Source organism: Bufo gargarizans, chromosome 3 (genome assembly GCF_014858855.1).
Source record: "Bufo gargarizans isolate SCDJY-AF-19 chromosome 3, ASM1485885v1, whole genome shotgun sequence".
Taxonomy (NCBI): Eukaryota; Metazoa; Chordata; class Amphibia; order Anura; family Bufonidae; genus Bufo; species Bufo gargarizans.
The window spans coordinates 78593213-78665301 of record NC_058082.1 but is presented as its reverse complement, the minus strand read 5'-3'; the positions used below and the strand labels follow the sequence as shown (position 1 = coordinate 78665301).

The window sequence follows — 72089 nt, the reverse complement described above, 5'->3', positions numbered from 1 at the left end:
ATGCCTGAAGTCCAGTGTCAAAGACCCACAGTCAGTGATGGTCTGGGGTGCCATGTCAGCTGCTGGTGTTGGTCCACTGTGTTTTATCAAGGGCAGGGTCAATGCAGCTAGCTATTTTGGAGCACTTCATGCTTCCATCTGCTGGCGGATAAGAGACGTGTGCCTGGTCCGGACCTGAATGTTGGTGATCTGGTGTGGTTGTCTACTAAGAATATCAAATTGAAGGTTCCCTCCTGGAAGTTGGGTCCTAAGTTTATTGGGCCTTACAAAATCTTGTCCGTCATCAATCCCGTTGCCTACCGTCTTGATCTTCCTCAGACTTGGAAGATCCATAATGTTTTTCACAAGTCCCTATTAAAACCTTATGTCCAACCCACTGTACCCTCCTCTTTGCCTCCGCCTCCGATTATGGTTGATGGTAATCTTGAATTTCAGGTCTCTAGGATTGTGGACTCTCGTATTATTCGCGGTTCTCTTCAGTACTTCGTTCATTGGGAGGGTTATGGTCCTGAGGAGAGGATGTGGGTTCCAGTGGCGGACATTAAGGCCACTCGTCTTATCAGGGCGTTCCATAGGTCCCAACCTGAGAAGGTGGGCTCTGAGTGTCCGGAGTCCACTCGTAGAGGGAGGGGTACTGTCACCGCCAGATCTCTGAGAAGTTCTGACAGACGTTCTTCAGTACCTCCTGAATGATGTTCTTTTGTTTTTGTTTCGCTTTGACATCTCTTCTCCCTCTCCCAGCTGTCATCTATTAGCAGTGATTGCCTCCCTTTATATCCCCTCCCATACTGCCTCACTTTGCGGTTTATATTACTTCCTGGATTGTGCTTACTGCTAGAAGTTTGCTACTGCTGGTGTCTCAGATAAGTCTATCCCTTTATTTGTGTTTTCTTGTTGGCTTGATTCTAGGTGACCCTGACTCCCTCCGTATTAAGTGCAGGGAGCCGGTGGTCGTGTCCCCTCACTATTATAGGGTTTTCAGGTGTCACTCAGTCTAGGTACATGGACATGCAATTTTCTTTCACAGAGATCTTTGCATGGGCTGAGCAGTCAGGGAGAGCTATAGGGCTTTAATAGGGCTCACCCTTTTGTTCCTTAGTTTGGGATCAAGTCAGTCGGATATTTATTTGTTACTTCTTGTTTTCTGCAACACCATCCGTGACAATTAGGCGCCCAAGATCCCAAGCCAATATAAATGATAAGATTTCTACTATAGACAACTGGTTACATTCAATGGTGTTGCCATCTATTACAACAGATCAGACATCAAACCTAATTTTGCCCATTACAATTGACAAGTTGACTAGAGCCTTAAAAACAACCCCGCTACATAGGAGCCTTGGCCCAGATGGACTGCCAACAAAATACTATGACACCTTTAAGGAGTTCTTTGAAAGGAATATGACAGTTGGCTCACTTGGGTTTAACCACGCCTGGTGCTCAGACTCAAAAGAAACGCCCCTAGTTCTGATTGTAAATTGGCAAAAAGATGGAGCCGGCACTCAAAACACTTGTATTCACGTGGAGAAAAGTGTTACAGTTTACACTGAGGAAGAGACTAGGAGGTCTCGAAACGCGTCTGGGAGATTACCTGTGTGATATAGAATTTCTACATGGCCATGTACTAACACAAGAAAATCCGATTGAGAACTTCTCAAAAAAAAGCGCTATCGGAAGAACCATTACTCTACTCACGTATGTATCAAGCCTACGCAAGACGAAATCTCGACCAAACCGGAACTGACATTACCAGAACGGAGAACAGCTGATCTGTGGGACGCCACAGCAAGACACTCCCACATCCTACACACCGGACGAGACACCGTATCGAGGCACACAGTGAGTAGCAATAAGTATCTAAACAGACCGACAGTTCATAAAGATACAAAACCTCCCCCTTTTCAGAGGGATAACAGCCTATATTACGGCTGAGACTGTACAGGACGTACCTGGCATAACAAGGACATTATAGACTGGATGGACACTTTGAATGCTACATTGGAGATGTATATCCTCTAACGCATCATTCCAGCAACTATCGGCTTGGACACTACTACATATAGAGACACTCTGCAACAACGCTACGGTTTTTGTCGCTGACATTGCTCTAAGTGAGGCTGGGGAAATCGCTCTGACTGAGCTAGCTGCGATCTAATCAATCACCCTTATAGGGGAGATACGGATGCAGACAGCCCGATCAAGCGTATTTGATATTCCTGCATAGAATTTTTTATTTAATATTTTAACATATATTTTATTGTGATTGTTTGATCTAGACAGACATATGTGTATTTATTAATAATAATAATAATAATAATAAACTGTAACACTTTTCTCCACGTGAATACAAGTGTTTTGAGTGCCGGCTCCATCTTTTCACCTTTAAGGAGTTATTACTCCCAAAGCTTCTTACTGTGTGCAACTCCGTGTTGGCCTGGGCAGCTTCTCCATGCATATGCTAGAGGCCCAGATCACTATTATCCCCACAGGGCAAAGACCCGACACTTCGTGCTAGCTACTGCCCAATATCCTTGCTCAATAGTGATCTAAAATTGCTTGTGAATTGGTTTGTGACGAGTCATAAGGGCCGTATGAATACCTGCTGACTCTTAAGTATCATTCATTACGCACACCAAACTTCTACACCTGGTTCATCTCGGCACAGGCGCTGAGAAGGCCTTTGACAGGGTGGATTGGGTGTTTATAGAGAGGGCTCTTTATGCCTTTCACCTCCTGGTGAAGCTGATAGATACCATCATGGCAATGTATAGGAGCCCTAGTGGGAGAATGTTTGTAAACTGAGTCCTGTCCCCCTCTTTTGATATCAGTAAAGGGACTCGACAAGGCTGCCCTCTGTCCCTTTTTCTGTTCTTACTCACCATTGAACCTCTCTTGCAGGCATTCCGGAGAGAAACCAGGGTATATCCAACATGCTACCCATACTCAGCCTGTGTTTGCAGATGATTTATTGATAATAATAATAAACCCCACTGAGGCCTTTCCAGCTGTGCACGCCATATTGGATCACTTCAGGGACTCATCTAACTTTAAGATAAATCACAACAAATCTCAGGTATTAAATGTGACTTTAGATCCTGACACCCAAAGTATTTTGGAAAGTTGAACCCCCTTTGTCTTGGCTACCAGACATATAACTTTTTTAGGTAGCTCACTGCTGACACCTCCTCCCTCTTTTCAACTAACTATAAAGACTTCCCAGATAGAATTGCTTCTATGCTACATCCATGAGATATTCCATTCACCTCCTGGTTTGGACGCAGGTCCCTGCTTAAAGAGGACCTTTCACTCGTATACAAACTAAAAACTAACTATACCTGTGGGCAGAGCAGCGCCCAGGGGTCCCCCTGCACTTACTAGTATGCCTGGGCGCCGCTCCGTTCGCCCGGTATAGGCTCCGGTGTCTCAGCTCCGTCTGTTTTATTGAACTGATTTTTTGTAGGAGGCGTGTCCCTTGCTGCAGTGCTGACCAATCGCAGCACACAGCTCATAGACTGGCTATAAGCTGTGCGCTGCAATTGGCCAGTGCTGCAGCAAGGGACACGCCTCCTACAAAAAATCAGTCCAATACAACAGACGGAGCTGAGACACCGGAGCCTATACCGGGCGAACGGAGCGGCGCCCAGGCATACTAGTAAGTGCAGGGGGACCCCTGGGCGACGCTCTGCCCACAGGTATAGTTAGTTTTTAGTTTGTATACGAGTGAAAGGTCCTCTTTAAGACAGTGATCCTTCAGAAAATATTATATTATTTACAAGTTCTTCACATTTCTCTTCCCTGGATGAAGAAAAACAAATAAAAGGAAACAGGTAAAATGAAATAAAAACAACATTGGCACATTGAGGTAGTTGTACAACACTTCCAAGTACAGCCAGTATATATGGGAAGACTACAAAGTTCTATGTAGGTTTGTAGTATTTAGATGCAGACCAAGGGTCTCACAGCTCCAAGGGCCTACCAGGATGATGGTTAATGAAGGACAGGGTTTTCTCAAATGCACAAGTGGAATTAATGTGATGCAGGATATCAGAAATTGGAGGAATGGTTGCGCTTTTCCAGTTGGCAGTAATTGTTAGCTTTGTTGCCAAAAATAAATGTGCCAGCACCCCTCTATATTTGTTTGGAATGTCATCTAATTCCAGGTATAGTAGTGCTAGGGATGGAGAAGGAGCTATTGGGTATCCCACCAGCAGTGGAGTACCTACCATATAGACAGACCATGCAGCTGCTATGGGGTCTGTGAGGAAGGGGGGCCGGCAGTGGAGGAGAGCCCCCATCCCCTAATTCCTCCTGTCTATCTTTATAAAGCTAAAGGACCTTTGATGATGTTATCACAGGTTCTGTAAGCTAACTGCACAGTGTAAAGTGTAGTTCCCAGGTTAGAACAGTGCATCTGCCAGGACCTGTGATGACATCATCTCCAACATCACAGGTCCCGGAGGATCCAGCAAAGGAACTGAACCAAAAATGGTGTAGGTTCTAGGTTTGAAAGGTACATATGCCAGGACCTGTGATGACATCATCACAGGTGCTTCAACCACTTACAGCAAGTATTAGAAGTTCACAATCAGTTCTGGATTGATCCATACAGACTGGAATGGAGTGGTAAGAGGAGGTCCTCCACTTCTCGTCATTTACCCCTTCCCCCATGCCCTGTTTTTATTCATTGCTCACTTATGTATAATACTTCAGACAGTTACACTGACCACTACCTCATGTACCTCACACACAGTGACCATAATGTATAACTGACCACATATTTCTGTACACACTGCATCTACAGTATTATACCTTGTATGTCTCACATCAACACACTTCTCTGTATGTAGATATATATACACACACACTGCATGTATTACACAGTATTATAGATGCAATATGTACAGGTATATAGTATATATAGCAGTGTACTGATATGTAAGGAACGAGGTATAATACATAAAATGTGTACAGATATCTAATATATAATATATAAAGCTGAGTGTGTGTGTGTGTGTGTATGTATGTATGTCCACAAAGAGAAATCTGCACCATCGCATTTACAATCACGAAATTTGGCACACAGGTACATCAGGTGTCCGGGAAGGTTTTAGACCAGGTCTCAGCTCTCTAGGACGTACAGTTCCTGAGATATTCCCAAAAAATGCATTAGCCAAAAGAAGCCCGGTCACATGAAAGGGTCATCAGCCAATAGAAGCTCGCAGGTCCTCCAGCCTCCACATACACAGTTTTACTCCAGGTTTCCATAAAAACCCAGCCATTTATCTTCACTGCTGTAGGTCAGCTTTAAAGGAAATCTGTCACCAGGATAATCGATATTGAAGTAAAGCCATGGCCTAATAGCACTTAGTACCTTTTTTCCAGATGTGCCTTTGTTCTAGCAATAGATGTTTTTATCCTCTGAAAATCCAGTTTATTTAGTATGCAAATGAGCCAGTAAGGTGCCCAGAGGGGTGTCACTCTTGCAGGAAGGAGCCCAGACACACCCCCTGCCACAATGTGTCCACCCTCAAAAGACTTAAAACCCAAACCCCAGGTCACAATAGCCACACCCCTGATCTGTTTAGGCCACGCCCCCTAACCACTACTCAGCCGACGGGGAGTAAAAAAATGAAGGTAAATATCAACTTCTGTCAGCTGCAGGGTTGGGAGAGAGGGTAACTTTCTACCTGCAACTCACACTCAGACAGCAGACTGCTGCGTGCCCTGGGCCAGACGGAGGACAGGGAGTCTGAAAGCCGGACTGTCCGGCCTAAAACTGGACCTCTGGCCACCCTAGGGCAGGTTGCTCTGGAGGTCACAGTTAAGGGCATGGTCCGCTATGGAGGTCAGTGTTAAGGGGCAGATTGCTGTAAAGGCTACTGTTAAGGGGCAGGACCCCTGTGGAGGGCACTGTCAAGGGGGTGGTGTGCTGTGAAACTCACTGTTAAAGGGGAAGGCTGCTGTAAAGGTCAAAGTTAAGGGGGTGGGCTGCTGTGGAGGTCCAATTTTAAGGGACGGGGCACTGTGGGGGGGTCAGTGTTAAGAAGTGGGGGGCTGTGGAGGTCACTGTTAAGGGGGGCGGGTGCTGTAGATGTCACTGTTATAGTGGATAGTGTTGATATCTTTTAACGATGCACAAACATTAAATTAAATAGATTAACCACTTCACATCTGGGCCATTTCCCCCTTCCTGACAGAGTAATTTTTTGCAAATCTGACATGTGTCACTTTATGTGGTAATAACTTTAAAACGCTTTTCACTTATCCAGGCCATTCTGAGATTGTTTTCTCGTCACATATTGTACTTCATGACAGTGATAAAATTGAGTAAAAAAAATTCATTTTTAATTATTAAAAAATACCAAATTTACCAAAAATTTGGAAAAATTAGCAAATTAGCAAATTTCAATTTCTCTATTTTTATAATAGATAGTAATACCTCCAAAAATATTTATTACTTCACATTCCCCATATGTCTCCTTCATGCTTGGATCATTGTGTGAATGTAATTTTATTTTTGGGGACGTTAGAAGGCTTAGAAGTTTAGAAGCAAATTCAGGTCTGAAGTCACTTTGTGAGGCTTACATAATAGAAACCACCCCAAAATGACCCTATTTTAGAAACTACACCCCTCAAGGTATTCAAAACTGATTTTACAAATGTTCTTAACCCTTTAGTTGTTCCACAAGAATTAATGGAAAATGGAGATGAAATTTCAGAATTTCACTTTTTGGGCAGACTTTCCATTTTAATAATTTTTTTCCGCTAACAAAGCAAGGGCTAACAGCCAAACAAAACTCAATATTTATTTCCCTGATTCTGTAGTTTACAGAAACACTCCATAGTGGCTGTAAACTGCTGTACAGGCACACAGCATGGCTCAGAAGGAAAGGAACGCCATATGGTTTTTGGAAGGCAGATTTTGCTGGACTGGTTTTTTGACACCATATCCCATTTGAAGCCCCCCCTTATGCACCCCTAGAGTAGAAACTCCAAAAAAGTGACCCATTTAGGAAACTTCACCCCTCAAGGTATTCAAAACTGATTTTACAAACTTTGTTAACCCTTTAGGTGTTCCACAAGAATTAATGGAAAATGGAGATGAGATTTTAGAATTTCAGTTTTTTGGGCAAATTTTCAATTTAAATTCATTTTTCCAGTAACAAAGCAAGGGTTAACAGCCAAACAAAACTCAATATTTATGGCCCTGATTCTGTAGTTTACAGAAGCACCCCATATGTGGTTGTAAACTGCTGAATGGGCACATGGCAGGGCGCAGAAGGAAAGGAACGCCATGTGGTTTTTGGGAGGCAGATTTTGCTGTACTGGTATTTTGACACTATGTCACTATTTAAAGACCCCCTGATGCACCCCTAGAGTAGAAACTCCAAAAAAGTGACCCCATTTTGGAAACTGCGGGCTAATGTGGCAGTTTTGTTGGTACTATTTTAGGGTACATATGATTTTTGGTTGCTCTATTTTACACTTTTTGTGAGGCAAGGTAACAAAAAATTGCTGTTTTGGCACTGTTTTTATATTTTGCTATTTACAATGTTCATCTGATAGGTTAGATCATGTGGTCTTTTTATACATCAGGTTCTTACGGACGCAGCGATACCTAATATGTATACTTTTTTATTTATTTAGGTTTTACACAATAATATCATTTCTTGAAACAAAATAAATCATTTTAGTGTCTCCATAGTCTGAGAGCCATAGTTTTTTTTTATTTTCTGGGCGATTGTCTTAGGAAGGGTATAATTTTTGCGGGATGAGATGACAGTTTAATTGGTACTATGTTGGGGTGCATATGACTTTTTGATCTCTTGCTATTACACTTTTTGCGATGTAAGGTGAAAAAAAATGGCTTTTTGACAACATTTTTATTTTATTTTTTTACGGTGTTCCCCTGAGAGGTTAGGTCATGTGATATTTTTATAGAGCAGGTTCTTACAGACGCGGTGATACCTAATATGTATACTTTTTTATTTACTTAAGTTTTACACAACAGCATTTTTTAAACCAAAAAAATTATATTTTAGTGTCCCCATGTTCTGAGAGCCATAGTTTTTTTTATTTTTTGGTCGATCTTTTTAGGTAGGGGCTAATTTTTTGTGGGATGAGGTGACTGTTAGATTGGTACTATACGCCTTTTTGATCGCTTGGTGTTTCACTTTTAGTGATGTAAGGTGACAAAAATAGTGTTTTTTTAGCACAGTTTTTTTTTTTTTTGATTTTTGATCTGAGTGGTTAGGTCATGTGATATTTACTTAAGTTTTACACAATAATTTTACACAATTGGTGTGCAGCTGCCATCTCTGAATGTACGTTCCAGAACATCCATTCAGAGTTAAACATCCACCCATAGGACGTTTTTATCCTATGGGCGGATGTGAGGTGGTTAAATATACCCGAGCGAAGCCAGGTCCTTCAGCTAGTATAGTCTATACAGCAGTGTACTGATATGTGAGGTAAGAGGTATAATAGATGACGTGTGTACAGATATATTGTATATACAGCAGTGGACTGATATGTGAGGTACGAGCTGTAATTTATACCTCATACCTCACGTCAATACACTGCTGTATTTACTATATACCTGTACACACTTCATCTATTATACCTCATACCTCACATGTCAGTACCTGCTGTATATACTATAAATCTATACACACTACATTTATTATACCTCGTACCTCACATAACAGTTCACTGCTGTATATACTATACATCTGTACACACTGCATCTATTATACCTCGTACCTCACATATTACACTACTGTATATACTATATACCTGTACAAACTGCATATATTATACACTGTACCTCATATATCAGTACACTACGGTATATACTATATACCTGTACACACTGCATCTATTATACCTCGTACCTCACATAACAGTACACTGCTGTCTGTACTATACATCTGTACACACTGCATCTATTATACCTCTTTTGTGTGCCAGGGCTGTTTTGTAATCCCAATCCAGCCCGATGGCATAAATTATAAAACACAGCAGTAAGCATAGTTCATGGAACAAAGGGAGAGGCCTGGAATGGGTAGTGGGAGGGGCTATAAAAGGGGAATGGGGGCACAATTTAGATTCTTGCTATGGGGCCCAGTGATTTCTATGTACACCCCTGCCCACCAGTTCAGATGCTATAGAAAAGACCTCCTGCCACAGGTTATCATGCAGAGGGCAAGCCCATAGGATATGCATTAACGTGCCTTTGCCTCTTCCCTTTTCTTATTTCCTGCAATCTAAGAGTATATTTTCTTGATTTCTGTGGCATAAACCACGTCCTAGACTATCCCTCTCCCAATTAACTCAAGGGGATATAAGTGCCTCAGATATTTTTTTCTTTCTACTAGAGAGCGATGCAGGGCTTAAGAGATGCCCCGGATAGGTTGGACATATCTGCTGAACAATCTATGTCTACACTGCCTTTGCGCGCAAATTACCTCAACACCTTCCTTTATTAAGCAGTGGGAAGCAGACTGAAAAGTGACATTTACAAAACAAGAAGTGAAATATTTGCACTTTGCTTACAGAAGATGTACCCCTTCACTTTCCCACTTTGTTGGAGATGTGGCACAGAGATGGGCATCTTTTTACACATAAGGTGGACGTGCCCCCTACTGTGGATTATTTAGAAGATGTATGTTCCACTATGTCACTTCCATATGACAAGAAAGTAGGCCCCACACCTCAATTCTGTCTTTTAGGTGTGAGGGATGAGACTCCATTTTTGTGTCTGCAGCAGCCATTTTACATTGTATGACCTTTCCTCAAGTTGAGAGATCAGTGACTTCTGTGTGTGTCTGCAGACAGGGCAAGGAGTAACTTACCCCCCACCTTTGCTATTCTCGAGAAATGGAAACTGCTTGGTGTGATATATATCTACTTCCTGTATTCTGATAAATGTATGTCTCTGCAGTTAACTGACATTTACATCTTCTGTTTCATAAGCATTTTATATATATGTCTAGATGTTCCGTGATAAGTGTGTGGGTGTATAACTGGAACTGGCCCTAATGTGGTATAAGTATTTGCCTTCCATTAAAAAAAAATAGAGACTTGTTTGAATACAGCCTTGATGATTGTATTATTCAAGTCTTCCGAGTACTCGATACCTATTTGCCATAATAATTTGGAACTCAGCATAAATCAGAGTATGGGTTTTTGTCCTGACAATTCTTTGGCACCCAACGTTGGGCTTGACCAGTGGACTCTTGACCCTGCAGTTCCGGCCATGACGGAAGAAGAAATGGACTCACAGATACAATATACAGCGATGTAAGGCAAGAACTTTATTCTTACACAATATATCTGTGTTTCCCGTATCTTCAACCAGGTCCAAGGCAGCGGGTCTATTGAAGTCTTACTGACGGTCAAGCCTATTATGGTAAGAACCTATTTATGCTGAGATATGGAATTTGATTGGTCTTGGGGAACATTTAGATTGGTCATTGGTGTTGATATATATGTCTTGGTTATTGTTCTGATATAGTGAACTGTGGAGTCCTCTGAGAAAGTGTCAAGACAATATAAAGTTTTCTTATCTATAATATAGGTGATACACTAACAGGAGATCAGTGAGGAAATCGGCTATAAGGAAGCAGATAGATGGTTACTGTGGAGCCCTCTGAGAAAGTGTTAAGACAATATAGAGTTTTCCTATCTGTAATATACAGTCATGTGAAAAAATTAGGACACCCTTTGAAAGCATGTGGTTTTTTGTAACATTTTTAATAAAAGGTTATTTCATCTCCGTTTCAACAATACAGAGAGATTAAAGTAATCCAACTAAACAAAGAAAACTGAAGAAAAGTCTTTTCAAGATCTTCTGTAAATGTCATTCTACAAAAATGCCTATTCTAACTGAGGAAAAAGATAGGACACCCTCACATGTATTCCCTCTTAAATTGGCTCAGATCTCACACAGGTATATCACACCAGGTGCACATAATTAGTAGATCGTTACTCTGCATGTTGAATGAGGCTTGCCCTATTTAAACCTCAGACATTTAGTTTGGTGTGCTCCTGACTGTTGAAGTGAGAGTGAGCACCATGGTGAGAGCAAAAGAGCTGTCAGAGGACTTCAGAAAAAAGATTGTAGCAGCCTATGAGTCTGGGAAGGGATTTAAAAAGATCTCAAAAGATTTTGAAATCAGCCATTCCACTGTCCGGAAGATAGTCTACAAGTGGAGGGCTTTCAAAACAACTGCCAACATGCCCAGGACTGGTCGCCCCAGCAAGTTCACCCCAAGAGCAGACCGCAAGATGCTAAAAGAGGTCTCCAAAAACCCTAAAGTGTCATCTCGAGAACTACAGCAGGCTCTGGCTACTGTTGATGTAGAAGTACATGCCTCTACAATCAGAAAGAGACTGTACAAGTTTAACTTGCATGGGAGGTGTGCAAGGAGGAAACCTTTGCTTTCCAAGAGAAACATCGAGGCCAGACTGACATTTGCCAGAGATAAAGTTGACAAAGACCAGGACTTCTGGAATAATGTTCTTTGGACAGATGAGTCCAAAATTGAATTATTTGGACACAACAGCAGAGGACATGTTTGGCGTAAACCAAACACAGCATTCCAAGAAAAGAACCTCATACCAACTGTGAAGCATGGAGGTGGAAGTGTCATGGTTTGGGGCTGCTTTGCTGCAGCAGGACCTGGTCAGCTCACCATCATAGAATCCACGATGAATTCTACTGTGTATCAGAAGGTGCTTGAAGAACATGTGAGACCATCAGTTAGAAAATTAAAGCTGAAGCGGAACTGGACCATGCAACATGACAATGACCCAAAACATACTAGTAAATCAACCAAAGATTGGCTGAAAAAGAAGAAATGGAGAGTCCTGGAATGGCCAAGTCAAAGTCCAGATTTGAATCCCATTGAGATGCTGTGGGGTGACTTGAAAAGGGCTGTACGTGCAAGAAACCCCTCAAACATCTCACAGCTGAAAAAGTTCTGCATTGAGGAGTGGGGTAAAATTTCCTCAGACCGATGTCGAAGACTGGTAGATGGCTACAAGAACCGTCTCACTGCAGTTATTTCAGCCAAAGGAGGTAACACTCGCTATTAGGGGCAAGGGTGTCCTATCTTTTTCCTCAGTTAGAATAGGCATTTTTGTAGAATGACATTTACAGAAGATCTTGAAAAGACTTTTCTTCAGTTTTCTTTGTTTAGTTGGATTACTTTAATCTCTCTGTATTGTTGAAACGGAGATGAAATAACCTTTTATTAAAAATGTTACAAAAAACCACATGCTTTCAAAGGGTGTCCTAATTTTTTCACATGACTGTAGTTGATACACTAACAAGAAATTAGTGAGGAAGTCGGCTATAAGGAAGCAGATAGATGGTTGTTGAAATTTTGTTTCAATTAAATATTTTAGACGTCTGCTAGAGAAATTCTTAACATAGACATGGGCAATACACAAAGTATACCTGAGGGGTACAAATTAGCCAAACACATAGGCGAAGATGTGGAAGGAAAACAAGACAAGAAAAAGACAGAGAAGGTGTTACAGAAGGCGGGTATGAAACGGGTAATTTAGACTCTGAAGTTTGGGAAAGGTTCAAAAGAACACATAGTGGTTGGATAAAGGATCAGGAATGTGAGGAGGTTCAGCAGAAAAAGTGAAGAATGAGAAATGGCCAAGCGTAGCATTTGGAGGAAATATGTATTATGATACCAATGTGAAAAAGGATGACGTGGACGGACTTAAAAGACAAAAAGTGTCCAGTACCCTGGGCTCCACCGCCCTCTTATCCGATGGTCACGGGTGGTCCAGGATACTGGACATGTGGTGTTTGTGGAAATCAGGAACGTGACTGGACTGAGACATGTAGAGTTTGTGGGGCACCAAAGCCCAGACCACGGACAGGACTATACCCAGTGACTATCAGAACAAGTTTTATTCCATGACTACCAGCACCACCACCAGTTGACGGGACCGCAGACGGAGTAGACGGGGCAGACAATCGGGCTCCCCAAGCCCCACCAGTGAGAGGTCAGTATGAACACACATACTGTCATATTTACCTTGGAGTCCTAAGGATCAGATGGGACTTTTAGGCAGAATTCCTGACCCACTTACAAGACCTATGCCTGCCCACCGTATGTTACAACAGAAACAAGCCACATATAGGGTAACATGGGCTGACTTAAATGACTTAGTGGCCTTAAAAATGGGAGAATTACCATATAACCCTCTAAAAGAACAGTTACTGGCTGAAAGGGTAAAAACTGACCAGTCCTCATGGTCTGACTGGGAAAAGGCCGACGCATCGGGCATAGAATATTGCAGGATTTTTGGGCAGATGGGCCAGGACAAAGGAAGATGACAGCGCCTGTAGTTTAAAAGATGCAATACAGGGGACTAAAGAAGACGTAGTGGCATTTGAGTCTAGACTATGGACAGTGTGGACAGACATGGGTTGGGATACCACTGGACCTATGGGACAGAAGTTACTGACATCTGCTTTTATGGAGGGACAGATACCTGCCCTCCAGACAAAACTGAAGGCATGTAAGCCTGAATGGAGGGTGACAGCACTACCTCAGTTAGTTGCTGCTGCTAAGGGTTTCGAACTAGAGATGTCCACTACCAAATCCTCAAAAATCAATATGGTACAAGAACAACAGAGACCATGGTCTGGTCAACAGAGACAGACCAAACAGAGGAGGAGTGACTTCAGATGTTACAATTGTGGCAAACCTGGTCACATACGCAGAAATTGCCCATTACCCCCTCAAGAACAACAGGTGAACTCACAGAGCCAGGGATCAGTGCACACCCGTGGTCCTGTGACCTCACAATAGGAAGTTGGCAACCCCTTGTCCTTATCTGCCATGACCACGGCGACCGAAGGTTGCCGGATCGAAATACCAGTTCAGGTGGGCATTCAGCAGGTTCCCTTTTTAGTTGACACGGGGGCTGCCAAAACCGTAATTTATTTACATTATGTGAAACCATGGCAGATAAGTGGACAGCGTGTACCCGCCTCAGGGTTCATGGGGGAAGTTGTTTTTGTTCCTGAAACTATACCGATGAAGTTCAAAATCAAAGATGGTACAGTGGTGACTCAGTTGTTAGTAAAAGAAAATATCCCATTCAATTTGCTGGGTACTGATGTCCTGCAGGCACAGGGGGCTCATATTCACTTTAATGAGGATGGTACCACACATGTAGATATTGACACCCCTGATGATGTTTTAACCCGGATTCTAGCTTTACACCTGGAGCCGGACCAAACATCCTGTGTGGTACAATGGAGCAGGACCTGCAGCCAGTCCTCAACAAATTGTGGGCAAAGGGTAAAACTGATATTGGTAGATTGGATGTCACTCCTTTCATGGTTCATTTGAAACCCGGGTGCAGTCCACCTCGGGTCCGCCAGTATCCTATGAGTCACGCACAAGAACAGTCTGTCACCGAGCAGATTGAACCAACTCATCCGCTAATACTCCCCTGTTTCCGGTCAAGAAAAAGGCAATAAAAGGTCAGCCTATAACTGGTACATGTCCTAAGGGAAGTCAACAAGGTCACTGTCCTACAGACCCCGATTGTCCCCAATCCACATACCTTGTTGATGCAAGTGCCTTCAAAGGCTTCATGTTATACTGTGATTGATCTTGCAAATGAACTTTTCAGTGTTCCTATTAGAGTTGTTGCAATGGCAAAATTTTGATTCGGTTTCGATACCATAAAAAAGTATTGCGATACTCGATACCATTCGATACCACATGAAAAAAATAAAACACCCCAAAAAATTTTTTGATTTCTTTTTTTCTGTTCCTTCAACGCATAGATTTTTTAAATATTTTAATAGTTTGGACTTTTTGGACGTGGAGATATGTGATATGTTTATTTATTTATTGTTTATATATTTTATATGTAAAATTGGGAAAGGGGGTGATTTATACTTGGTGTGCTTTTTTTTTACTTTTTTTTTACAGTTTATTTATTAACTATTTCCCTCTTAGGGGCTAGAACCTGGGATCTTTTAATCCCTTGTCCTATTAACACTGGTAGAGCTCTATCAGGGTGATTAGGACTTTACACTGTCCCTGCTGCCCTGTGCTCTGTACACACAGCATCAGGGATGTTACCATGGCAGCCGATTACACTGCTGGGACTCTGATCAGAAGCTGCCACTGCCACCAATGAGGGGGAGGGGAGAGGGGGACCCTGTGGCCACTGCCACCAATGACTTTAATACTGGGGGGGTTTGAGGGGGGCGCACTGCGCCACCAACGATAATTGACTTTTAATACAGGAGGCGGGTGCCGGCAGCAGATCAGCGGCAGTTAACCCCCTCAGGGGCCGCACCTGAGGGGTTAACTGCCGCTGACCGCAGCTCCCTGTCAGAGGCAGGGTGCCGCTATGTGATTTTGCTGCCGGCACCTGCCTCCTGTATTAAAAGTTAAAGACGACCTTTCATGAGCAGGCTACATAGAGCGGCACCCAGGGATGTCCCTGCACTTACTATTATTCCTTGGCGCCGCTCCGTTCGCCCTCTGTGCTCCCATTACTGGCTCCTGCTCCGTATGCGAATTACTACTATTGAAATGATGGGCAGGAGACATCAGCTTCTCTCCTGGGCATTCCTTCTCCCTTGCTGTGATGTTCTGCGCTGCGATTGGCCAGCGCTACAGCAGGGAGAAGGAACGCCCAGGAGAGAAGCTGATGTCTCCTCCCCATCGCTCCGATAGTAGTAATTAGCATACGGAGCAGGAGATGGGGGCACAGCGGGCCGAATGGAGCGGCGCCCAGGAATAATAGTAAGTGCAGGGACATCCCTGGGACCGCTCTATGTAGCCTGGTAACCCAACAAAGTCCGGACCAATGAAAGGTCCTCCTGTCATTGGTGGCGCAGTACGCCCGCCCCTCTCTCCTCATTGGTGGCAGCAGCAGCACAGGGGGGAGGGAGAGACTGCTTCCTTCTCCCCTGTGCTGCTGAGCGCGCTCATGTTCAGAGATACTAGACTGCGCAGCAGCGCAGACCAGTATCGAAAAAATGGAAATCCTTGTATCGTATCGATACTGGGACAAAAGTATTGATTCCGCAACAACCCTAGTTCAACCCTAGTTCCTATCCGCAAGGACTGTCAAAATCTGTTTGCATTTAACTTTAAGGGTACACAGTATACCTGGACAGTATTTCCACAGAGAGCCCAGAATTCACCCGCCATGTATACTCAAGCCCTTCAGTCCGTGTTGACAGGGTGGTCAGTTCCAGATGGTATAGTCCTTTTGCAATATGTTGATGATCTGTTACTTTGTTCCCCCCAGTTATGAAACATGCAAAAATGCATCATTGTCATTGTTGATGTTTCTGGCAGAAAGTGGTTATAAATCTTCAAAGGACACGCTGCAATTTTGCCAATCCCGTGTTACTTTCCTCGGTCACTGTTCCTTGCCCGTCACCTCACCAAGGAAAGAAAACAGGCTGTAAAAGACATCACACTCCCTCGGGGGCCAAAACCCCTCAGAATGTTTTTGGGACTGGTGTCTTATTGCAGACCCTGGATTCGAAATGCATCCATGTTGATGCAGCCTTTGTACGACTGCCTGGGTACTGAACCTTTTTCTCTCAGTGACCAGGCAGAAGAGTCTTTTTACACTCTCAAATTGGCAATTTTGTCAGCACCTACACTGGACATACCCAACTATGACCAGCCTTTTAATCTATTCTGCTCAGAGCTGAGTGGCCATAGCACCTTAGTCCTGACACAGAAACATGGAGACAGGCAGCCTCCGGTTGCCTACTTTTCTGCCAGATTAGATCCTGTAGCGCGCGGCGCCCCTTACTGTGTCAGGGCGGTCGCGGCAGTGCAACTCATGGTGGAAAAAGCATCAGAAATTGTGCTTGACTACCCCCTGGTGGTAGAGACTCCTCATGACATTCAAGGAATCCTTAGTCAAGTACAGCCAAAGCACATATCAATGGCCCGTCAACTTAGATTGCAGTGCTGCCTCATTATGCCTGACTCTATTACATTCAAAATATGTACTATTCTGAATCCTGCAACAATGCTGCCCATTACTGATTCAGAAATGGGGAGGGAGGTACAGGGTCTATTTTAAATGATTTAAATGAAAATGATTCACATGACTGTGTACAATTGATGCAACAAGAAACATCTGGATATTCTCATGTACATGATCAACCTTTGTCTAATCCAGATCTTGAGTTTTTTGTAGATGGCAGCAGATACATGGGTGAGGATGGCCAATTTCATACTAGATATGCAGTGGTCACACAACATGAGGTAGTATTGGCTGAACCACTCCCTCCTCACGTGTCAGCACAAGAGGCTGAGTTAAAGGCACTAGCTGAAGCGTGTAAAATGGCAGATGGTAAACAGATGGTACAGATTCCAGGTATGGCTCACTGGCGGATCCAGGAGGGGGGCAACGGGGAAATTGCCCCCCCCCCAAGCTGCTCAGAAGTGGGGGGGGGGGCGGCGGCGGGGCACAGGGAGATGAATCTCCATAGTCACCTGTATCGCCGTCCTCAGGACAGCGATACAGATGACTGTGCTGAGGCAGGGGGGGAAGAGGCGTGTCCCTTTCCCTTCCTCTGGTAGGCTGCAGGCACTAGGCCGGCAGCCGATCAGAGGCCTGCGCAGGCGGCGCAATGACGTCATCGCGCCGCCTGAGCCGTACAGTGTGGGACACAGGCCGGAAGAGGCCTGCATTGCATCACTGCCAGCCTGATGGTGGTAAGTATGTGTTTGTTTGTTTTTTGTGTACAATACTGGTGGCTACTGGCACATAATGGGGGGCTCTGGCTAGTGGCACATAATGTGGGGCTCTAGCACATAATGTGGGGCTCTGGCACATAATGGGGGGCTCTGGCTACTTGCACATAATGGGGGGCTCTGGCTACTGGCACATAATAAGGAAGGGCTGTGGCTACTGGCACATAATGGGGGGGCTGTCATTACTGGCACATAATGGGGGGCTGTCTTTACTGGCACATAATGGGGGCTGTCATTACTGATACATAATGGGGGCTGTCATTACTGGCACATGGGGGGGGATTTTATTACTGGCACATGATGGGGGCTGTTATTACTGGCACATGATGGGATGGAGGCATTTACTGGGGGTACTATATAGGGGTATTTTATACTGGAACATTATGGGGGCACTATGGGGACATTAGCTCAACTGGGGGCATTACAAGGGGGTATTTTTTGCACTGTCACATTATAAGGAGAATTATTTCTACTGGGGGGGCATTATGGTGGGCTTTATTACTCCCCCATGGTATGAGCCCCTAGTTGCAGCACCATCCTCTCCCTGCTCTGCTATCCCTCTGCCCCTTCTCCAAATCCTTATTATAAAATCTTTCTCATTAGGATAAAACACAACATCAGCTCCACCTAGCCCCCCAGCCAAGTGTTGAAGTGGTGTCCGAGATCCCCAAGGGCCAAGCCAAGTAATTGTAAGTTTTCATGTGGAGTATGTTTATGTTATACACATATATCCTACACTGTGCCCCACAATATACAGTATACCTCTACACTGTGTAGTCTGTTCTATAAGCACCATTGTTTTGTGGTGGCAGACAGAAAATAATCTGGAAGTGCTCCTCCTGAGACCAGGCTCTGGATCCGCCACTGGTATGGCTTCAGTATTGCACATGACTATGGCCCCATCTGAAGGGCCAGAGACTTCCTCACTTAAGCAGGGCAACCAATTAAAAACAAAGATGCTGTGTTTGAACTAATGAACTCACTGTTGCTTCCAGAGGAAGTAGCCGTTGTAAAGGTAAAAGCACATACCAGGCAGGAAACTGGTGAGGCTAGGGGCAATGACAGGGCAGATCAAGCTGCCAAACAGGTGGCATTGAAGCCTTGGAACTCTGAGGTCATCCCTGTCAGCGTCCTGAAGACGCACCACATGTCTGAAGACGTGCTGGTTAAACCGTCTGCACAGGCAGATGAAAGAGAGAGAGACTCTTAGGTACAAAAAGGAGCAGCCCTGAATGAGCAAGGTCTCTAGGAGGTCTCAGGTAAAATCTGCCTCCCCAGGGCTCTCCACCCTATTATGGAACAAGAGGCCCACAGGCCCACACACCTGGCCAAAGGGCCAATGGTGGACACTGTGCTGAAGAAATGGATTGCATTAGGTTTCTCCACAACTGCCAGCAGGTTTGTACAGGGTTGCATGATCTGTGCTCTGAATAACCCAGGACAGGTAGTAAAAACACCCAAGAAACACACACCCAGGCCATTTTACCCGTTTCAGAGATTGCAGATAGATTATATACAACTACCAAAAGTGGGAGTATACAAATATGTGCTTGTGTGTGTTGATCTCTTTTCAGGATGGTCAGAAGCCTACACAGTATCGGCTGAAAATGCTAAGAATACAGCTAAGAAATTGGTCAGTGAACTTGTTAGTAGGTATGGGGTTCCAAAGGTCATATAATCAGACAGAGGAAGCCATTTCACTGGGGAGGTGATGAGGGAGATAATGGGAGCTCTGGGAGTCACTCAGGCTTTCCACATAGCCTATCACCCCCAAAGCAGCGGCCGTGTCGAAAGATTGAATGGCACGATAAAACTAAAAATCCAGAAGACCATGAGAGACACTGGAAGGCCCTGGACAGAGTGCCTCCCACTGGCCCTGACTCCATCAGCACCACCCCTGGAAAAAGTTCTGGTTTATCCCCTTTTGAGATATTATTTGGATCTGTGCCCAGACTAGGACTGTTTTTTCCTCAACAGTTGCAGCTCCAGACTGAACTCATGGTCAGTTACATGAAGGCCCTCACCCGCAGGTTGGAGCACAATCATAAACAAGTGTTTGCTTCCATTCCAGATACAGACTCAGTGGAAGGGACACACTCCCTGGTGCCTGGTGGTTGGGTTGTCATAAAAAGGCACGTGAGAAAGACATTTGAGCCCAGATTTAATGGTCCTTTACAAGTTTTACTAAAGACTGAGACTGCTGTAAAAGTTGAAGGAAGGACGAATTGGGTCCACGCTTCTCACTGCAAGAAAGTTTTGGAACCACAGGATGAGGGTCTTTCTGTTGGCAGTGGCTCTGACCTTGAGCGTGTCAGCAGCGTTTCGTCCACTGAATGATGAATGGGACAATGCTTTGATACGGCACCATCAGTTGCTGTTTGAAGGATAATCTTGCCTACACCTTTGTACAACATGCGATATGAGATACGGCTATATCACCACCTGCTTGCAGATACCTCTCCGTCAGTAGCACAGTGGTTAATTAGATATGATCATATCTATAAAGTAGAACTTGCGCATTGGGAACAGGACACACCACATATCTTTGCTCACATCTGGAACCCCTGGAAAAACAACAGAAACTTCACATCATTATGAGGGGCTTCTGTAGATCCTCTTGTGAACTCGCACAGTAATCAAGGCAATGCTCTATATCTTGTATGATTATTTAAGATAGAGTGATTATACCTGTAGTGCCTACCATTTGGATTACCCTCCCCCCCCCCTCCTTAACTTCCTTTCCTCCCCTCTATCCCCCTCCTCCTTTTTCTATTCTAGGTCAGTGGACCTATGTATTGTTATTTTCCAGTATGTTTTATGTCTGCAGTTTTTATAACTAAAAATTTGGAACTATGTATATTGACGAATTTGTACACTTATGGACGCTTTTACACAGATGATGTTTTCATCCCTTATTCTGTACGGATTCTGTGCTGATTTTCTTTAATAAAATGTATTAAAGATTAAAAAAAATACAACTTATCCCGAAAACAATAAGCCCTCATATGGATATAGGAACGTAAAATAAAAAAAAAGTTATGGCTATTGAAATGTGGGCAGGAAAAAATGGAAATGCAAAAATTAAAATGGGTCTGGTCTTTAAGGGGTTAACCTAATATGATTTACATTGCTTTTGTTGCTCACAGTCCAGTCTTCACTGTGAAACATGTCAAACAACAATCTCTTGTATTCCCTTACACAAAGTAACACAAGTATGTGCTCTGCATACAAATGATCCCTCCTAGATTATAGCTTGGATTTTTTGCATGTCACCGCTCAGTGCTAGAATTAGTCACCTCTTCTCTACTCTGCGGCCCTCAGACTGTGAGACAACAGTACTGAGCCCTCACTACGGGCAAAGTTTGAATTTCGTAGTCTTAGCACCGGCTAAATCACCCAACCAAAAAAAAGCATTGTCCATCAACCTTCTGATCAAGCAAACTCCGTGGCTTCTCTGGAGTTCCAATGCAGTTCAGACAGTTCTTTTGATTGAGACATCTTCAGAATCTTTTTACCTCCTTTTCTTTAAAGGGTTTCTGTCACCAGAATTAACCCTATTAAACTGGCTGACATTAGCGATGTGCTAATGTCAGCAGACCCTAACTCTCCTAATCTGATGCTTATGGATGCTCCCGTTACTGCACAATTTAAACTTTGATGCCTCTAGGATGAGGGAGGGCGTTGCTCCTGCTCCTAGAGGCTCCGTTCGCCTACCTCAAGTCACGCCCTGCCGTCCTTGATTGACAGGGCCAGCGTTCATCTTCTCCTGCTGGACCTGTGTGCTGGATAAATCTCGCGCCTGCGCGGTCCCAGCACACAGGGCCGGCAGGAGGAGACGAACACTGCCTGGCCCTGTCAATCAAAAAAACATTGTGAGCTTTACCGTGATTCGCTGTGTCTGAAAAGGGACAAATCTGCTCTAGAAAAATGCACCAATAATTGACATGCTGCAGATTTCAAAATCTGCACAGCAGGTAAATTTTCGCACCTAAGAAAAATTTGATTAAAACATTTGTCTAATCTCAAACACTTTGCTGGTACTGTATAAGGCTACATGCACACGACCGTCTGTGTTTTGCGGTCCGCCAAAAAACCAAACTATGACATCCATATACCATCCATAGCAGAGAAAAAAATTAAAAATATATTTTTCATCAGACCTTAGATCAGACTCCTAAATCAGATCCCCAATCCTCATCTGACCTAAAATAAAATCCCCAAACCTCATCAGACCTCCAAATAAGACCCCCACTGCTCGGATCAGACAACACAAATCAGACTCCCAGTGTCAGACCCTCAGTTCTCAGATCTCCCCCTTCTCAGATCTGACCCCCTATGCACAGACCTAACCAACCCATGCTCAAACAAGACCCCCCATGCTCAAATCTGGACCCCCATGCTCAAATCTGAACCCCCATGCTCAGATATGACCCCCATGCTCAGACCTGACCAACCCATGCTCCAACAAGACCCCCAATGCTCAGATCTGAATCCCCATGCTCAGATCTGAATCCCCATGCTCAGACCTCCCCCCCCATGCTCAGATCTGAATCCCCATGCTCAAATCCTTCCCCCATGCTCAAATCCTTCCCCCCATGCTCAAATCCTTCCCCCATGCTCAAATCCTCCCCCCATGCTCAAATCCTCCCCCCCATGCTCAAATCCCCCCCATGCTCAAATCCTCCCCCCATGCTCACATCCTCCTCCCCTCATGGCTCAGATCTGATCCCCATGGCTCAGATCTGACCCCCATGGCTCAGATCGACCCCCATGGCTCAGATCGACCCCCATGGCTCAGATCAGGACCCCCATGGCTCAGATCTGACCCCCATGGCTCAGATCATGACCCCCATGGCTCAGATCAGATCAGACCCCCATGCTCAGATCAGAACCTCGCATGCATAGATTAGAGCCCCATGCTCAGTTCTATAATTAATAAAAAATCTTGATCAGGCACTGGGCTCCTGCTCGGGCACCTGCTACTCTGCAGGTCTGACACGCTCTCCACTGTGACCTGATGAGCACAACGGCAGGTCATAGTCCGTGTCTCCACATACTACGTTCTCACACTGTGTGCATCAGGACGTAGTGGAGAGTGAGCTGGAGCTGCAAAGTAGCAACAGTGCCTGATCAGGAAAAGAGATCTGAGCCTGGGGTAGAGAGTGAGCTGCCTGACTGCTTCCCGGCTCCACAGCTAGAGCCGCACTTGAAGAAGCAAAGAGCCACGGGTTGGCCACCCCTGATATAGACAATAGGGCTGTGATTGCATAAGAAATATACCTTTCTGTATCAGAGGTTTTTGATGAAAATGTAAATATAAATATGCATCTCTTCTTCCTGAATTTAGTATTACTTCCTGATCACTTAATGCTTAATAGCCTTAACCCTTTGGCTACCGGAGGTTTTTTTGTTTTTGCATTTTCATTTTTCTTGCCTATTTTCCGTGAGCCATAACTTTTTTATTTTTCTGGTCACATAGCTGTATGAGGGCTTATTTTTTTGCGGGACAAGTTGTGTTTTCTAATGCCACCATTAATTATGACATAAAATGTTGTGGGAAGCAGTAAAAAAATTCCAAATGGGGTGGAATAAAAAAAATTAAAACGCAATCTCTCAACCATTTTAAGGGTTTTGTTTTACAGCAAAACTGACCAATGCCCTTCATTCTCTGGGTCAGTACGATTACAACGATACCCCATATGTATAGCTGTAAAGAATAAATCAAGGCAACTGGACGTACTGTAGATTTTTTTGAAAACTTTTCACTCGTTCTTCCAACGAGCTTTCTCAATTCTGAGTGACTGTACAAAAATTATATGGGAATAAATATGTAACTGAATCAACATCTGGTAATTATACCCAGCATGGGGTCAGAGGTCATTATACCCAGCATGGGGTCAAAGGTGTTGATTCTATTATCCTAATTGGAGTCAGTAGGTGATAATGACCTCCCAGAAAAAGTTGTCAAGACAGCATTGTATCTGGCAGACAATAGATGTCTAACATCCCCGCCTCTATTCAAGCTTGGCTTCTCCATTGTTACGTAGATGGTCTCCTTCACACCTCGTTTGTACCAATCGGCCTCCTTATCCAAAACACGTACTTGACTGTCTTCCAAGGTGTGACCTGTTTCTTTTTAGATGTAAGTACACGGCTGAATCTTGACCAGAGGTTTTGGCTCTTCTATGCTGAGCCATACGCTGATGTAGTTGTTGTTTTGTTTCGCCGATATACAGTTCTGAGCATTCCTCATTGCACTGGACTGCGTACACAATGTTGTCCATCTTGTGTTTAGGCGTTGGGTCTTTAGGGTGAACCAGCTGTTGCCTCAGTGTGTTGCTGGGTTTAAAGCAGACAGGGATGTGATGTATAGGTTCTTTATGTCTAATTAGTGTAAAAAGAAATGTAAACTTTGAGAATTTCTTTTTTTTATATCACCATATTTTGACCCCCATAACTCTACTGAGCTGTTCAGGGTGTAATTTTTTGCGTAACAATCTGTACTTTTAATTGATACTATTTTGGAGTATGCGTGACTTTTTGATTACATTTCATGAAATTTTTTGGGGTAAGAGAAGCAATGAAAAAATGGCAAATCGGCCATTTTTACCCTTTTTTCCATTACGCCATTCGCCGTATTGGATTTTTTTTTCTATTTTAATGGCATAGGGCATTTGCGATCGTGGTGATACCCATGATGTTTATATTTATTGTTATTTAGGTATTTATTTTTTAATTATATGGAAAGGGGGGTAATTTAAACTTTTATATATTTTTTATATTTAAAAAAAAAAAATTGTGATAATTATTTGCCTCATATATGAGCTTATTACATTTTTATTTTTATTTTTTTTCATTTTGGTTTATCAGGAATTTATTATTAGCTTCTTTTGCTCACTTTTGCTAATTTCTTATTCTGGCCTGCCATCTGGTAGCCAAAATAAGAATTGCAGTTTGAATACTGTTAGCCTACTCAGTAAGGCTACCAGTATTTAGCGCAACTACCTATGCCCGGATTGGACAGTTGATCACGGCATCTAAAACATTTAATTACCGCTATCGGCATTATTGCTGGTCACGGTAATTAGCCGCAGGTCTCTGCTGTATGAAACAGCAGAGATCTGCCGGCCATGACGCCCGCTGCACGTGCGAGCAGGTGTCATGTTTACACATCGCACCAGCGCCATACATGTACGGCGCTAGTAGCCTAAGGGTTAAACCTTGCCTTTCCTTCACTGGGTTCCTAGGTTCGAGTCTGACCAAAGACAACATCTACATGGACAGTGGTATACTTCCAATAGCGGTAGATCACCCAGCTACTATGGGCCCCATGGCAATGGACGTAAGACCCCACTCCCTAATTACATTTAACACAGGCTGCCATCCAGAGTCCCTGTCATCCATGCAGTCCAGCAGCTTAGAAAGCTAAATGACCTGTGATGACATAATCACAGGTCCTGCACAATCTAGTAAAGGAACTTCACAGAGAATGGAAGGTGTAGATACCAATACCTGTGATGACAGCATCACAGGTCCTTCAACCCCTGACAGCATGAACAAGAACTGCAATAGAAGGTCTCCACTGAGACTAGAATGGAGTGACTAAAAGAAAGTCCTCCAATTTTCTCTTCATGTGCCCCCATTCCCGTTTTTAACTCAGAAGTAGTGCCTCATTGATTCTCATACCTTAGAAGTGTCAACGTATACATTATAACTGATAGGTACCACATACCTCACTCATATATAGACAACTACAACCACTGATAACTCTGTCACAGAGGGAACAAGTGAACCCTAAATTTCACCCGCACCTCTGCCCCTGCCATCTTGCATGACCGCCCTAAGTGGTGAACCACAACTAGTTGATGGTCCCTGCTTACTTACGTGCTGGGGCTTACCAGGGAAAAGCAGATAGAAAAAAACATTAAACAAAGCGATGGTTAGGCACACAAATTCTGAGAAAAACCCAGAACAAAAGTACCACTTCAAAACCAAGCCAAATGAAGCCAAATCAGAAGGCACATCACTAAACAATACCAAGCCAGGGTCATACATCAGCTGTCAAATCCAGGTCCAAATACTTCAGGTAGAAGTGAGTCCAAGAACCATGCTAGGGTCAAACCAGGAGATGCAGAAAAGCCAAATCAGAATTCAAGAATCAGGGTCAAAAGGAGTAGCCAAATTCAGAAGTCAGGAGGAGGTCAGAACAATCCACAATCCAAAGTGCTAGTGAGGTATATAAAACCATTCACAGGCAATCTGTGACCAGCCGATTGCCTGTTTAAATACCCCGCACTTCCTGGTAACGAGATGTACTGCCTGGTCACATGACACACCCGACATCATGGGACCAATGATGTTAGAACACCTGACGTGGGCAATCAGACTGTCTCCCTGGCAACCAGATGCCAACAGGTACACGGAGAAAAGCATCTGCTTGCACTAGTAGTGACAGTACTCCCCCTTTTAGGAAGGGCCTCCAGACACCTATGCCACGGAGCAGGTTTACCTGTGTACATGTGATGAAATTTCCTGACTAGTTCTTTCGCATGAATGTCTCTAGCCGGCACCCAATACCTTTCCTCTGAACCAGACAAAACGCTGCTTGCAGACTCTGGTAACTGAAGACTATAGGAAACAGGATTAATAATCTCAATTATTTCATACAATGAACAGGGGAGGAAATTTTCCAGAAGGAATGTCTTGCCCCCACTTCACATACCCCCGGGGTCTATGTGGAGCTCAACAGGCAGTTGACCTGGTGCAGCGTATCAAGGATACCAGGATAGTCCATAATAAAACAGCATCTCAGAGACCCACATGAATTAGGGTAAACTCTGGGCACATCACTTTGAAGTTTAATATTGCACGTAAAAAGTCACAGCACACAAAGTTTAAAATGGTTTAAAATGGCATATAAAATAAGTGCTGTAATGTCCCTTAATCAACCTGAAAAGGCACAACTTGGTTTTAGTCAACATAGGGATGGGCCCACAAAATGGTATTGGGTGGCAATTGAAGCATGAATAGACCCCTAACTGGTATAGGCCCCATAGGCCTAGGGGTGAATGCCGCAGGAGGCCTTAATGCCTCAAAAGAATCACTGGACCTGGGTGTAAGTACGGCCGGTGGCTCCATGGGTCCAGGTGACATCACGGCAGGAGGCTCCAGGTGTCTAGGTGGCGTTGGCTTTAAGCGATGGCTCCTGACATAGGTGAGGCTCTCCGGTGCCGCGACAGCAGGTTTAGTAGTAGGGGTAGCCCAGCAGGCCGGGACAGGGACTCGGACGATAGGCTCAGGGGCATCTGAGTCCTTGGGTAAGTCCACTGTATTTAGCGGCGCAGCTACTGGTCGGGATGCCGCAAGATGGCGCAGGTCTTTTAGGTGTATCTCTAGTTTGGCAATCTGCTCCTCCAGACCTTCAGGTGTCGCGTCGTCGTAGACATCTGGCACGTTCTCGGCAGGCTCGGGTAAGGGACCTGGATGCTCTGGTACGGTCGCCGCAGGTTCCGGCGCCGGATTCAAATTTTCCCCTTTCCTTAGGGCATCGAGGGCTTCTTGGAACTCCTTCAGGTTCTCCAACATGGTAAGTTCCATACTCTGGACGGCAGGCGCGGCCATTAACTTAGTGCCATCCTCTCCTTTCAACACGCTCGATCCTTCCCTGAAGAGCGACAGGGCGGCACCCAGTATCTCGCCTGCGACCTCCCACTGCTCCGGGAGGCCACCCCCCGGGTACTCCAACATGGGGAGACGGAGTCGATTTCGGCAGACATGCAAATTCGTAGACAGGGCGGTGGCGCGGACATAGTCTTTCCCGCACTTTTTAGCAGAAGGCGCCAATTTTCCCCGCCAATTGCAACACAGAGATGGCGCAGCAAACAAATCCAGTCAGTCTTTAAGCGGCCATCTTTAAGCACATCGCTGTCTATTCACTGACAGCAAGCGGTGGCTAAATAAGCAGCAAAACAGTCCATGCAATATACAGGTCCTTCTAAAACAAATTGCATATTGTGATAAAGTTCATTATTTTCTGTAATGTACTGATAAACATTAGACTTTCATATATTTTAGATTCATTACACACAACTGAAGTAGTTCAAGCCTTTTATTGTTTTAATATTGATGATTTTGGCATACAGCTCATGAAAACCCAAAATTCCTATCTAAAAAAATTAGCATATTTCATCCGACCAATAAAAGAAAAGTGTTTTTAATACAAAAAAAGTCAACCTTCAAATAATTATGTTCAGTTATGCACTCAATACTTGGTCGGGAATCCTTTTGCAGAAATGACTGCTTCAATGCGGCGTGGCATGGAGGCAATCAGCCTGTGGCACTGCTGAGGTGTTATGGAGGCCCAGGATGCTTCGATAGCGGCCTTAAGCTCATCCAGTGTTGGGTCTTGCGTCTCAACTTTCTCTTCCCAATATCCCACAGATTCTCTATGGGGTTCAGGTCAGGAGAGTTGGCAGGCCAATTGAGCACAGTAATACCATGGTCAGTAAACCATTTACCAGTGGTTTTGGCACTGTGAGCAGGTGCCAGGTCGTGCTGAAAAATGAAATCTTCATCTCCATAAAGCTTTTCAGCAGATGGAAGCATGAAGTGCTCCAAAATCTCCTGGTAGCTAGCTGCATTGACCCTGCCCTTGATAAAACACAGTGGGCCAACACCAGCAGCTGATATGGCACCCCAGACCATCACTGACTGTGGGTACTTGACACTGGACTTCAGGCATTTTGGCATTTCCCTCTCCACAGTCTTCCTCCAGACTCTGGCACCTTGATTTCGGAATGACATGCAAAATTTGCTTTCATCCGAAAAAAGTACTTTGGACCACTGAGCAACAGTCCAGTGCTGCTTCTCTGTAGCCCAGGTCAGGCGCTTCTGCCGCTGTTTCTGGTTCAAAAGTGGCTTGACCTGGGGAATGCGGCACCTGTAGCCCATTTCCTGCACACGCCTGTACATGGTGGCTCTGGATGTTTCTACTCCAGACTCAGTCCACTGCTTCCGCAGGTCCCCCAAGGTCTGGAATCGGTCCTTCTCCACAATCTTCCTCAGGGTACGGTCACCTCTTCTCGTTGTGCAGCGTTTTCTGCCACACTTTTTCCTTCCCACAGACTTCCCACTGAGGTGCCTTGATACAGCACTCTGGGAACAGCCTATTCGTTCAGAAATTTCTTTCTGTGTCTTACCCTCCTGCTTGAGGGTGTCAATGATGGCCTTCTGGACAGCAGTCAGGTCGGCAGTCCTACCCATGATTGCGGTTTTGAGTAATGAACCAGGCTGGGAGTTTTTAAAAGCCTCAGGAATCTTTTGCAGGTGTTTAGAGTTAATTAGTTGATTCAGATGATTAGGTTAATAGCTCGTTTAGAGAACCTTTTCATGATATGCAAATTTTTTTAGATAGGAATTTGGGTTTTCATGAGCTGTATGCCAAAATCATCAATATTAAAACAATAAAAGGCTTGAACTACTTCAGTTGTGTGTAATGAATCTAAAATATATGAAAGTCTAATGTTTATCAGTACATTACAGAAAATAATGAACTTTATCACAATATGCAATTTTTTTTAGAAGGACCTGTAATCTTCACACTGCAAATTATTACAGTTGTTTGCCCCAGCAATTTTTCAATAAACAAGTAGGGCTTAGTCACTTTAAGGGCAAATAATGGCACACAGTTTTAATTCCACAATGGCGCAGGAATAATCCGTAAATCCTGTTTGTGACGCCAATTTATGCAGCACGCCAGACCTGCAGGGTATTGCGATTGTGAGGTCACGGTTTAATGGGCAAGCGAGGGTTACTCACAGTTTGGTAGAAGAACCCTGAGTAGGCATGCGGCAATGAAGGAGAGGCTGGCACAGGAGTCCTCTGGGGCACACTCTGTATATAGGGACCAGGCCTGATGGTGGATGAGGTGCCCTGGATGTTGCAGGTGTTTAATGTGCCTGGGGCAAGGTCCCTTTAAGAATCGTGATGCCAGTGCCTGTAACGGTATACAGTTGGATGGCAATACAGTTCCTTACATCAAGTGCTATTCACAAGCAGGCTTACATCAACAATGGCAGGTATATTCCTTGCAAGATACTCGGAGGGTAATAATCACATACACTCAGATCAGGTTGTACCGTCTCCTCAGATATAGAGTACACTGTTCCTAGAACTCCTGTCTGGTTTCTATCCCAAGGCCCGGATGCCCAAATGCTGGATTTTATCCTTGGCAAATAATATTCCTCCCGTATTTATCCTTGCTCTATATTTATGACTCTTCTTCCCTTCAGCTTACTTGAGTTTAGCTGGAACTCTGTCTCTCCTTGGCATGTGGGAACTGCAGGTTTCTCCCAGGAGGCACATCTCTTCTACTGGGGTGAATCTTCTGAGCTGACATAGACTCAGGGAAACTTCAGGCAGGCTGTACTTCTTCACTAGCCTCCTGGTGGCAACTAGAAGCCTGGACTGTCTAGCTGCATGTCAGGAGGAGGCCCTCAGCATATCTCTGGCTGGTGCCTTCTCACTTCTGTCTTCACAGACTCCTGACTACAGACCGACTCCTCCCTGTCTGGCCTGAACATTTATACTAGGGGCTCTATATCTCCCTCTAGTGTCTAGGATGCTACACTACACCCCAATAGGCCTGCTATACATATCACAGGGGAACAATACATATAAAAGCATATAGAAAATACATTAAAATGGACCGTTAAATATACTGCAACTGTCCCTTAGGAGTAGGAGGACAATGTGGCCCAATTGACCCTTGTGTAGTGCCCACCTTTACCTAGTGGGACACTACACTAATACAATATGAACAGTGTATGGCAATCCACACATAGTAAAGAACCATAATGGCTGACTATGTGGCTAGGCCGAGCTGCACAATAACACAGTGATAAATTACAACTCCATATAACAGGGTCAGAACTGTCCTAACAGTGCTCTTATGGCTGCTGATAGCCAGAAATACAACCTATCCAGCAGCTTACCAGCAATACTCCAACAAAGGGAGGGACTAGAAAGCACAGGTCCTCCTTCTGTGCAGACATGGAGATGACCGCACTCCTTCTTCTCAGAGTGCATTTAATTTTTTAGGGGGCAGAGAAATAAAGGAATTAAACAATAGGCAATTACCAATTGCCACTAGATGGCACCCTATGTCTATAGATAGTACACTCCCCATCTGACGTCAATCGGTACCACCATCAGGGTCCCCAGATGAAAACATTAGAATAAGTTCTGTTACTGTTCTAAGGAATAGTTTGGTCTTTTTCTGATTATGAACCTTGACCTCAATTTTGCGTATGTTCCCATCCTCACTTGGGAATGTTTTGGTGACAAGACATAAATGTATGATGTCACCAGTTCTGAGATTTGGTTTGGTGGTTTGCCACCTTTTACTGGGTTGTAGTGTGGAGATGTATTGCTCCCTCCACCTGTCCCTAAAGGCACTGGAGAGGATTTGTCTCCATTGGCATTTGTAAAGGTCAAATTCTCCAACAGGAGCATCAACAGTGTCAGTCCTCTGAGTAAGCAACATTGCAGGCTTAAGAGTCACTGGATCTTCAGGATCACTTGATAGTACATTTTGGGGCGTGCATCTTATGAGGTGTGGTAAGCTGAATGCTGGGGGTTCCTGTTTGGGCTAAAAGGACTGCAGGGGTATGTATTTGAGGATTTGGTGCCCTTGGGTCGGTGAGTGCGGCCAAGGGTAAGGTTGGGAATACAAGTGGAGGTGCCAAATGAAGAATGTAGTTTGCTTGGGTTGCCTTTTAGGATCCTTCCACAATATCAGAGGTTATAAAGTTTAGTAGGTTTGCCAATGTTGGACTAGAATGTTATGGCACTTTAAGATAAGTTGTTATTATTAATATATTTTATAAGGATTTATTTTGTTAATAAACTCGGCTGCTACTGCCTTACACACTATCTAGACAGACTTTTTCTATGATGTTATCCATCCTAGTTCGAGTTTCTGGGCATATGGAGCATTTTGAGGACCATTAATTTGTAGACTCTAAAGATATTTCTCCCAAAGATTATTTAAGCTTGAGGATCTAATTCTGGTATCAGCTGAGCTATATGCTTAAAATGGGGGTGGTATTTTGCAGCGTCTTCTATCAGGATTTCATACCTGTTATCAGAGCTCTAGTTACATTTGATTATTCGTAGGTAAAGGCAAGCATGTGTGACCATCTATGCACCCAACTTGGTAACCATTAGGTCTCCTCCCTGCTGTCTCAACAGTGCCTGCACAACTCTTTAGGGAGAAAGGAGAATTGGGTCATTTTAATGTTGAAATTTTTTAAGAGGGCAGATCTGGCTAGAGACTTGTTACTGTCACTGCTTGGAGGTTGTTTGCCATGACATTTTCGCCACGCAGGCTGGTTGCCGGTGGCAACGTATGTCTGTTTATGCATGTGTGTAAGTTTTCCCTTTAAGGCTGTTTCCCTTCCCTTCTGGTGAGCACGGGGTTAAGGTGTATGCTAGGTGGAGCTGGGTGTGGCCTCTTGGCTCTTATAGTCTTGGTGTTGAGAGCCTGAGGTGAGATTCACTTCAGCCTTTATTTGGGCTGCATGCAATGCTCCTTTCTGGGCATTTCCAGCTGCCCTGTCCTTGAGGGCCACCTTGTGGGATATTGAGGTCCTTGCCTATGTCTACCCTTCCCCATTGTTGTTATGTGTGGTGCTGCACTTATGGGTTGATGTTTGTCTAGTTATTTGTTCCATGTGTGGTTTGTCTATGGTGTGGATGATTCCGCATGGTTGCTAGACATGTCCTGTTTGTTGTACCTCCGGAAGGGGGTCCCTGGGGTTCCCCAGAGGGGGAACTACAAGAAAAGTTAAAGGGTACGGATAGAAGTTAGGGCCAGTAGCAGGGTTTTATAGGTGGTGACCCTTTTCCTTCCTTAGCGATGAGGCCTAGAGTTTTTCCTCTTCATTCTTGTTGTCTTTTGGGGTTCTCCCCTACTACATACGTGACTCTATCCAGAGACTATACCGCCACTAGACTATCTGTGCAGCTATGGATACTATTTCTGCACTGGTCGAACAGCTGCAGAATCTGACTTTGGAGGCAGCAGACCTCCGCGCGATGGTCTTGCAGATTCAGAGTCCACTGGTTCCGGTGGTGGGTCCCAGGCCTGAACCGAAGGTGGCTCTCCTGGACAGGTTTTCTGAGGGTAGTGACTATTTTATCTGGTTCAGGCTGCGTCCATACTCTTCTGGGGATGAGTGTCAACGTGTGGGTATGATTATTTTGCTGCTTAAAGAGGACGCCCAAGTTACGGGGTTTGCGTCAGGGAGGACGTTCCGCGGAGCCCTTTTTCTCTGAATTTAGGAGATGGGCTACCGATACAGAGTGGAACGATCCTGCTCTCCGTAGCTAATTTTGTCAGGGTCTCTCTGAGAGACTGCAGGACGCGTTGACCTTTCATAAAAATCCTGAGTCATTGGAAGAAGCTATGTCCCTTGCTGTATGTCTTGATAGACGCCTGAGGGAGAGATCTAGGGGTCCTCACCTTCAGGACAAATGTAGCTGGTTCCTACACTGCCCTGGAAATGTGGACTTGGATAAGTCCGAGAGAGGCGGTATATTAGTGATAGGAACCCATCTGCGGAAGCCACCTTGACGCCTGGTAGATGGGCCTGACACAAGTTTGATCAAAATGTGCGCTAAGAGCTTCCACTGATCCATTTATAGTAGGTATAGTACTATTTGAATTTAGAATGATCCCCATTTCTCAGCTTTATTGTTTGTATGTGTGTGAAGCCATTGTTATTATTTTTTATTAACCATATTTTCTTTATGGATATGCACCTATAACTATAAATAAGAATGTGCTAGTCTAAATCTTTCTGTAGTGTTTATTGAGGGTAGCACCTCTTTTAGACTGAGCGAACGCCCATCTGCCTGGGGCTTCTGAGAAAAGTACAAATGTAGCTGGTTTTTACACTGCCCTGGAAATGTGGACTCGGATAAGTCCAAGAGAGGCGGTATATACTGGGCCCGAAACAAGTTTGATCAAAATGTGCGCTAAGAGCTTCCATTGATCCATTTATAGTAGGTATAATACTATTTGAATTTAGAATGATCCCCATTTCTCAGCTTTATTGTTTGTATGTGTGTTCAGCCATTATTATTATTTGCAATTGACTCAGCACCTCTAACCCAAAAATGCCTGTCGCAGGTAGTGAATGACATTCATTTAAGAGTGGGCGATTTTCATCAGGAATCTATCTCCTGTTATGTGTTGGAGGCTCTGCCTGCTCCGTTCGTGTTGGGTCTAACATGGTTAAGCTTCATTTGGTTTTTGAAGAGCTGGAGTGTGGTTCTTGTTGAAGTCCTGTTCATCCATCATCCTCAGAAGTTAAGTGTTCCGCTTGTTGTGTTTTGTATCCCCCCCTTGTTGTTTACTAGGCCTCAGCGAGATGCTGGTTCCTTCACCAGGGAAGGAACGGGTTGTCTCTGCCCTGTCATTACCTTTAGGGCATTTGAGGGTCACCAGGGTTTTCCAGGTTCCTGTGTATGGACATCTCTACCATCGAGAGGTGCCCATACGGATAGGAGTTAGGGCCAGGAGCAGGGTTTTATAGGTGGTGACCCTTTTCTTTCCCTAGCAGTGAGGCCTAGCGCTTTTCCTCTTCCTTCCTGTTGTCTTTTGGTGTTCTCCCCTACTACATCCGTGACAGTTACTTTGGTCATCTAGAACAGTATAGACTATGACAGCTTTGTCTCGGTAGACTTTTACAAGGCAGATTTTTGACCAGGACCTGCCACCTGTGAGTCCTTTGCAGACCTTAGTATATTGAGAACTAACTGCTGGTATATCTGTACCAGTGTTCCTTTCCTCTCCGGCCTGCCTAAGTTCCCTACGTTTTTGGTAGCCCTTACTAGCTATTTTAGGGAAATCCTCAATTCTTTTGAATAATGCATTTTCTATAACTTCTGCTGAGCCATAACATTCATCAAGTCTATCACAGATCATCTTAAGGCCTGTTTCTCGATAGTTGATGCTGTCTATGGAAAAGTAGCAGCAAACAGAAAGGGAGACAGCACATGCGCACTGCGCATGCAGCCTCATGCAGCTGATCGGCGGGGGTGCTGGGTGTCAGACCCCCACCGATCTGAAATTGATGACCTATCCTTAGGATAGGCCATCAATATTAAGTAGAGCAATGGAGCGGGGCGGCTTGACTTAGGGGGAAGTTAGAAAGCACAGAAGGGTTAATATGCTTAGGCTAAGGTTCAGGGTCTGATTGGTTGTACGGGGGGTTGGTCAGTTGCGGGGTTTGGCAGGCTATATATAAACTAGTGGGGAGGGGTGTGTCTATTCAGTGCAGTGGGTACCTGGATAGTTGTAGCATGGCATCCCTGGAGCAGTTGTTGGCAGCAGTTAGGGCGGCAGCGGAGCAGCATGGGACCGAGTGGCTGGAGAGGTCCTTGCAGATAGCGGGAGGCGAGCCTGAGGTGTCTTAAGTAAAGGTTGGTAGGGTGCGCGCCAGGAAGTCCATTCCTCCTGAGCATTTGAGCCCCAATGTGACCCCCAGGATACGGAGGCGCTTAAGGAGCCCCAGCAGGGACCCTTCACTGTGAGCGGCGGGGTCTGGCCTCTCTTCAGCACGCCGCCGCAGTGGAAGTAATACAGGTGCGCGCACTGATCCCACAAGAAGGGGATGGGTATCCTCCTATTCTGCTTCCCCTTGTCAAACGGGGGGTGGGAGGAGAACGCTGTTCTCCTTACTGGATGCCCGTACTAAGGAGTGAGCCAGCGGCGGTGAGATGTGTGAAGAGGCAGGCGCAGGAGAAGACAGGAGCCCCGGTGTGGAAGCTGCCCTCTAGTGGTTAGAGGGGGAACTGCAGGCAGGGATGCTGCAGGGAAAAAGATCCAGCACTGCGACCTTGCACTGGGGGTTGGCAGCTTGCCAGGACAGTGGCATCAAGGGAAGCAGGTTTAGTCCCGCCCAGTGGGCGGTTACTAGTGGAGGAGATCGCAATGTGTGCAGTAAAGGCTCCTGGTACTAGTGACAGGGAGCTTGAGAGTGAAGGGGAGCAAGAGGTCAGCGGCCACCTAGTGGTGGCCAGGCGTTTGCGTCATATCCACTGAGTCACCCCAACCCCCTGGAGACTAGGGTGGGGTCGCCGGCGGTCCGGTATGTGGAGGATGGGGAGCTGAGCCAGGAGTCGTGGAGTGTGGGGGGATAGAGTGGACGAGTTGGATGCATCTGGAGTCTGTCCTTCAGCAGGAACACCGGCTGGGCCGCCGCCAGGAGGACTTCTACAGAGGGCTGCGGCGGCTGGGAGTATCTCCCAGGGACAGCCCGGTGAGAAGACATTTTGGGGGGGAAGAGTTCAGGCGGTCAGAAGGGTGTTAGTGGGACAGAAGTCCTTGCACAGGAATTGTTAACGGGCATGTTATCGCGGTTGTCGCGTTTAGGATCAAATATTGCAGGGTCAACTGCAGCGGTCTTGGCCCCTAAAATGGCCGTGGGGGCAGGGGAACGTGTTAACTCACTTATAGCTGGTGTAGAGGTAGCAAGCTCATCGGCTGTAGGGGTGACTGCCAGTGGTGGTGGAAAAAGGACAACCGTGGAAGAGGTCAGGCTTGCTGATGCGGCAAGAGAAGAGGTGTATGTATGCTTTAAGGGGCCTTTAGGGGTTCACTTGAAGCCTGAGGTCAGGGAGAAGATTTGGAGGGATGAATATGTGGAGATATTTCCGTTGCTTCCGTTAGAGAAGTTCCACCAGGACAGGGTTAAGTCGGATGAGAGCAAAAAGGAGGAAGAGGAGAGGCGGCGGTATCGGCTTATCCCACGGACAGTTGTAAGCCATGTACCGGGTGGGCTCCCCAGGTTACAGCGAAGTCACAGACAAGGAAAGCGAAACTGACACCAGCTTTATATGCAAGAACAGAAACTTTACTTTGGAAACAGTAATAACACAAGTAGAAACAGTAAAGTAATACCCCAGGCCCACAGTCACCGTCCCTGTCCGAGGGACAGGCCTAACCCATTGGCGCACACAGCAGAGCCTACAAGTCGTACTGTGCCGCTATAGAGGACACACCTAACCGCTGGCAGATGCAGCAGAGCCTGCAAGTCAATTACTGCACTGCAGTCCGGTACAGTAAGGCCTAACAAAGCTATAACCCTATCTAACTAGCTAATACAAGGCCTAGGCTAGTCTCTGTTACTTTAGGCGCCAAACAGTAAAGTACAATTGGTAATCAGATATACTGACCTGCGTCCATTCTGGGCCCTAGGATGCCGCTTACCCGGGATGGCCACCAAGCTCTTAGCAACCGTGGGGCCTTGCTTGATGATAAGGCTTTCTGTCCATACACTGGAACTGGTCTTCCTGGGCCAACCTCTCTTTCAAAGAGCTGGATCCAGATCTAGAAAGGGGACAACAGATACTCTCCTTCCTTTGAGTGTCCATTTACTGCAGGACATCCGCAACCCAGGATGGAATCGGATTTAGTCCCTCACAGCAGAATCCTTCCACCATGTCAGATCAGCTCACACTTCCTGGTTTTCAGAAGCAGCCTGCATGAATCATCATCTGCTTTGCATATGCAGATCCCAGAGTCTGATGACTCTGCTGCAAAACAGTGGCCTCTAGTGCTCAGAATGCCAAATGACAGCTCCAATACAATTTAAACATAAACATTATACAGGCAGAGTTTATCCACAATCTCACACGTTTATGAACTGGTTACAGGCGTTCGCTATTTTAGCAAGCGTGGTAGGGAAAAAAGAGCCAGGCCACTGTTCAGCTTTATTATGTTATATGGACACCATTGGGGAGGCTTATCGGACATATGGGGGTGTGGCCTGGCTTAGATATGATGAGCAATTTCGGCAAAGGAAGGCCTTTAGTATTAGGCCTAGTATTAGGTGGGACCACAGGGACATAGGTTTGCGGATGCGCTTGATTGCGGGACCAAGAGGGGTTTAGTGAATGAGGGCATTGATAGGGATTTATGTTCCGTGTAATATACGTCATTTGATACGGCGGTCAGGTGGGTGCATCGTTTTGGATACAGGGCTCTGTTGGCGAAAACGGATATTGAAGCTGTGTTTTGTTTATTGTCAATTCATCCTGACAGTTTTCGTTTGTTGGGTTTTAAATGGGACAGTCAGTGTTGCCATGGAATGTAGATTGCCGAAGGATAAGGTAGCGGATTTGCGTGCGGAAGTGGCTTTTTTGTGCAAGGTTAAGAAGGTGCAGCTTCGGTGAGTGAAGTCAGTGTTAGGTATGTTAGGTAAGTTAAATTTTGCCAACCGCATTTTGCCAATAGGACAGGTTTTTTGTTGTCGAATGGCCATGACTACAGTGGGCGTGGTGTCCCCATTACATTTTTTGAGGTTGTCTGCTGAAGTACATGCAGACTTGGAAATTTGGGGTTGTTTTTTACAGGAATTCAATGGCCACTCGGTGTGAATGGAGGCGCCCATTTCTACCGATGATTTAGAGCTCTATACGGACGCTTCGGGCTCCTGCGGTTATGGGGCCTTTTGTCAAGGGCAGTGGAGTGCAGGCCCTTGGCTGGAGGAGTTGCGTTAGGCAGGTTTTCTTAGTAATTTAACTTTGTTGGAATTGTTTCCGATTGTTTTGGCAACTGAACTGTGGGGGAATTGGTTGTGGAATAAGGGTGTGTGTTTTTATTGTGACAATTTAAGAGTGGTTCATGTGATTAATGGGCAGTCGGCAAGTTTGCCGCCAGTGTTGCGTTTGCTGCGTCATTTTGTTTTGCAGGGTCGGAGGTTGAATGCATGTTTTGTGGCTGTGCTTGTGTCAGGTGTGGATAACGCAGTTGCTGATTCTTTTTCTCATTTCCAGTGGGACCATTTTCGCAATCTGGTGCTGGGCGCGGATGTGCAGGGTCTTCCTTGTCCCCAGTGGCTCTGGAGCTTGGCCTTGGGGTCTCTTCGGAATTGATTAGGCAGTCCATGAGTAACAGTATGTGGTCTGCGTATTCTTCCGTTGGGTCTCTGTGGGAACGATTGGTGGATCAGGTAGGGGGTTGCGATTCTGTGGAGGATTTTTGGTTGTTGTTAGTGTATTTTGTCGGGCTGGTGTTCAGTTCGGGTATATCGGTTTAGGTTGCATCTAAGAGAGTGGCAGCGCTAGCGTTTTGGTTGAGACTACGTGGTTTAGTGGATGTGTCCAAGTGTTTTTTGGTACACCAAACATTGAAGGGTTACTGTCGTAGTGCAATTAAAAAAGACACTCGTCGCCCTGTTTCGGTTTCAGTGTTGCAGACACTTTGGGAACAGGTGGGGTTTGTGTTCACTTCGGAATATGAAATTCGTATGTTTAGGGCAGCATTTTCGTTAGCATTTTTTGGAGCCTTCAGGGTGTCTGAATTGGTTGCCAGTAGTCATGTACGAGGCGGGGCTTTGCTGCGGGAGGATGTACATGTTTGTGGGAAAGGTTTGCGGTGTGTGATACAGAAGTCGAAAACAGACCCAGAGGGTAGAGGTGTATGTATTGTGTTGCGTCCGTTAGCGGGTTCTGTGTTGTGTCCGGTGCGTTGTTTCGAGGAATTTTTTATGCTTTGCTCGGATGTGGCGGGCTCTTTGCTAATGCATCAGGATGGTACGGTCTTGTCTCGCTACCAGTTTGTGGCTGTTTTTAGAAAATGTTTGGGGGCGGCGGGTTTGCCGGAAAAGGCTGCCAAATGGGGTTTGGGGGATGAGGCAATCAAGCGTATTGGCCGCTGGGAGTCGGCTTTTTTTTCAGTCTTAGATTCGTCCTCACTAGTGTTTATTTATTAGAAAAGCGAATTTTTATCTCGAATATTGCCACTTCTCGAATTCGCGAATATTTAGAATATAGTGCTATATATTCGTTATATCGAATATTCATCATTTTTTTCCATCTGAACACCTGATTCCTTCTTGCTTGTGGGCCAATGAGTCATTGGCTCACAAGCAACTTAAGCAGGGAGGAATCATGATTTAGATGGAAAAAAATTACAAATATTCAAAAAAACTAATATATAGCACTATATTCAATATAGTGCTATATATTAGTTTTTTTTAGAATATTCGTCATTTTTTTCCCATCTGAAGTCATGATGCCTCCCTGCTTAAGTTGCTTGTAGTCCAATGACTCATTGGCCCACAAGCAAGGAGTCATATGTTGAAATGAAAAAAAAAATAACGAATATTCTAAAAACAAATATATAGCACTATATTCTATAGTGCTATATATTCGTTTTTGACCCACGCCTGTATCGAGCGCGCAATATTCGCATATTATGCGATGATCATTACCTTGCTGATTTTCACGTAAAAAAAGAATGTAGAATATAACGAATATACGAATTCGAGAATATATGACGAATATTCTACCAAATATTTGCAAAATATCACGAATTTGAACCCTGCCGCTCATCACTAGTCCTCATCTGTAGTGAGTCGCGTGGGGTTTAAGTGGGATATGGTTTAACGCACATGATTGTGTTTCTTTGGTTTCAGGATCCTCTTCGTGTTTGGCATGGATTTTCGGTCATTCCTATGTGTACTGGGGGGCTTTGCAAGCTTACATGCAACCGAAAGGATTGGGTTTTCACCACTAAGTGTTGCAAGTTCGGTGGATTGGTATGCGTGGGCTCTTATGGGGAAGGGTGTTACCAGAGTTATATGTTTATGCTTCACTTGATCGGCCACATGAGATCCTGGTGCTGCATGTAGGTGGTAATGATTTAGGGGTTCGCCGATCTAAAGATGTTATTAGGGATATAAAGTTAGATTTAATGAGACTGCTGACTGAGTTCCCAGATTTGTTAGTTGTGTGGTCTGACGTGGTGGCCCAGCGGTCATGGAGAATTCCGAGGTCAGTAGAGTGTATTAATAAGGCTCAGGCGAAATTAAACAAAGAAGTGGGGAGTTTTGTGCGCAGGCAAGGTGGTTTTGTGGTGAGACACAGAGAGTTGGAGGCGGCGTCTCCTCATTTCTTGCGAGCTGAAGGTGTACACTTGAACGAAGTGGGAATGGATTTGTGGGCGTTGGGGCTTCAGGAAGGTTTAGAGACAGCTCTTAAGGTGTGGTAGGATGTACATACGTAAGGTGTCACCTATGTTCATTGGTGGCAGGTAAATGGGGGATCCTGGGAAGCAAAACAAGGGTTAACAGGTGAATGATACATTGGAGCGTGCATCTCATGAATTTTGGTAAGCGAAAGGATCGGGGCTCCTGTTTAGGGCTATATATGGCAGGTATATATGTTTATATATTGGAGGATTCGGTGCCCTTGGGTCGGTGAGTGCGGCCAAGGGTAATGTTGCAATACAAGTGGAGGTGGTGATTTATATATTTAGTTGGCTTGGGTTACCTTCTAGGATCCTTCAAGATAGGGGAGGTTATAAGGATGGGTAGGTCGGCTTATGTTGGATTAAAATGTTATTGCACTTTATTAAGTGTGTTGAAGGTTTATATTGCTGTAATTTCTTCAATAAATTGGCTGCTACGGCCTTTCACCAAGATGTAAGTCTCTGAGTAATATTGGGCACGAATATTCGTATTGCGAATTTTAATCGCGAATATCGCCACTTTGAAAATTCATGAATATTTAGAATACAGTGCTATATATTCGTATTCGCGAATATTCTAGATTTTTTTTTTAACTTGAACACATGATCCCTCCCTGCTTCTTGCTTGTGGGCCAATAAGAAGGCTGCAATGTCTTTGTCTAAGCTTAGCAACATCCCTAGCAACCAATAGGAAAGTTGTCTACCCAGCAGCCATTTTCTGTAGTTTTATGGAGTTCTGAGAGAGACAGCAGTGTCATTGCTGTGCTCTGTGCTTTACTGTTTAATTACATTAGATAGTTAGTTAGTTAGTTAGCTTATATATATAATACAGATAGTCAGTGTAGGTTATATTGTGATATAGTGTAGCTGATAGGTTCTGCTGTCCATACATACATGCTACAGACATAGTGCTGTGATGTCACAAGTTCACAACAATACTTAGTGCACCAATCAGTAATATGTAGTCAGACCTGCTAAAATGTGAAGTTGCACCTACTGCGCCAAAATATGTGCATCATTAATTGCCGATTTGCGCAATTGCGAATATATTGAAGCACTCTATCTGCATATAAAGCTATTGTAATGTTCTGCCATGCCAACCATTTTCTCCAGTCTCAGGAAACTTCTAGCAGCTTAAAAATTTTTAGCAAAAGTGACCCACGACTGTATTGCACGCGCAATACACTCATATTACATTGCCAATTTTCACAATCAAGAAAATAATCATGAATTCTCAAATTCGCGAATTTATGACGAATATTCGCCTCTGCCGCTCATCACTATTATTGGGCTGGGTAATTAAAAGGGTCATAGGTAGCGGTGAGAATCTTACATCCTATTAAGTCATAGTCTGGAGAACCCCTTTAAACACCTTCCTACGGTACTAGCCAATAAAAGAGACTGGGTGGAAGTCTGTTGCTTTATTAACCGGATGTAGGATTGAAACTGAGGGACAAATAAGAATATACCGTACATGCCAATAGACTTCAGTGTTACATAAAGTGCAATCATGAATAACAACATACAGTAGGCTGACATGTTCTAATCCAGGCTGTAGAGAAACAGGAAAGATAACAGCTTCTAATACAATATGAACAGTGTATGGCAATGCAAACATAGTATAGAACCTGTCATTGCTCTGTTGTGTCCGCCCATGCTTCTTGTTCTGCTATATTATTTTTAAGTATTTGTCAGTGACACACACACACAGAGTTGTGCTACATGCATATAGCTCTGCTATACACACACACACACACAGCACTGCCATACACATACTGCTCTGCTACACACAGATACAGCTCTGCTGTACACATACAGCCCTACTACACACACACACACACACACACACACACAGGTCTACTATACATACATAGAGCTCTGCTACACACATACAGCTCTACTATACACACATACAGCTCTGCTACACACATACAGCTCTGCTACACACATACAGCTCTGCTACACACATACAGTACAGATAAACCTTCAGCACAGGGGCTACAAGTGCCACTACTACTGCCACCATTACAGCTATACATGAGGTTCTAACCTCCCCCTGGACCTCCTCTTCATGGCAGTCCAAATGATGACTGTTCATCATGAGCAATCCAGTCTGCAATCTCTTTGACCTCAATAACAATATGGCTCCTATTTGGAAGCCAAGGAGAACTGTGTGCTATTACTACTACTACTACTACTACTGGCCGGAAGGCTGGTGCTGCTCCTGCTGTTTGCACTATTACAGCCACCCACATTCGGACTCTCAGGTGACGAGCTCTGGGTCTTTTTATTCCACTCTTCTATGTACCAGCCATTTTACTCTGAGGCCTATATAAATGTAAAGTCACCGGTTTGGTACACCGATGCAGCTAATAATCCAAAACTTTAGATTTGTTTGGCAAATGAATTAGACTCACTTACCCGTATTTTTTTCGCCCCATAAGACGCACTTTACTCCCCCCCCCCCCCCCAGAGTGCTGACAGTTTTACATCGCAGGCTGCGATGTATATGAGAGCGGGGAGAGACTGGGAGGAGGAGCTGGGGGCCGGCAATTGCGACGGGGCGGTGCAGTCACTGTAGTCCGGCCCCGCCGCTCCAGTGCTGCACTATACAGATATAAAATGTCTCATTCAATTAAAAGTGATTAAACATGCCCCCCCCACTCCTAATATTACCGTACACCCTAACCGCTTCTGTAGAATGCAGACAGGCAGCGTAACTCCCTGATGTCACGTGCCTGCGCCGCCTACTTTATGAATGAAGCAGGTGGCGTGGTACGTGATGTCAGTGAGTGACGCGCCGGACGCCCAGCCTGCCTGCCTGCATTGTACAGAAGCTGTTAGGATGTACGGTAATATTAGGAGTGAGGGGGCATGTGTAATCACTTTTAATTGAATGAGACATTTTATATTTGTATACTGCAGCACTGGAGCGGTGTGGGGGGTGGGGGGGAATCTGTGGATGACAGTTTTATGGGGAACATCTGTGGATGGCACAGTTAAGGGGTGGGGGTCTGTGGATCCCCCATAACAGTGCCACCCACAGATCCCCCATAACAGTGCCACCCACAGATCCCCCTTGTAACAGTGCCATCCACAGATTCCCCCTGTAACAGTGTCAGCCACAGATCCCCCCCATAACAGTGCGTCATCCACAGATCCCCCCATAACAGTGCATCATTCACAGATCCCCCATAACAGTGTCCTTCACAGATCCCTCCATAACAGTGCCATCCACAGATCCCCAGTAATAGTGCCATCCACAGACCACCATTAGTTCCAAACCCACCAAAAGCACACCTTTTGGTGTGCGTCTTATAGGGCAAAAAATACGGTATCTCCAAAGGGGGTATCTTCTTCTGTGTCAGTAACCAACACACCCAAAAGGAGGTACACGTAAATAGTTCTACACCTGAATACAGTACATATGTCCCCTAGTGCTAGGGAACAGCACTGTTACACCCAAGTACTACATGTCTTTAAAAAGTATGAAAAGATAAAAAATTAAAAATAACACTTAATATAAACACGATAGATCTTAAGGTGCATAAGGGACATCTGGTAGTGACAAGATTAATCTTACTAGACTTTCCTGTTTATCTACAATTTTAAGTCCTGTTTTCTTTAGGTGATCGCTCCCTGAGAATTTTTGTTGCAGTTCTTCCTCCTTGCAGAACACCTGTTGTGAGAAGTGAGCACAACACGTTAGTCAGGCCTGGAGCCAGCACTGTATGGACCTCCCAGAAGGAAGGGCTTACTGTCCCACCCTGACTCTGAGCTCTTAGGAAGAAATCAGTGCTGGAGGGAGCAGGCAGTTTTGCATCATCCACACCAAGAGAAGGTTTGCTGCAGAACTTTACATTGTGACTTTTTGGAGGCAACACAATGGCTACAGGGGAAGAAACAAACAAGTCCCATCTGGAGCGACTTAGCAGCAACAATTCCATATTGAGCTTCTCATCGGTGGGCTCAGACATCCTGTCCACAGCCACCACTGCCAACTGTGAGATAGCTCTGCTACCCCTGAAACTGCTCATAGATCTGCAATCCAACTACCTGACCCTGGAGGATGACATGCTGACCTCTAATAACGGCACAGGAGGCTTCAACCTGTTTAGTGACGGCTCTGCCCTCATTGATGGTTGTCAATGCAAGATTCATAATTATATCCAGAGGTGAGTTTGCTGTCATAGACACTCTCTACTAAACACATTGTTGTCTTCTTTGCATGTATCCATGTTTTGACATGTAAAATATAATATCCCCGTCTGAGTATCGTATTGGCAGTTCCATGTTTGTCAGGGCTTCGAAAGTAAAGGACCTAGAGGTTCTGAGGACAGGCAGAAGGAAAGTGCACAAGACAGACATAACAGAGCTGGAGAGGGTTCTGAGGAGGGCAACTAAAATAATAACTGGAATGGGTGGCCTACAGGACCCAGAAAGATTATCAAAATTAGGGAAAAAAGACGACTGAGGGGAGATCTAATAACTATGTATAAATATATCAGGGGTCAGTACAGAGATCTCTCCCATCATCTATTTATCCCCAGGACTGTGACGAGGGGACATCCTCTGCGTCTGGAGGAAAGAAGGTTTGTACACAAACATAGAAGAGGATTCTTTACGGTAAGAGCAGTGAGACTAAGGAACTCTCTGTCTGAGGAGGTGGTGATGGTGCGTACAATAAAGGAATTCAAGAGGGGACTGGGTGTATTTCTGGAGTGTAGAAAGAGTGAAAAATATTACAGGCTATAGTTACTAGATTTAGAGAAGGGTTGTTGATCCAGGTATTCTGATTGCCTAGCTGGGGCCAGGAATAAACTTTTTCCCCCTAAAATAAGCAAAATTGGCTTCTGCCTCATAAGGGTTTTTTGCCTTCCTTTGGATAAACTTTAGAGGATAACATGTGGAACTGGAAGGATGCATGTCTTTTTTCAGACCTACAAACTATGGGGCACTTTTATTAAGACCGGCATTTTAGACGCAGTATTAATAAACCCCTAAACTGGCGGTGGATCCGCCAGAGTTATGAAGAGGTACCAGCCTGTTCCTAACTTCGGCGGATCCTCCGCCAGTTCTAAATGTAAACAAAACAATAGCTGATCTTAGGTAAGACCATGTTCTATGCCTGAAAGAGGCGTAGAAAATTGTAAATGAGATGGGCCTGACGGCATAAGTACCACTGCGCCGGAATCTGCGCCTGAAATACACCTAATTTCGGTGTATTTCAGCATCATAAATGACTCCATATGTTACTATAAGTAAGATACTGGGCTGTACAGCTAGAGGTATAGCAAGAGGGAGATTGTGATCCCACTGTATAAAGCAGGGGTGCACAACCTTTTCTGGTTGGGGGGCCACACTGTCAGACTGAACCAATTCCAAGGGCCGAAAATAAAACTCAAAGGGGTATTACCAACTGAAATATTGTATTTATGGCATATTGAACATACAGTATATATCAGAAATGTCTAGTTACACTTCCAGGACTCCCATCTTATGGGAGAATACATGAAAGATACATGTGAGCATCCACAATACATAGATATACACGTCTGTTACCAAATGGTTGAGGGCTGCACAGAGTGGTATCGAGAATGTGTCCCCAGGTTGTGCACCTTTGGTCAAAAATGAGAATGCTAATCGTGAGACCACAGGAGTGTGTACAGTTGTGGAGACCTCACCTACCAAAAGACATTGGTAAAGTAGAGCGGGTGCAAAGATGGTCTACAAAAATGGTGGAGGGTCTCAAAGGGGTATTTCAGGATTTAAATATTAATGGCTTATCCTTTGGATTGGTCATCGATATATGATCAGCGGTTTGGACAATCCACACCCATGGTGATCAGCTGTTTCAGAGCAGCTCTAGTGCTGGAAGTCAGCGCCGCAACTACAAGCTCCGTCTATTGTGCAATGGAGGGAGCTGGTCACTGCAACGCTGACCATTGAAGCGAATGGAAGCAGTGCGCAGTTACACGCTCCGTCCACTGCACAATGGATGGAGCTGTGTAGTTCCAGTGCCGGAGCAACTCTGATACCGCTGAACTCCTGCCGATTAGATACTGATTGCCATCAATATACAAATCCTGGACAAACTACTTTACGATAAAATGTAAGGTTCAGAATGAAAGTGTTTTTAACGAGAAATTGAACAGGAGAACAAGGGAGCACAATCAGGAAATTAGTTAGGGGTAGCAGATGTGGTTGGAAAATCATCAGTAAGTGTATATACTGTACACATGCATGGGATCAGCATATATCCTTAGAGAAAAATAAAAAGGAAGCCATATAAGAGCAGACTAGTTGGACAATGCAGTCTTTTTCTGCCATCATTGCTCTATGCTTCTGTGTTTCCTTGCACATAAAAAATAAAATATATAAAAATATTAGACCTTGTGGGGACTTCTGTAGGGATTTCTGTAGGCAGAGGTAACAGTACTTAGAACTGATCTCATAAATAGAACAGATCACTCCAGTCTTTTCCTCTCACATAAGGCTATTTTCACATTGACGGCACAGCTCTGCGGCAGGCTCTTCCGGCAGAGGGTAGCCTGCTTGATTTCTCCAGACCTGACATTGCCGGATGTTACCAGAATGCCCGCCATAATGGGGTCCGGCAGAGATCTGACCGCTACCCAGCAATCATGCTGGGATTCCCGGCATTTCCACAACTGTTTCATTCAACTCTATGGGGTCTGTAAATATCCCTGCACATGCTGCAGAAACAGCCCCATTTACGAATATTCAGTCACAAACATTTCTGCAACCAACCTGTCACGTCTGAATTCGCCTCAGGGCTCTGTTCACAGTGTCTGACGCAGGACTTTCTATTCAGTCCTGTATCCTTGCCTAAAGCAAATATGTATACCTGTGAATCTAGTCTGTCTTCCCTTAATACTTTTCTGCCCTTTGGGCCTCTTTTACACGGGCGTCATGGTTTTGGGCCGGATAAGATGCGGGTGCGTCGCGTTCACCTCACGCATTGCACCAGCACGGAAATCTCGCCCGTGTGAAAGAGGCCTTAGGACCATGGAGTTGGTTGAACAAGAAAAGTAACCTGCATTGTACTGCCCTGTGTGAATCTGGACAAGGACTAGGTATAAGGGGTGCAGAAGTAACAAAGGCACCAGGGCCCGATGCCTGAAGGGGCCCAGAGCCCCCATTGCTACACAATAAGATATGTTAGGGCCCTGTTATAGAGAATTAGTACCCAGGACCCTCAAGCTATGCCTCTGACACTGGCCTTACTCTGAATCACTGCTGATGTTATTGCAAAAATATATAAAAATACATGCACTGGGCTAAGACTACTTTCACATCAGTGTTTTTCCTTTCCAGTATTGAGATCCGTCATAGGATCTCAATAACGGAGGAAAACGCTTTAGTTTTGTCCCCATTCATTATCCATGGGGACCAAACTGAACTGAATGGAGTGCCATGCCAGACAGAAAAACACCGCAAGCAGCTTTTTTCGAGTGCATCGTGGGATGCAGAGCAAGAGGGATCCGGCATAAAACACAATGTAAGTCAATGGTGCCGGATCCATTTTCTCGGACACAAAAGAAAACGGATTCGGCGCCCATAGACTTACAATGGTTTTAGAGACGGATCTGTCATGGCTATTTTAGAGATAATACAACTTGATCCGTTCATAACAGATGCAGCCGGTTGTATTATCACGAAGCACAGGCGTTTTTGCTGAACCATGACGGATCCAGTACAAACGCAGATGTGAAAGCCTATAAAAGATATAATAGGTTGTGGCTTGGAGTATAATAACGATTTATAAAGGATATGCTTCACAATGTATTTCTGTTCTTAGACATTGGATTTTAGTTACACCTATAAAGTGGTGTAAATGGCAAATCTGGCATGCTATATCACCTCTTCTTTATTGCATATCTTTACATTATTAGGAAAATGTTTAAAGGGGTTTTCTGTCAGTAAAATATTGATGACTTATCCTCAGGATACATGGGGGTCCGACTCCCACCACCCCCGATGATCAACTGTTTGAAGTTCATTGGCCTCATGGCCTATGTGCTGTTCAGTCCGATTGAAGGGAATGGGTCTGGGCTGTAATACCAAGCACAGCCACTATACTATGGAGCATCAACTCAATATTGATGACTAGTGTTGAGCGAATCAAGCTTTGTATCCTAGATCCGAAGTTGATTCGCTCAAACATTTGTTTTAATGCTGTATGGAGACGGGTCTTCGTACAACAGAAAAATGTATGGGCTCCAGAGAGGCAAAGTGAGTTATTTCCGAAGTCTCGTGAAACTTTGGTGATTAACTTCAGCCATTGATTTTTAAAGTTTGAAATAATTTAAAACATGGTCCCAAAGTCGGCTATGGTACCGACGATTACAGATCCATGAAATAAAGTAATTTGGTGGTTGGCTCACACTCAGGTAATTACGGGCGGGTGCTGCAAACTCACAACTTGGGTGCCCGAACCCAAAAATTGATAAACAATATGACAAAAAAGAGAAAGGAGTGAGCACTCACACTATCTGGACCATGGGGAATAAATAGTATTTAATAATTCATAACAACACTCGAATATAATAAAATCACATAAAATGATAGGTGGTACCAACATAAAATCACACTGGCGGGTGATAGTTGCGCAAACCTTGTGTAATAATCAATCACAATTCACACTTGCCACCAACTAGGATTATAAGGTGGCAATGAAACCGCAGACCGCAAATGTAGTGTCCCGATACAAATTCGTGTGGCTCCGGATTAAAGTGTCCACGTGTATAGAGATGTCTCTCAATCAGGCAGTCTCTCCACAGTTATTTCAGTATGTCCGCATAGGGCTATAGATAATATGTGCCCAATTCAGGTTCCTACCTTATTCCAAGGTTTTACCAGACTGTTCTCCGCTGGGCCGTCCTGCCACGAGCAGCAAGTGTGCCGGCCGCTTCGGCGTCTCACGTCACAGATCTCGAGCCGCTGACGTCACGGTATCGCGGGAACATAGAATTTGGCTGGTATGGATGGTAGGCAATTGTTGGAACCTGTATTCAGCTCCTGTGTCCTAGTGGAGTATTAGTAAGATTCCTTATCGCATGGCCATGCAATGTATTCTATCAGAATCCAGTGGATTAGGTGGGCGCTTCTTCCAGTCACCAGACGCGTTTCGGGGCGTTCTACACCCCTTCCTCATTACAGATCCATGTTTGAAAATGGTTTTAAAGTTTAAAAATCTAATCCCGACGTCATTCACTGAAGTCCCACGAGACTTCGGGAATAACAAATTTGCCTCACCGGAGCCCTTACATTTGCCATTTGCTTTGTTCAAAACTTTGTTTGAATGCTGTACGGAAATTAGTCTCTGTACAGCAGTCAAACGAAGTTTTGAACGAAGCGACTTCGGATCTATTATGTGAAGCTCGCTTTGCTCAACACTATTGATGACCATAGATTTGGAAAGCACATATAGATGCGGTGTTTTTGCATGAGATGACTTTGCACGTATCTTTGGCAATTTAAAAAAATAACTCTATTGGATTTCCAATTAAACAAATCATTAATTCCACTGTTCCTTTTAAAGATGTGATGCTGTGGGAAACTAAATGGAAATGTATCAGAAATTACTGGCACAACCAGGGCTGATGTCATTCCTTCTCCGGCAGTCAGGGATCAGCCCATATAACATGCCAATTGTGAGCCATCCAAGAGAACTATTTAATAAAAACAGATCTCTGGTTTTGTGGTAGTTTATAGTAAAAAAATGAAAAATAAACATCTTGTATATTAAATGAACATTTGTAGATATTTAAATTAAATTTTAGCCTGTGTTAGTAAAAACCAAGCGTTAGTAACAGTTTTGGAATGCGCCTATTTGCTTTTAATGTCCTGTCCATTATTTTTTGGCAGTCGGGCACTACAGACATCATATTTGGCTTCAATTTGACAAATAAAGACAGGAGTGGACAAAATACTCCAAAGTCAGTCAATCACATCTAGGAAGCAGAAGGCAGAAAGGATGTGAGCTCAGTAGAAATGACTAATAATGACACATAGAAAGGATCCAACAGTGATTTAGGGAATTTTCCAAGTCTGTACCTCCTTGAGAAATTATTATTATTTTTTCTTGACAAAAAATCTTACTAAAATTTCTCATTTACTTTATGTTCTGATTATTTATTAAAGAGTTATCCCATGAAACATATTACTGTGCAATGAATAGTATATTTCAAATGAAGTATTATTGTGAAATATATTTGTCACTATCTGGGTTTGGGGATGGGGTTGGCGAAGACAGATCCACAGGCTCCAACAAGTTAAAAGTCCAAATATCGTTTCTCTTCCAAGCAGTTACATCCCAACATTTATTTAGTTGAACCCACGTGAACAATAAACCATAACAGAAACAAAAAAAAATAAAAAATACCTGTCCGTCTGTGCGCTAACTATACATAAGGTTTTCTCACCTATCTCTCAGCATCAGTGTTAGTTCAGGCATGGCTCAACAAGCAGGTCTTAGGCCCCTTTCACACAGGCGAGATTTCCGCGCGGATGCGATGCGTGAGTTGAACGCATTGCACCCGCACTGAATCCCGACCCATTCATTTCTATGGGGCTGTTCACATGAGCGGTGATTTTCTCGCATCACTTGTGCGTTGCGTGAAAATCGCAGCAAGCTCTATTTTGTGCGTTTTTCACGCAACGCAGGCCCCATAGAAGTGAATGGGGCTCCGTGAAAATCGCAAGCATTCGCAAGCAAGTGCGGATGCGGTGCAATTTTCACGCACGGTTGCTAGGAGACGATCGGGATGGAGACCCGATCTCCACAGAATGCATAGTACAATAGCGCTGGAGGGGTTAAAAAAAATAATAATAAATTAACTCACCTTAATCCACTTGATCGCGCAGCCCGGCTTCTCTTCTGTCTTCTTATTTGCTGTGTGCAGGAAAATGACCTGTGGTGACGTCACTCCGGTCTTTACATGGTCCGTCACTGTGAAGAAGTTTGGGTTTCGGTATCAAACATGCCGATTTTTCTCACGCGAGTGCAAAACGCATTACAATGTTCCCGCAACGCACCCGCGCCTTACAGCTTTCAGGCACTGACACTGAATGAGCATTTCAGCCCCGTATTTATCCCGTTAATGAGCCCAGCAGCTGCACTTGGGTTTGCCTCCTGCTAGGTGAAAGTGGTGTACTGGAGTGGGGAGGAAATGGCAAGTCCAACTACCAACATCTATCTGATATTCCAAAAAATTTGAACAAGGTGCCTCAGCAAACTACACTTTGTTGAAACATCCCAGCTTTCTGAATTGTTTTTACCTCACCCATCTCAGCACCCCCTCCAGTAATTTACCAGGCACAGTGTTACACATACAATACAAATATTGTTATTTTTTATGTACATTATATTTTCTTCTCTGGTAGCGACCTCTGCTGTTTATCATTCTGTCCCACCTGTTCTTGCATTCAGAGGTGGACTAGCATGCTCAGTAGCTCCCCTGCTCATTTCCCCTCACCTTAGTGCTAGAGTGTTCATCTCATAGTGAGGCAGGTAAAGCAACCCAGGCACCTTTCATTCATGTCTACTTCTAAATTCCATAGACAAATATAGTTATACCTTTGTTAAGACAGTGGGTAAGGAAACTGTGGGGCATTACATACCATGTATCTCCAGGGCTATATGTAAGGGACTGGTTTTTATGCAGTTGAGGTAGGGGATAACAAAAGCTAATTGTAATGCATCTTTGGGGACATACAGTAGTTGCTTGATGAGCTACTGCCTGCCCATAGAAAGGGAAGAAAGTCCTCCAGATAAGCAGATGAGTGAGTGAAGAAAATAGTTTGAAATTCATTATCCTAGCTTCCTGGCGGCAAACTTTATAACTCTTTACAAAGTTAGTAGTTATTAGTTAGTACAATTGTTCTTTATTTATGTGTTTTACCTCCTATTTTGTGTCTGGTAATAAGATTGGAAGATTTCTGGAAAAACTTGTTGATTTAAGACCCTTGGTGAATATTTGGCTATATCCATTATCTTATTATGTACTGTGTTCCCTGACTGCTTGAGGCAGAAATCAAAGGAGAGGCAGCTCTCTCAATACACTTCTAGGGGAGGCCTCCTCATCAGGCAGGACAGGAGTCAAGGGACCCCGTGCCAATGTGATAATGATGACCTATCCTGAGGATAGGTCATCATTATAATTTCCTGGCTAACCCCTTTAAGTGTATAACCAGCTTAATGATGCCCATAGACACCTATCAGATAAAAGTCAGCTGAATGCACCAATTTGGAGACCTCCCTTCAAGATAACATTTGGTCACTTCCTTGACCTGACGCAGTAATTTTGCTTAAATCTGTATTAAGCAGCTCCAGCATGAGCCGAGTGCTGAAGTCCGCTCAATACAGTCCTCAAGCTTGTGAGTCCTCATATTAATGAGCTCCTGATTCATCCTGTCCCCATGCCGCTATGGGAAGAGAGTTGTGAATCAGTGGCAGGAAGAGCTGGGAGCTCACGAATATGAGGACTCTCAATCTCATGCCTTATATTGTGCTGTAACTGCTCAATAGCGAGTCAATTGTAGAATGTGACCCAGCATGAGTCAGGTTCCCTGTCGCCAGTGTAGATAGGGCACTATAAAATTGGTGACAGATTCTTTTAAGAAATGAATAAAAAGAACACATAAATAATTGAAACTTTCCAGTTTTCCAAACTCTCTTCCTTGCTAATGGTCATAATAGCAGAACTGGGCCCTGGTCCATATTACACCACTGGCCGCACACTGGTTCCATAATGGAAATACATAATAAAGCTCTCCCTTCCCCATACTAAACAGGCCAAATGACAGAGAAATTAGGAATTGGGAAGATGTACATGTTATAACAACCCAGACTAGTTTTTTGGGATGTCATTAATGATTAGTAAAATGATTGCTTACCCTTGGATGGCACCTAAAGGCGGGTGTAGACGAGCCGATGGAGTGGCCGATTGTCGGGAAGGAGTCGTTTCTTCCCGACAGTCGGCTGCTCGCTCAGTGAAGGAGATTGCTGTATATACATGCAGTGTTCTCCTTCACAGTTTGAGGACGAGGGATTGCTGTTGCTGTTTAGCTGATCGCTATTCTGGGCAATACATCGCTGTTAAGAGAGCACAATCTGCTGCCCAGAAACGATGATCGGGGGTGCCTGTACAAACAACAGGATCACCCGATGAATGAGCATTTTCGGCAGCACATTTAGACCGCCAGATTATTGGGAACGGGCATTCACAGGAATGGTCGTTCCCGATAATCTGGACAATTATTGGTTTGTCTGAATTCACCTTTACTCTTCTAGACAGATCTCTTCAATACATTTATTTAGGATATATATATATATATATATATATATATATATATACAGTCATGTGAAAAAATAAGGACACCCTTTGAAAGCATGTGGTTTTTTGTAACATTTTTAATAAAAGGTTATTTCATCTCCGTTTCAACAATACAGAGAGATTAAAGTAATCCGACTAAACAAAGAAAACTGAAGAAAAGTCTTTTCAAGATCTTCTGTAAATGTCATTCTACAAAAATGCCTATTCTAACTGAGGAAAAAGATAGGACACCCTTGCCCCTAATAGCGAGTGTTACCTCCTTTGGCTGAAATAACTGCAGTGAGACGGTTCTTGTAGCCATCTACCAGTCTTCGACATCGGTCTGAGGAAATTTTACCCCACTCCTCAATGCAGAACTTTTTCAGCTGTGAGATGTTTGAGGGGTTTCTTGCACGTACAGCCCTTTTCAAGTCACCCCACAGCATCTCAATGGGATTCAAATCTGGACTTTGACTTGGCCATTCCAGGACTCTCCATTTCTTCTTTTTCAGCCAATCTTTGGTTGATTTACTAGTATGTTTTGGGTCATTGTCATGTTGCATGGTCCAGTTCCGCTTCAGCTTTAATTTTCTAACTGATGGTCTCACATGTTCTTCAAGCACCTTCTGATACACAGTAGAATTCATCGTGGATTCTATGATGGTGAGCTGACCAGGTCCTGCTGCAGCAAAGCAGCCTCAAACCATGACACTTCCACCTCCATGCTTCACAGTTGGTATGAGGTTCTTTTCTTGGAATGCTGTGTTTGGTTTACGCCAAACATGTCCTCTGCTGTTGTGTCCAAATAATTCAATTTTGGACTCATCTGTCCAAAGAACATTATTCCAGAAGTCCTGGTCTTTGTCAACTTTATCTCTGGCAAATGTCAGTCTGGCCTCGATGTTTCTCTTGGAAAGCAAAGGTTTCCTCCTTGCACACTTCCCATGCAAGTTAAACTTGTACAGTCTCTTTCTGATTGTAGAGGCATGTACTTCTACATCAACAGTAGCCAGAGCCTGCTGTAGTTCTCGAGATGACACTTTAGGGTTTTTGGAGACCTCTTTTAGCATCTTGTGGTCTGCTCTTGGGGTGAACTTGCTGGGGCGACCAGTCCTGGGCATGTTGGCAGTTGTTTTGAAAGCCCTCCACTTGTAGACTATCTTCCGGACAGTGGAATGGCTGATTTCAAAATCTTTTGAGATCTTTTTAAATCCCTTCCCAGACTCATAGGCTGCTACAATCTTTTTTCTGAAGTCCTCTGACAGCTCTTTTGCTCTCACCATGGTGCTCACTCTCACTTCAACAGTCAGGAGCACACCAAACTAAATGTCTGAGGTTTAAATAGGGCAAGCCTCATTCAACATGCAGAGTAACGATCTACTAATTATGTGCACCTGGTGTGATATACCTGTGTGAGATCTGAGCCAATTTATGAGGGAATACATGTGAGGGTGTCCTATCTTTTTCCTCAGTTAGAATAGGCATTTTTGTAGAATGACATTTACAGAAGATCTTGAAAAGACTTTTCTTCAGTTTTCTTTGTTTAGTTGGATTACTTTAATCTCTCTGTATTGTTAAAACGGAGATGAAATAACCTTTTATTAAAAATGTTACAAAAAACCACATGCTTTCAAAGGGTGTCCTAATTTTTTCACATGACTGTATATATATTTATTTTCTTTTTTTTCTTTTACAATAGCTGATATTTTTCTTTTATCTTTTCAGAAAAGTCACTCTACGCAGTCATGCAGATTATAAGGATTACAGAGAAACATTGTTGGCAAAACCCATGTTATTTATAACAAATGCCAAAAAAGTCAACAGCACCTCTACCTCAGGTATGATGATACGTTATGGAGTTTACTCTGGTTCTTAAAACATCTCAGGTGACTCAGGGCTTGAAAACAATACTGGAGCTTAAGCTTTTTTAATTGATCAATGAATCTTTGACTTCATGTAGACTTGTTATTCTAGAGAAAAGGTCATATCGTAGAGTAAAACCAGACCCAAACACCAGTTACACAAGATGTACCTTTCTTTAGAAATTTCATGAAACAGAAAAAAAAAACAGGTCCTGCTTTCAGGGAGTGCATTAGTATTGCACAAAAGTGAAGAACATTTAGCACAACACATTTACAAAGAGCAGTTGCACTGTCAAACAGTGATAGACCTTGCTACAAGGGATGACAGTCCTACAAGGAAAGTTTGGGAATGTTTCCCTTCCACCTTGTCCTTAGAGCCACACTCACACGACAGTATGTGTTTTGCGGTCCGCAAAAAAAAACTGATTATGTTCCATATGGCATCCGTTTTTTGGGCCAATCCATTGTAGCAATGCCTATGCTTGTCAGCAAAATGGACAAAAATAGGACAAATTCAATCTTTTTTGCGGGGCTACAGAACGGACATATGGATAGCACACAGTGTGCTGTCCGCATTTTTTGCGGACCTTTTCAAATGAATAGGTTCGCATCCTATCTGCAAAAGAAACGGAACGGACACGGAAACAAAATTTGTTTGTGTGAATGTAGCGTAGATCTGTTCTTTTTGGTTTATAATGACCACTAGGAAAACAGTCCTAAGTTTGTTAGTCCATGTTCTTCAGACCAAGTAAATGGTGGACTTTCAGGGTCATGACCTGCCAAGAAGTCTCACACGACTTATCTTCAGTCTTTCTGATCAAGATTTCAGAACAGGTCCGACTTCTCTAGCCCCTTTGTACTTACCTTCTACCATTTTGGCAAACTGTCTAGCTAGATTCTGGAAAGTGAAACCACTCAACCACCTCTTTGAGAAGACCACCCTTTATCCAGATGATAGAGATTTATAATGAAGCATGCAGTGAATTTTATTTGCACTTTACAGCAAGTAATAGATCTGCCTGAAATATCTTACTTCTTGCAGCTAAAACATTTGCCGTCATTGTAAATACACGACATCCACAGATCAGAACCAGGCTGGAAGCTGGAATGAACGATGTTATATCCTCCGTTATGGGAGAAAATTATCAACTACAGGTGAATTTGCAATTCTATTCCAATAATTTGCACTGACCTTGGTAACTGAGTTAAAGAAGGCAATAGAATTAAGTTGGAAGATAATAAATACATCCCGTTCATGCAATACATTCTATTAGATATAGTGCTGCCCATGATTATTCATACCCCTGGCAAATTCTGACTTAAAGTTACTTTTATTCAACCAGCAAGTAATTTTGTGACGGGAATTGACATAGGTGTCTCCCAAAAAATAATAAGACGATGTACAAGAGGCATTATTGTGGGAAAAAAAACATGTCTCAGCTTTTATTTACATTCAAGCAAAAAATACAAGATGTTCCGCACTGTGGAAAATCTCAGAGGACGTGGTCGGAAGCCAAAAGTGACACCTGTGCTGGCCAGGAGGATAGTTAGAGAAGTGAAAAAGAATCCAAGGATAACCACCAAGGCCATCCTGGTGAATCTGGGCTCTGCTGGTGGCAATATCTCAAGGCAGACAATCCAACGGACACTGCACACTGCTGGGTTCCACTTCTCCAGATAAGGCACACAAAAGCTCACTTGGCCTTTGCAAAAGCTCATCTGGACAAAGAAGAAGACTCCTGGTCTTCTGTGTTATGGTCAGATGAAACAAAAATTGAATTGTTTGGTCACAATGATGTTTCCTTCATTTGGCGTAAAAAAGGAGAAGCCTTCAACCCAAAGAACACCATCCCCACTGTCAAACATGGTGGTGGGAACCTAATGCTTTGGGGGTGTTTTTCAGCCAATGGACCAGGAAACCTAATCACAGTAAACGGCACCATGAAAAAAGAGCAATACATGAGGATCCTCAACGACAACATCAGGCAGTCTGCAGAGAAACTTGGCCTTGGGCACCAGTGGACATTTCAGCATGACAATGACCCAAAACACACAGCAAAAGTGGTGAAGAAATGGTTAGCAGACAACAACATTAACGTTTTGGAGTGGCCCAGCCAGAGTCCAAACTTAAATCCAATTGAGAATCGGTGGAGGGAGCTAAAGATCAGGGTGATGGCAAGAAGATCCTCCAACCTGAAAGATTTGGAGCTCATTGCTGAAGATGAATGGGCAAAAATACCTGTGGAGACCTGCAAAAAGCTGGTCTGCAATTCTAGGAAGCGTTTGATTGCTGTAATAGCCAATAAAGGCTTTTCTATTGATTATTGAGAAGGGTATGAATAATTTTGGACTGGACACTTTTTGCTCAAATGTAAATAAAAGCTGAGAAATGTTTTTTTCCCACAATAATGCCTCTTGTACATTGTCTTATTATCTTTTGGGAGACACCTATGTCATTTACCGTCAAAACTTGCTGGTTGAATAAAAGTAACTTTAAGTCAAAATTTGCCTGGGGTATGAATAATTATAGGCAGCTCTGTATGTTTTAATCCTTTACATGGATACATTGAATCATTTCCTTAGTAAAGTTCCTTAGAAAGAATGTCATTGTTACTTTGACTTCAAATTCTTCAAATGAAGCTATATAACTAAACACAAAGAGGGTAATTTATTAAAATTGGCGTTTTAGACACCAATGTCAATAAGCGCCGGCCTCTACATGACTTCGGCAGATCAACCGCCGCTACTAAATGTAAGACAACTTCTGTACTGTCTTACATTTATACAATTTTCTATGCCTAAACCAGGGGTAGAAAATGGTAAGGACCTTTGTGCCGCAATCTGCGCTAGAAATACGCCTAATATAGGCATATTTCTGGTTAGTGAATGACTGCCAAAGTCTTGCAAGTTTACAAAGTTTAGGATCTTCAGTATGTGGTGCTAGTAATAATGTATGAAAGTTCACATTACAAGTAACTAATGTCACATCTTCCAGCAGCGCTTACTGGTGCAGTACTGGCATTGATTTGCATGATAAGAATTTTTTCACACTTCAAAACAATTTAAAAAAATCTTATCATAAATTTTGAAATTCAGCGGCCTGGATCTATTTTCAGAATGACACTTTTTGCAATGATTACTGTACAGACCACTGCTGTATGCGTGATTTTCTTTTCCCCCTAAAGAAGGGGTATAGTGAAGAGTCAGGCTACAGTTTATGTTACCCAAGCCTATCGAAATTGCTCACAAAGGCGCACAATGAATAATCAAAAATACATGATTATAATGTAATAATAAACCATGGGACAAAACATCAAAGACACTGTAGTGTGGCTGTACCGAATCACTGACCACTGATTCCAATACACCCGAAAAAGATGTCAAACATGTCAAATATGGAGGGGGGAAGGGAGCTATATTCTCCTATATCCTAAGGAGTTGAATGTAATCATACTCCTAAGGCCTCATGCACACGACCGCATTTTGTTTCCGTGTCCGATCCGTTTTTTTTTTTGCGGATAGGATGCGGACCTATTCATTTCAATGGGTCTGCAAAAAACGCGGACAGCACACCGTGTGCTGTCTGCATCAGTATGTCCGTTCCGTTGCTCTGCAAAAAAAATAGTGCGTGTCCTATTTTTTTCTAGTTTGCGGACAAGGATAGGCATTATTACAATGGATCCGCAAAAAAAACTGATCCGTCCAAAAAAAACTGATGCCATACGGGACGTCATTAGTTTTTTTTGCGGATCCGCAATTTGCGGACCGCAAAACACATACGGTCGTGTGCATGTAGCCTAAATAGTAGCAACATATAAATCATCTTATGCTCGAAAAAAAGAGGGGGGCGTCCATAAACCCTCAAACTATATAGTAATGTAGCTATAAAAATATCATATTAGCAAAAGAACTCCCACCCAAAAACACAAACCCACCTGTAGACATGATCGGGGGTAGGGAAACCGCAGTGGCCAGAACACATCTTGCACACGGTGTTTGTTTCCAGTTTATGTGGCACCTTCTATATGGCTTCTTGACTACACCCAGAATTTGGAAGACTGCCATGGTTGACGTCTCTTCTCTTTCTCACCAGTTTAACCTTTACAATGACGTAAGAGAGTACCTTCAGAGGCAAAACTTTGTCCTGACAGAAGACAACCTGAGTTTTTCATACACTTTCAAGCTTGATGTCCTTGTGGATTTCTTCTACTGGTTTGGTCTGAGCAAGAAAACGTGCGATTTGCACGGGAAGATTCTGAACCTGCACTGTACAAACAATAGCAGGAAAGAAAAAGTGAGACTGTTCCTGTCAAAGATGACCACACCGTTAATCAGACTAGGCAGCAGTTTGGATCATGATCGGAGACCAAGTATATTCTCTTTGGGTAAGATGAGTGCATTAATATTAGATTAATATATGTTACAGCATTTCAAACCTCAAAACTCTGGTGTTAAAGCAGCTAAGGCTTGGGTCCAGGAAGCCGAAGTTTAGGGAGTTGCTTTGACCTCGCATAGAAGAACTGCTTAAAGGGATTGTGTCACTTCAGCAAATGGCATTTATCATGTAGAGAAAGTTAATACAAGGCACTTACTAATGTAATGTGATTGTCCATATTGTCTCCTTTGCTGGCTGGATTCAGTTTTCCATCACATTATACACAGCTCGTTTCCATGGTTACGACCACCCTGCAATCCAGCAGTGGTGGTCGTGCTTGCACACTATAGAAAAAAGCACCAGCCTATGTGAGCTCCCATGGTCCCAGCCACCAGAGAGGCCAGCACTTTTTCCTATATTGTGCAAGCACGACCACCGATGCTGGATAGCAGGGTGGTCATAACCATGGAAATGAGCAGTGTATAATGTGATGGAAAAATAAATCCAGCCAACAAAGGAAGCAATATGGATAATAACAACACATTAGTAAGTGGCTTGCATTAACTTTCTGTACATGATAAATGCAATTTGCTGAAGTGAGACAACCCCCTTAACTCTGTCTTAAAGGGAACTCATTGTCTTTATTTCTCTATCAGTTAAAGGGGTTTTCCAGGAATTTTATACTAATGACCTATCCTTTGGATAGATCATCAGTAGCTGATCGGTGGGCGCCTGACCGCCACCGATCAGCTGTTTGAGAAAGCACCGGAGCTCACTGTAGTGCCGTGGTCTTCTCTCCAAGTTTACCAAGCACAGCACCGTACATTGTGTAGCGGCTGTGCCCGGAATCGCAGCTCAACCCCATTTACATTAATGGGGCTGAGCTGCACCTAGGCCATGATGTGACTGATGAAAGTCACGTCACATGGGAAACCTTGAGACGGTTGCGGCACTAGTGCGAGCGCCAGAGCTTTCTCAAACACCTCATTGGTGGAGGTCCCAGGTGTTGGTCCTCCACCGATCAAAAATAGTGATACAAATCCTTTATTTTTTTCTGAACATGATTATAAGGGCAGCCATCTTGTCAGAGCATTTAGAATACATGTATGCTTTACAGCAGACACTGTGGGCCATATGCAGTCACCAGGAACGGGTACACTGACGCCACTTATGCAGTGGGCCAGGATACGGGTGGATAATAGTCTATATTTTGTCGTGACACCAATTGCAGCGTGCGCAGGGTACTACACTAGGACCCTTTCCAAGGTGTTATAACGCACGCCCCAGATTAGGAATGCCAGATTGGTGTAATGGCCTATAATGTCTCTATAGGGTGATAATAATTGTGTCAACGGTCTCCTACCTGGGTACGGCTGGACTCCTGGCTTACTTGCAATACATTTGAGTGTAGTGATAGTAGGAGTGATAGAGGAATTTTGCAGCAGAAATTATGTCCAGACCTTTAGATGAAGTTCAAACATTTATTTACTGAAGATAACTTGTATCCAAGCAGTATACAGCTTTGCTCTCTGGTCCCAGCAGGTTTTAGCAATGATTGGCAGGAATAAATACTTCTGCACTTTAAATGTGAGCTTGCAGTATAAGTCGTCTTCTTGGTAGCTCTGTAACTGTGGCAGGAACTAATCTTCTGCGCTTTTCTGTAACTTCTGCTGTTCGGGGACAGAATAGCTGAGGAGGGAATGGCTTCTCCTAGATCTCTGAACTTAACTCAGATGGATTCTCAGGGGATGCTTTCTTCCTGGAACTCTGGAGGTTGTATGCATTTTCTGCTTCTTCATCCAGCTGAGGCTGAAGTTGTTCAGGCTGGGGATGTGATCAGGTCTCAGCCGAGACAAGATCCTTGCTGTCTTCCCTATGCAGGGGAACTCATCACACACACACTACCCCTAGCAGGGAGTGGGGCTACACTGACTCTAACTTCCTTCTCCACCCATGCTGCAGCATGTGGGAACAGTCCACACCTCCACAGAGGGGGAGCTAAGCTGGAAGAATCCATTCCAGCTCAGATATACTAAACTGTGGCTTGTACCTGGCCAATGCATTGCTGCCACCTGCTGGTGAACCTAATAAAATTATAAAAACTATGGAATTACATGGTTTTATATGCATATTTGGAAAGACATAATGTAAATTACATCAGATGACAATGTAAAGGCTCTTAGAAGATAGTAGTGGCGTAGAGGCTTGTAGTAACACAACTCTGGGGTGTTACACATATACACAATAAAGAGTCTGGAGGGTACTCGTTGATTTCTATGGTTCAAGTTCCCTCTGTCTCTTAAGACGCTGGCACCTCCACTTCTTGGTGGAATGATGTCATTGGCGCCTGCACATTGTGAATCTGCGTTGCTCAGCAAGCTGCAGCAGATGTAGAGCACAGACACCAAGTTTGTGAGCCACAGCACAGGCGCCAGAAGACAGACTTGCCGTATAAATCATATGTGAGGGGGGAATGTATTGAGCACTGGGGCATAGCTGTAGTCATGGGCGGACTGGGAACTTAAAGTGGCCCTGGAAAAAATACTAAAAGTGGCCCCGTTTTGTAGTCGCGTTCAAATTGATGGAAGGCAGCGCCAGTAATACCATATTGTGGCACATTATACCGCCACAACAGAGCCAAATACCACAGTCCATCACAAAATACTGCCACCAGCACAAAATACATCCCCAAAAACTTCCACTGGCCGTCCGTGAGGAGGGCTCAGGTGGTCCCCTGGGCATCAGCCCACCAGGAAATTTCCCTGTAAGGTCTATGGCCAATCTGCCCCTGTCTGTAGTGGTGCTCCTAGTGCTACAGTCAGCCTCTTGGTGCTCCAACTAACTCATTTACATAAAAATACAAGTAATGATTTGTCTGCAGCCGTTCAAGCTACAAACTAATGAATGGTATATTTTTAATTAGCATCATCAACCCTACCAGGGAGTATGCCTGGTTTATTACAGTTCATCACGCTAACAGAGGCTTTTTAAAGGAGTATTTCAGCAACAAGTTATCCTGTATCCACTGGATAGGGGATAACTGTTAGATTGGCAGTGGTCAAATGCTGAGACCCCCACCATTTACAAGAACAGAAGTCCTGGGTCCCCTCACGTGAATAGAGCAGCAATCGAGCATGTGCAATGCTGCATTCATTGCTATGGGACTTCCAGATGCAGCCAAGTACAGCATTTAGCTATCTCCAGCAGTCCCATAGAGTTTAAATGGAGTGTGTGCAGACCCCGTTCTTGTGATTATGGGGTCATAGCGGTAGGGATTTATTTATTTTTTATTTATTATACTCATTTAGGCTAGATTCATATGACCGTATGTGTTTTGCTGTCCGCAAATTGCGAATCCGCAAACAATGCGGATTCCTTGTAACAATGCCTTTCCTTGTTCGCAAAACGGACAAGAATAGGACATGTTCTATTTTTTTTGTGGGGCTACAGAATGGACATACAAATGTGGATAGCACATGGTCTGCTGTCCGCATTATTTGCGGACCCGTTGAAATGAATGCGTCTGCATCCTATCCACAAAAAAAGGAACGGACACGGAAACAAAATACGTTTGTGTAAATGTAGCCTAATATAGCACTGACATATTCTGCAGCGCTTTACAGACATTATCCCCAATGGGGCTCACAGTCTGAGGTCCCTATCATTTTGTATTTCAAGTGTGGGAGGAAACCAGAGAACCAGGGGGAAACCCACACAAACACGGGAAAAACATAGAAACTCCATGCAGATGTTGTCCTTGGTCGGATTCAAACCCAGGACCCCAGCACTGCAAGGCAACAGTGCTAACCACTGAGCCACCATGCTGCGGGTTTGTGTATGTGAGTCAAGACTATACAAAATAGGTGTTTAAATAACTCCGATACCTGTTGTGCATGCAGCGGTTATGTGCCATTCATCATTCACATGACTGTTGCAGCCAACCATTGGCCTCAGAGGTAATGTGGACTTCATGCACTTGTGACTGCTGAGGCCAGAGATTGAAGCGTGGCATAGGAGTAGTGGGACATTTAAAAGGTGAGGTTTTTTTTCTGCATTTCATACAACCCCCTGCTCCCTGTTTTTTTTTAAAACAAAATCTTGGACATCCTCTTTAACTGAATACCGTATACAGGGTAGCAAAATGAGCAGAGGAAGTGTTAGGCCTCGTTCACACTTCAGTGTTTGGTCAGTGATTTCCATCAGTGATTTGTGAGCCAAAACCAGGTGCAGCTCTAAACATACAACAGGAGCAGATCTTTCCCTTCTACCTAATGTATATGGAGGCTCCACTTCTGGTTTTGGCTCACAAATCACTGATGGAAATCACTGACCAAACACTGAAGTGTGAACTAGGCCTTAGGGTTTTGGGCAGCTGTGGTGCCAGAAACTATACATTGTATGGAGCAGAAACAGAAGGCTCCAAACCCTACATAGTTTCTGTCACAGGCAGCTGCCAAAACACCTGATCTGTGGGAGTGCTGGGTGACGGACCCCCACCAATCTGATACTGAAGATAGGTCATCAATATCTGTACCCAGGACATAATGGTAGCTCCCCTACTGAACCAGCTTCAGGAAGAGGCACAGAAAGAAAATGCAGTACAGAGTGCTAAAAAAATCAAGGGGGTTCAATTATGAAACAGAATTACTCCTGTATTAGGCGTATTTCTGGCGCAGATTGCGGCTCAAATGTCCTTTGTGCCGCAATCTGTGACTTTTACAGCTGTAAAAGTGAAGCTGTCTTACATTTAGAAGTGGCGATGGATCCGCCGAAGTTACGTAGAGGCACTTCTACATAATTTTGGCGGATCCACGACCAGATATGGGGCTTATTAACCACCTCCCGACCGCTGTACGCAGATATGCGTCCGGGAGGTGGTTGCTTTACTCCTCCTGGACACATATACGCGTCATCTCGCGAGACGCGAGATTTCCTGTGAACGCGCGCACACAGGCGCGCGCGCTCACAGGAACGGAAGGTAAGCGAGTGGATCTCCAGCCTGCCAGCGGCGATCGCTCGCTGGCAGGCTGGAGATCCGAATTTTTTAACCCCTAACAGGTATATTAGACGCTGTTTTCATAACAGCGTCTAATATACCTCCTGCCTGGTCCTCTGGTGGTCCCTTTTGTTAGGATCGACCACCAGAGGACACAGGTAGGTCAGTAAAGTCGCACCAAACACTACACCCCCCCCCCCGTCACTTATTAACCCTTTATGAACCCCTGATCACCCATAATCACCCCATATAAACTCCCTGATCACCCCCCTGTCATTGATCACCCCCCTGTCATTGATCACCCCCCTGTCATTGATCACCCCCCTGTCAGGCTCCGTTCAGACGTCCGTATGATTTTTACGGATCCATGGATACATGGATCGGATCCGCAAAACGCATACGGACGTCTGAATGGAGCCTTACAGGGGGGTGATCAATGACAGGCGGGTGATCACCCATATACACTCCCTGATCACCCCCCTGTCATTGATCACCCCCCTGTAAGGCTCCATTCAGACGTCCGCATGTGTTTTGTGGATCCGATCCATGTATCCATGGATCCGTAAAAATCATGCGGACGTCTGAATGGAGACTTACAGAGGGGTTATCAATGACAGGGGGTGATCACCCCCCCTGTCATTAATAACCCCTCTGTAAGGCTCCATTCAGACGTCCGCATGTGTTTTGTGGATCCGATCCATGTATCCATGGATCCGTAAAAATCATGTGGACGTCTGAATGGAGCCTTACAGGGGGGGTGATCAGTGACAGGGGGGTGATCACCCTGATCACCCCCTGTCATTGATCACCCCCCTGTAAGGCTCCATTCAGACGTCCGCATGTGTTTTGTGGATCCGATCCATGTATCCGTAAAAATCATGCGGACATCTGAATGGAGCCTTACAGGGGGGGTGATCAGTGACAGGGGGGTGATCACCCTGATCACCCCGTCATTGATAACCCCCCTGTAAGGCTCCATTCAGACGTCCGCATGTGTTTTGTGGATCCGATCCATGGATCCGTAAAAATCATGCGGACGTCTGAATGGAGCCTTACAGGGGGGGTGATCAGTGACAGGGGGGTGATCACCCTGATCACCCCCTGTCATTGATCACCCCCCTGTAAGGCTCCATTCAGACGTCCGCATGTGTTTTGTGGATCCGATCCATGTATCCATGTATCCGTTAAAATCATGCGGACGTCTGAATGGAGCCTTACAGGGGGGGTGATCAGTGACAGGGGGGTGATCACCCTGATCACCCCCTGTCATTGATAACCCCCCTGTAAGGCTCCATTCAGACGTCCGCATGTGTTTTGTGGATCCGATCCATGTATCCTTGGATCCGTAAAAATCATGCGGACGTCTGAATGGAGCCTTACAGGGGGGGTGATCAGTGACAGGGGGGTGATCAGGGAGTCTATATGGGTGATCACCCCCCTGTCATTGATCACCCCCCTGTAAGGCTCCATTCAGACGTCCGCATGTGTTTTGCGGATCCGATCCATGGATCCGTAAAAAATTATACGGACGTCTGAATGGAGCCTTACCAGGGGGGTGATCAATGACAGGGGGGTGATCAGGGAGTCTATATGGGTGATCACCCCCCTGTCATTGATCACCCCCCTGTCATTGATCACCCCCTGTAAGGCTCCATTCAGACATTTTTTTGGCCCAAGTTAGCGGAAATTTTTTGTTTGTTTTTGTTTTTTCTTACTAAGTCTCATATTCCACTAACTTGTGTCAAAAAATAAAATCTCACATGAACTCACCATACCCCTCACGGAATCCAAATGTGTAAACATTTTTAGACATTTATATTCCAGACTTCTTCTCACGCTTTAGGGCCCCTAAAAAGCCAGGGCAGTATAAATACCCCACATGTGACCCCATTTTGGAAAGAAGACACCCCAAGGTATTCCGTGAGGGGCATATTGAGTCCATGAAAGATTGAAATTTTTGTCCTAAGTTAGCGGAAAGTGAGACTTTGTGAGAAAAAAACAAAAAAAATCAATATCCGCTAACTTATGCAAAAAAAAAATAATTTCTAGGAACTCGCCAGGCCCCTCATTGAATACCTTGGGGTGTCTTCTTTCCAAAGTGGGGTCACATGTGGGGTATTTATACTGCCCTGGCTTTTTAGGGGCCCGAAAGTGTGAGAAGAAGTCTGGGATCCAAATGTCTAAAAATGCCCTCCTAAAAGGAATTTGGGCCCCTTTGCGCATCTAGGCTGCAAAAAAGTGTCACACATGTGGTATCGCCGTACTCAGGAGAAGTTGGGCAATGTGTTTTGGGGTGTCATTTTACATATACCCATGCTGGGTGAGAAAAATATCTTGGTCAAATGCCAACTTTGTATAAAAAAAATGGGAAAAGTTTTCTTTTGCCAAGATATTTCTCTCACCCAGCATGGGTATATGTAAAATGACACCCTAAAACACATTCCCCAACTTCTCCTGAGTACGGCGATACCAGATGAGTGACACTTTTTTGCAGCCAAGGTGGGCAAAGGGGCACAAATTCCAAAGTGCACCTTTCGGATTTCACAGGCCATTTTTTACAGATTTTGATTGCAAGGTACTTCTTACACATTTGGGCCCCTAAATTGCCAGGGCAGTATAACTACGCCACAAGTGACCCCATTTTGGAAAGAAGACACCCCAAGGTATTCCGTGAGGGGCACGGCGAGTTCCTAGAATTTTTTATTTTTTGTCACAAGTTAGCGGAAAATGATGATTTTTCTTTTTTTTTCTTTTTTCCTTACAAAGTCTCATATTCCACTAACTTGCGACAAAAAATAAAAAATTCTAGGAACTCGCCGTGCCCCTCACGGAATACCTTGGGGTGTCTTCTTTCCAAAATGGGGTCACTTGTGGCGTAGTTATACTGCCCTGGCAATTTAGGGGCCCAAATGTGTGAGAAGAACTTTGCAATCGAAATGTGTAAAAAATGACCGGTGAAATCCGAAAGGTGCACTTTGGAATATGTGCCCCTTTGCCCACCTTGGCTGCAAAAAAGTGTCACACATGTGGTATCTCCGTACTCAGGAGAAGTTGGGGAATGTGTTTTGGGGTGTCATTTTACATATACCCATGCTGGGTGAGAGAAATATCTTGGCAAAAGACAACTTTTCCAATTTTTTTATACAAAGTTGGCATTTGACCAAGATATTTTTCTCACCCAGCATGGGTATATGTAAAATGACACCCCAAAACACATTCCCCAACTTCTCCTGAGTACGGCGATACCAGATGTGTCACACTTTTTTGCAGCCAAGGTGGGCAAAGGGGCACATATTCCAAAGTGCACCTTTCGGATTTCACCGGTCATTTTTTACACATTTCGATTGCAAAGTTCTTCTCACACATTTGGGCCCCTAAATTGCCAGGGCAGTATAACTACCCCACAAGTGACCCCATTTTGGAAAGAAGACACCCCAAGGTATTCCGTGAGGGGCACGGCGAGTTCCTAGAATTTTTTATTTTTTGTCGCAAGTTAGTGGAATATGAGACTTTGTAAGAAAAAAATAAAAAGAAAAAATCATCATCATTTTCCGCTAACTTGTGACAAAAAATAAAAAGTTCTATGAACTCACTATGCCCATCAGCGAATACCTTAGGGTGTCTACTTTCCGAAATGGGGTCATTTGTGGGGTTTTTCTACTGTCTGGGCATTGTATAACCTCAGGAATCATGACAGGTGCTCAGAAAGTCAGAGCTGCTTCAAAAAGCGGAAATTCACATTTTTGTACCATAGTTTGTAAACGCTATAACTTTTACCCAAACCATTTTTTTTTTTTGCCCAAACATTTTTTATTTATCAAAGACATGTAGAACTATAAAGTTAGCGAAAAATTTATATATGGATGTCGTTTTTTTTGCAAAATTTTACAGCTGAAAGTGAAAAATGTCATTTTTTTGCAAAAAAATCGTTACATTTCGATTAATAACAAAAAAAGTAAAAATGTCAGCAGCAATAAAATACCACCCAATGAAAGCTCCATTAGTGAGAAGAAAAGGAGGTAAAATTCATTTGGGTGGTAAGTTGCATGACCGAGCGATAAACGGTGAAAGTAGTGTAGTGCCGAAGTGTAAAAAGTGCTCTGGTCATGAAGGGGGTTTCAGCTAGCGGGGCTGAAGTGGTTAAGAAATAAATAAATGTGACCCCAAGTGTTTTGGCAGAAGCAATGTTTCATCTTCCTATGGGCTAATTGAGACGACCGTATATTTGTGCAATTTTGCGCAATTTTTTATTGTTATCAAATTTTATTTTTTTGCAATTTTTTTTGCAATGTCTGTGCAATTTTTGCAATTTTGCCAAATGGATGTTGACCCATTTATTTTGATGGGGCTGCAAAATATGCGGACAGAACACAGTGTGCTTTCGGCATCCATACTTCCTTTTCATCGGCCTGCAAAATATATACAACATGCATAGACATTTTTTATCATAGGGCTGCATGTTCCATTCCACAAAATGCGAAACGCACAGGGCCGGTATCCGTGTTTTGCGGAACGAAAAACGGATACGGTCATCTGAATGAGCCCTTAACTCTGAGGATCCTTTGTTGTTCTTTACTAGGCCATGCACAATTGCAGAATGATAGCTCTGCTGTGAGTCACCCAGGAGTTTGTATGGAAATACTCCAGCTGCCACTAGTGGTGACCACAGATATATGGGGTCATTTATCAAACTGGTGTAGAGTAGAACTGGCTTAGTTGCCCACAGCAACCAATCAGATTCCACCTTTCATTTTTGACAGCTCCTTTGGAAAATGAAAGGTGGAATCTGATTGGTTGCTATGGGCAACTAAGCCAGTTCTACTTTACATCAGTTTGATAAATGACCCCCATTGTGTTTGTTACATGTACAGACAGCGTGGTCCCCAATGTAGAAAGCTATGAACTGGGGAGACCTCTAATGCACCCATATAAATATCTGTACTTTAAATGTGAGTCTGTGTGCTAAAATTACCTGTTCTCATCTTCTCAGACATAATCACCGAAGATCCTTTTATGCAAGAAGAAGATGTCACCGATACGGCCCCTGTTCTGCAGCTGAGCTCAGAAATAGAACAAGCTGGATAAACACTAAGCTGAATGCACAGAGAGGACATTATGGCTAATATTGAAATTATCCTAAAACTGGCCAACTGGCTTTGAGGTTACAGATTTTCTTTAGTTAACGTTTTATGTTACCGACAAAGTCGAGGCAGTTCAATTAGGCACAACCATTACTGATCAACTTGGTCTGAAATGATCCATCAGAAGTTTCGGACTATGTCAGCAGTCACCAGCCCTGACACACCTACACGCCAGGGTCCATTTCAGAAACTTGTTTGGTGCAGTAACCCTGGTATTGGGTAAACTTTTCTTTTTTTTCCACCCTGTATTCACATCAGTAAGTGGGTAATTCTGGGAGAGGGTTTGTGGTGTGTACTTTTCATAAACCGATAAACCATGTTGTATTATAAAAGCACTTAATGGGGTTGTCTGCTTTGGATAACCCCTCTTTATTAGAAGAGTTTCTCTAATGATAAGGTGATCACCGGGCGTCTTCCTGCAGAGTTCCATGATATCATCTGTGGGGAGATCAGGCAGCAAGTGTTTCATTTCCCTACAGTGCCCCTACAGGGGAAATTAAGCATTACAAAATGCACATTGAATGCACTGCCAGCATAATGCAAGGATAAGCAGAATCCTGTAAATTGAGAGACGCTCTGTGTAGGGAGGGTTATATTCATATGTCCAGGGACCCCCCCCCCCCCCCTCTATTATTTTCGTATGCCATAAGAGGTAATATTACTTTTCATTTAGATTATCAAACTGCACAAACTTAAATATGAAAATCTTTGTTAAGTAACTTTTTAAAGCAAATATACAGTGACAATATATTGCACTTCTGATTTTCTAACCCCTTGGTGACATCTGCCGCCCAGAGTGACCAGGATCAGAGATAACTTTAAACCCAGTCATTATTTCATCCCATAAATTATAACAGTCTATGGTATAAGCAATTGGATGGTGGCATGTTCAAGTTCCCTAGACTAAAAGTAAAAAAAATATATTTTTTTAAATATACCTCCCATTCAACGTATTAAAAATTCAAATCATTCTCTTTTCCCAATTTGATATATGAAGATAAACAATTAAAAATAACATACTGTCCGACAATGTCTAAACTATTAAAATCTAAAAGTGTTTATCCTTCATGTGGTACATCTAAATAATCAATTTTTGGTCACCTTTGAAGAAAAAGTGATAAAAAAAATCATATGCATCCAAAAATACAGGAAAAACTTGAAAAAATTAGACTATCATGCAAAAGTCCATTTATTTCAGTAATGCAAATTAAAAGGAATTGCATTAATGCAGCTTAAAATTAGAATTTTGTGAAAAGGTTCAACATTCTAGGCTCAAAGTGTCGTACTCTAGTCAGATAATTAATCCATACCCAATGAGCAAAGGGGACCTCAAAATTGTGACTTTGGGGTTTTATAAGCTGTAAGCCATAATCATCCAAATTATAACAAATAAAGGCTTGAAATATCTTGCTTTGCATGTAATGAGTCTCTCATATGTTAGACTGAAAATACTAAACTTTGCACGATATTCAAATTTTTCGAGTTTCACCTGTATAACCAATAAAATCTACAGCCTGTACACGGTATGCTGTCCACATTTTATTTTGG

The 72089-nt window shown here is 44.0% G+C and overlaps 1 protein-coding gene across 1 annotated transcript; it reads left to right on the top strand.

The window, feature by feature from the left end:
• Positions 1–44607: 44607 nt before the first annotated feature.
• Positions 44608–71748, top strand: MEDAG (mesenteric estrogen dependent adipogenesis). Its single transcript, XM_044287155.1, has 5 exons — positions 44608–45002; positions 55893–56005; positions 57072–57184; positions 60123–60414; positions 70391–71748. The coding sequence occupies exons 1-5, from the start codon at positions 44713–44715 to the stop codon at positions 70483–70485; spliced, it is 903 nt and encodes a 300-aa protein (XP_044143090.1). The 5' UTR covers positions 44608–44712; the 3' UTR covers positions 70486–71748.
• The last annotated feature ends 341 nt before the right edge of the window (positions 71749–72089 follow it).

Excerpts from the sequence above, each read along its gene's own strand:
- MEDAG (XM_044287155.1), top strand. The coding sequence starts at position 44,713 with ATGGCTACAGGGGAAGAAACAAACAAGTCCCATCTGGAGCGACTTAGC. Across the intron at positions 57,185-60,122 it reads GAGAAAATTATCAACTACAG|TTTAACCTTTACAATGACGT; the intron begins GTGAATTTGCAA and ends CTTTCTCACCAG. Across the intron at positions 60,415-70,390 it reads ACCAAGTATATTCTCTTTGG|ACATAATCACCGAAGATCCT; the intron begins GTAAGATGAGTG and ends TCATCTTCTCAG.